This window comes from Cornus florida, unplaced genomic scaffold (assembly GCF_030987335.1).
Source record: "Cornus florida cultivar Cherokee Brave unplaced genomic scaffold, ASM3098733v1 CherokeeBrave_3.0.0_Hap2_Chr02, whole genome shotgun sequence".
NCBI lineage: Eukaryota > Viridiplantae > Streptophyta > Magnoliopsida > Cornales > Cornaceae > Cornus > Cornus florida.
In genome coordinates this window covers 105,239,846-105,303,285 of record NW_026775572.1, presented here as the reverse complement: position 1 = coordinate 105,303,285, position 63,440 = coordinate 105,239,846, and the positions used below count along the sequence as shown (strand labels likewise).

Here is a 63,440-nt window from a genome sequence, read left to right as displayed (position 1 = left end):
TTCCCTCTTTCTCTTCAATCTTTTTGTTCCATTTGAGGAGTATGGGCATCAAATCCTTGGAGTTTGGTTATGCTTGTTGCTATGCTCTACCATAGAGAGCATTGTGTCTGAAAATTTTTGGGTTTCTTCATCAATTCCTCTCATTCTCACATTCTCTCTTTCTTTATGCATGCCAGGTGCTCGCTGAAATTCCCCAACCACGTCCGCCTCTCCAAATGTCTCGTGCCAGCCCTTCTCGTCGTCCTAGACCCTCTGAGGATGTTCCCGTCGTTCCTTATGAGCAGCCCCGAGCCCCTTGGCTTGACAAAAAGCTTAATTATGAGCTTCTCTTCCCGCTCACGGATGTCTTTGACACTCTTCCCACCACTTCATGGGCTGCCGCGGAACTAGTCAACCGGCGCCTTCGGCACATTTGCCAACCCATTGCAAAGGTCACCTACCCACGTGTGGTACGGCTCTTCTTCCAGAATCTTAATTGCCCTGAAGAGCCACCGGTCTCTCTCACCACATCTATTGATGGCATCCCTTTTTCCTTCACTCTTGCTGACATAGTGGCATTCTCCGGCCGTCCTCTGGAGTGCCCCAATGACATTGTCAATTGTGAGAATCTCCCTTTATATGAGGAGCCAGATACTTTAACTGTGGAACAGGTTGTCGCTGCCATTTGCAACGTGGATAACCCTCATCGACCTCGGAGCTTTACCCTCAAATCCACCCTTCTGGAGCGAGTTTGGTTCCTTGACTCCGTTCTCAAGCATAATGTTTACCCCTTGGCGTACAGCACCGAGCGCCGAGGCCTAATGTTGCAAGCCTTGTATGCCACGGACCAAGGCAAATGGTTCTCTGTCCCGGAGCTCATTTGGGACACATTTATGCGGTTTTGGGACGAGTGTATCAATGCACGGCAGCAGCGTCTTAAAAATCGGCCTTTGCCATTACCATTCTTCGTTATCAAGCTCTTGAAGCACAAAGGCTTCATTGTTCCTCCTCATGAACCGAGGGGCAAAAAGATTCAAACTTTTACTCTCCGCCGGTGGACCAATGTTCTAAGCCATTCTCGGAACCCTCGGCTCGCTGCTCCTCCATTGCCCCACTCTCCATCTCCTCCTTTTTCTGAGGATGACCCCATGGCGGAGGACACTGAATGGGACGAGCCTCCTGTTGATCTTCCGCCGGACCAGGCCTTCATCCGGGCTAGTCTTGCCCGTATTCATGAGCGGATGGATCGTTTTAAGATTTCTTTGGCAGACTACACTAGGACTGTGCGTGAAGACTACTTCCGTGCCGAAGAAGACCGTCGTCTTGCTACAGACGACCGCCGTGTTGCGGCGGATGACCGTCGCGTGGCACAGGAGGAACGGCGTGAGACTCAATCTCTCCTCACTGCCATTTTCGCCCGTTTTCCCCCAGCCCCGTAGATAGTTGCCAGTGTTGGACTTTATCGTTTTGTTTCGCTTATATATATGTTTCCTTTCTGTTTTTGTTTTACTTTTCAACTTTAGGACTGTGCTATGCACAAGTTGCTCTGGTTAAACATGATTGACTTTCAGTTCCTTTTATAATCATGTCATTATGAATGAAAATCCTTTAGCATTTCTGTTATCTTCTATTCAACATCTTTCCGTCCATATTTTACTGTTTGTTACTTTTTTTTTTTTTGTCGTTGTTTCTGCCTTTTCTTTGTGTCCCATTACTGGTGGCACATTTCAAGTTTGGGGGAAGCTTTTGCGCTTTTACATAGACGGAAACCTTTGCCTTCGTCACTCCACTTGGTATTTTTGTTCCTTTTATCCCCTATGCCCTTTATTTATCCATCTTTGTCTCCCACATTGAGGACAATATGTACTTCTAGTTTGGAGGTGCAAGTTGCATTGTTGGTTCCATATTTTTGCTAAGTAATGACAGTATAATTTGAAACTTGTTGGAGATAAAGCATATGTTTAATACCTTGTATATAGAAGCAATTGTGAATTTTTGAAAATAAAGAAAAATGTGAATTTAAAATGATCATATGGATTCAAATTAGTCTGTATAAATGTCTCAATTAGATTCTCGCTGAATTTTACACTCTTTTATGCTTCACAATGCACAGATGCACATTGGAAACTTAACCGTGAGGCATGTAACTTGATTAGCCTTGATCTTGACCTAGTTAATCTGAATTGATGAACCTAATAGATGGATACCTTTGGCATGAACCAAAAAAAAAAAAAAAAAAAAGAAAATAATGACCAGTTTGAGTTTGTAGCCTTTCCAACTCGAGTTATTAAGTCCTAGGAGTGTCTCTACACTCAACACCCTAAAGCCATCTGGTTTGGGAGTTGTTGGCCTAACGCTTGTTACATGGGTTGGTTAAAAAGCTTAAAAAACTTAGACATTGCACGGTCATTCAAAAAATATATATATTGTAATAAACATGGTTCGTTAGAGTTCGTAACCTTGCCAATTCGAGCTATTAAGCCCTAGGAGTGTCTCTACACTCAGCACCCTAAAGCCATCTGGTTTGGGAGTTATTGGCCTAACGCTTGTTACATGGGTTGGTTAGAAAGCTTAAAAGATTTCAGCATTGCACAACCATTTTATGTATCATTTTTGAGTTATAATAAATTGTCAACAAGCAACAAAGCTGTTTTGTAAATAAATTCATGCCTTAGGGACTTCGTTTAAAAGAAATTCAATGATTTGAAGACTTGTGTCTTGAAATTGGAAAAAGAAAGTAAAAGCCGCATGTTGTGAATCCAATCCACTTTCACTGAAGTTAGAGTTGATTTCCAGTCAAGAGATGACAATTGAGTTATTTATATGGACTAGGATGTTGATGCATGTATATTGAGATGTGTTTAGCCAATTTTTGTATCAATACTTCATATATGCATGGTAGTCTACTCAATGACCCCGTCTCTAGTCCTATGTCTGTTTCGAGTTATATTTGAGCTATGTATATATTTCATTTTGCCATAGTTGATATTTTTGTGGTAGCATTCCCATTGTTGTCATTTCATTGAGTTTTTCATTTTAGTTTTGCTAAGGGACTAGCAAAATGTAAGTTTAGGGGTGTGATAAGCGCCGAATATTGCATATTCAAGCGCCCTTAGCTGCATTAGTTAAGTCTATTATTCGATTATTCTATATAAATTATCTTCATTTGCACATTTTTATATATTTTCAGGTTCATTGGCCAAAAAGGAGCAAAAATGGTGTTTTGTTCAATCTTTGAATAGCAATGTGCTCAAGGTTAAAGTTCTGGCAGTAGTGGAATCTGACTTTGCTTGCCATTTTTGACCTATCAAACTCGAGAACTGGACTTCCATTAAAACATGATGTATTTAGAGCTTTGAATTACCTTTCTAAATCTTTAAACGGTTCATCATTTGGAGTTTGGAGCAGAAAGTTATGGCTGTTTTACCAAAGTAGTGCAAAGCAGGTCAAGAGGAAGGAGCATACTGGTCCAACTTCGAGCGCTCGAACTATGGGCAGAATACTCTCCGGGAACCATCACTTCAGCCCACTTGCACCTTGATTCCCTCATTTCTGATTTCCATCTTTATGGGTTGGTTGGAGATGTATTTTGGTGGGGAGTTGAGCCTTGCTTGGTAGAGGAAGATGTCTAGAAGTGGAGGGAAGCCACACATATCAAATATCAATCTCATTTTGCAAGATTCGGGGGAGAGAGAAAGAGGAGAAGAAGATAGAGTTCTTGTGGCCAAGGAAATGGAGCTCGAAAATAGAGGTTGCATCCAAGCTTCTTCCTTCCTCTAAAGCTTCCATGGGTAACTAAACCTCCATCTAGGGAGGTGATGAGGCCCCCCCTTATAAGCATGTTCTAATTTAGGCTATATTTTGGGGATTAAAATGTATATTCTATGGTCTTTTCATAACCAAGAGCACTTCATTTCTTGTAATGAATGTTGATATATGTATGGATGATTTATATAAGTTGATTATCTTGCTTTAGATGATGTCTTATATTAATCATATTGCTTGAGTTTTCATGGTGAGAATGGAGACAAGGTTATGAAATGGTTTAATGGCATGTTGATAAGGACTTTGATAGATAATTGCTTAGGTGAAACCTTTGATGATTTATGCTTATTTCTTACCTTCATGTGCTTCATCATTTTATCTAGGGCTTGATAGTCTTTCATTCAAGTAAATGTGGTTAAGCTACACCTTAGTGAGGTAGTCTAAACATGTTAACCTTTGATGGATTATGCTTGCTTCAGATTTAATGAACTTCTAGAGGATATTATAGCAACCAAGTGTTGCTATGTATCATGACCATAGTATATATTGTTTTTCCCCCAATTTAGCTCTAATCTAGCATGTGTATAGGGATGGAGGCGGATTCACTTCCCTAGTCCTCTTTACTTGTATTTCATCTCCCTTAAACTCTTGCAAACTTTTAATTTATGCACCTTAATTTCATAGCTTAAGTGACAACTAACAAATCCTCTATGAACACCCCTATCATTCTAAAAAGACTCTAGACACTTAGGTTGCCATAAATTAACATAGTCCCAGTGGTTCGACTTACCCGACCAATAGTCCTATTTTACAATGATTCGTGTTATTGCGAAGGTTGATTTATAATTGTAATCAACTCAACCGATCAAATTCCTCCTTTGAAATCAAACCTACCATATTGATTTACACAAGTTCTTTTATATACTCCTTGGTAATCGTCCTATCTCAGCACAACATCCCTATACGCAAGGATTTGATTGTTTGTCCAAACCAATCACTCCACTGTGATAATCATTTATTATCGCAATATACACATTCCAATACAATTTAATAAAACCATATGTGTATAAATTACAAAAATGCTATCATAAAACACAATAAAGATAGCCAAAACGGCTAATTCACTTTATTAAGAACTATTCCAAACCATAAACTGTCAAACGAATAATCGTAAGATATTCTTTAACAAAATACTAGTTTATGTGCTTAAATCCGTACTACGCTTTTAGTAATCTCTCCACTAGTACTAGTAATTAAAATTACTCTTAAAAGAGTACTCATCCTTGAACACCGATGCCTTCCATCTTGGATGCTCCGGTATCTCCTCCATCCTGATCTTTTTTGGGGTCTTCCTCTCTGCTTGGCTCAGCTTCGAGCACCACCGAAGTTGTGTTAAGTCCACAGTATGGTGGCCAATCTCGCACACCCGAAACCTTCCCTGCTTTATACTCCGAAGCAACACCTATTGGAACCAATTCCTTGGTCTCTAATTCTGCCTTCTTGGTCAACCTTCGCAGGGGAATCGTCGGAGTAACCTTCTTCTTCCTTGGGTTCTTCTTTGCTTTCATCGCAGACCACATCCTTTTCCTAGTGCCAAATATTCTGAAATTACAGAATCAACTTGACATCAGTACTTTCTAAATAAATCGTAAAGGAATACAATGAATCTTAAGCTTAAGCTCTAATCAAGAGAAAACGCCATGCGGAAGTCTTAATACGAAACACCCTAGAGACACTTGAACCTAGAGTGCTCTGATACCAACTGTGATACCCCTCGAATTCGAGACACGGGTTGATCAGGCCCAGCCCAAACCTGAGGGAATATCAAACAATTAATACTTTAAAACGAACACAGAATATAAGAAAATTTAAATAATGAAGCTAAAAGAAATAATAAAAATAAAATCCTCCAAACTTAAAGGTTTATAAAATCCAACTCTCCAAAACCTCCAAGAGTACAATTCGGGAATCTATCTAGTGGACCCCTAAATCAAATCCCAACTGAACATAAAATAACTGGAAATAAAACCAAATCTAAAACATGGAATGAAATCCTACGTCGTCAGTAGAGTGAATGATAGTCTCTGCTCAGCACAATCAAGCCTAAGACTGGAACCGTCCGATATCTGAAAAATAAAACAGTGGGTCATGCCTACGAAGAAGTTCTAATCTAACTGCAATCCATACAGTGACCTGATACGCAGATACAACCTAGATATCTCACAATATCTATCTAATCCATAATATATATATATATATATATATATATATATATATATATATATATATATCCGCACTAAAGGACATTCACTGGATACAAAAAAGGTCTCAACCTGATTAGAAGGCAACATGCGAAAACACACCCAAAGGTGGGCATGAGTACCTAGACCTAACAGGGTACACCTCAACCTATTATAGCCAGCTACGCATCCACTGCATATACGTATCCTAACCAACGAGCCTGAGACTCAAGCTCATCTCGTGGTACCATAACTATATATCTAAAGTCCGTCCAAAACCAGAGTATGTCATTCAATTATTCATTGATCTGACATACGATTTATAATCCAGATAGTCACTCAACTTATTCAGTTGATATGACTTAACTACAAACAACTAATCCAGGAAGTTATTCAACTTAGTCAGTTGATCTGACTTAAACAAAATTAGGATTCAATATTTTACAATCCATTCCTTTATTCCGATAGGTTAGGTCTTAGCGTTTTGAGTTAAACCATCCCTAGTATGCCGCCGTCCCATACCGGTGTGTACAATCCACAACATCCATATTAACAGTTCAGTAATTAAAGTTCAAACCATAATCCAGTTAATCGCAGAATAATATATAATATTTCAGCAATTAAAATTTAAAAACCATCATCCAATTAATTGTAGAATAATGTGTAATATTTTAGCAATTAAAATTTAAACCATATTCCAATTAATTGCAGAATAGTTTAAAATATCTCAGCAATTAAATCCATATCCTTTGTTCATGTATTTGCAGAAAAGAACTAATATTTCAGCAATTTAAAATCCAAAGCATGCGTAGGCCAAATTTGTTAATTAAAGGACCCTACTGTGCATTTAAAACAAGTTTTAAACTCATGCTATAATCCGTTAAATCACTAATTTAAAATCAGGCAATTTAAATCATTTCCATCCGTTAATAGCATGCAAAGTTGTTTAATTGCGTACTATTCATTCTACTCGCATAACTGCATAAACCATGCACGAAGAGCACTTAATAACACCTGTATGGCAATGTTAAATACCTTTGTATACTTCCAGAATAGTTCAAGATACACAAGTCGTCCAAACAGTGCACTCGAACAAACCCAGAATGCATCAAAACATGGGAGCCTGCTCTCAGAACTTGGGAGCAGGCTCTTTAGATCATAGAGTCATCTCCATAACTCTTGGAGCCAGCTCAGGAGGGTTAGGAGCCGGCTCTGGACTCCCCAGAGCTGGCTTTGAAGATGAGGGAACTGGCTCCCTCTTCCATGGAGCCGGCTCTCTCCCTCTCTGAGAGCCCTGGTGCGTTTCCCACCATCTGCTTCGACTCTGGCCACTTCCAACCTTTCTGTTTGTTTTTAAAACTGTTCCTAGGAGTCCTAAGTGTGTCCAGTATCATCCCAGACCATTACTTAAACCAGTTTGCATTACTAAGAACCTTAGAACACTTACCGATTAAACATGCTTAAGAAATCAAACACTGTAACAAAACTTGCAAGAACCGTAACTGAATTAATTCAACGCATACAGATATTCAATTTAACATATAATAAACACGCACAATTTTGTTAATGATTCATTAAAACCCTAGAGCCTATCTAGGTGCACAGAACACGGGCCAACGAGAGAGAGAAAGAAAATAACTTGCTTGTGATTTCAGTTATGAAATCTCGGCGTCGTGTCTATGTTTCCGGCAATTACTGAATACCGTCAAGCCTCCTATTGTTCTGGTTTAATCCACCATAACACCTCTTTGGTCCTCTCTGTTTTCCTCCTTGGTAACCCTAACTCTGCCTCTGTTCTTTCAACCCTCTCTACGTTAACAAACTTTAGGTTTATGTTGCTGTGTTATGTTCATCAAAACCCTAAGTTAAAACGTAATAGTGTATTTATAGGCTTAGAAACATACAACCCTAATTCTAACTAAAACCCTAGTCCATGTATAATTAGAGACAGAACCCTAATTAAATCTTAGTCGGCCCATAGAACAAAACCTAAGTTATAATCTATGCCAGCTACAAGTACGTAACTCCTAAAAGAAAACCCTAAGTAATTCATAATACTCATTTAATCCAATTACTTATTTAATTATAAAAAAAATAAAAAATAAAAAATCCCACCACCATTGAGACAATTAAATATTTAAACAATTAAATAATAAGCAAATAATTAATTAAAATACAACATTTAAACAATTCAATACAGTTAATTAAAATACAATATTTGAACAATTCAATAATAAGCAATTAAGCAACCAATCACTCAAAAATGAAATAAAACAATAATTAAAATGTCGAGGCTATTTTTTTAAAATTAGGGGTATTACAACTATTCATTTCTCGGATTTTAAAACCTTTCGTGACTGTGTAGAGTAAACTGATGTTCGTTTTGAGTCAGGCATAAAGCCTAGTTGGTCTTATGTCATAATGAGGTGAGAGATGGGTACCACATTTGGTTTTAATGGCAGCGGTATGTGATTGCCTGGTGACGTCCGGTATTAAAGGCAATAAAGTTGGTGAATTCATGGTCTTGGGTTTTGTGAGGGTTCTCGGGAAAGTGTGTGTTTGTGGACTTTCTTCTTAAGGAGGGTAGATTTTAAGGACGAAATCTCTTTAAGCAGGGTAGATTGTGATGTTTCTGCATTTCACGATTTTCTATTTTTTTCCGAAATTGTTGCATACGGGGATTTTGGTTGAGTCCATTTGCATCACATGCACTTTTATTTAATGTGTTTTATGTGGTTGGGGATTGATATATGTATATATATGGTTGTAGTGTGAATTAATAAGAAAAAGAAAAGAAAATTTATTATACAAGTGGGACCCACCATTTTATTCAAGAAAATGAGTCAAGAGGTCAATCTTTGACCTCATTTTCTCACCTTCTCTCTCTCTCTACGGGCCTCTATTTCTTTCTATTCTCTATTTCTTTTTCTTTTTCATTTTAGCTTCAAACTTCAATTTCTCTTAAACCGTTGAGTGATTTTTGATGCCATTTGCGGCAAATTGAAGATCACGCCGAGATCTACGAATTGATGGGAGCAATTTTATGTTTGGTGCACTTTGGAATTTCAAGATCTAAGGCTCACAAATTGGGAATTTTTGCTTATTTTGAGGTAGGGGTCTCTAATTCTCACTTTCTTGTGTTTTTGTGAGTCATTCTACCATATTTGTTGTCAAACATGATTAATTTGAACTATTTGCCTCTTGAATGACTTGATGTTGTATATGAAGCATGCAATTATGTATAATTTTTGAATTGTATAAAAAGCATGCTTAATTATTGAATTATCTATATTATTATGTTGATAAAATTTGCTAGAAATGATATATGGAAGTTTATGAAAATTTTCTTAGAATTATTGTAAACCTTGCTTATTTGTGGAGTATGAAATTCCTTATTGCAAATTTGCTAGAAATGCTACATGGAAGCTTATGAAAATTTTCTTAGAATTATTGTAAAAGTTGCTTATTTGTGGAGTATGAAATCCTTATTGCAAAGTTGCTAGAAATGATACATGGAAGCTTATGGAATTTTTCTTAGAATTATTGTAAAACTTGCTAATATGTGGAGTATAAAATTCCTTATTGCCCTAGTATTGTATACATGAGACATACATGCATATTATGGGGTATGAATGAAGGGAAATGGTTTTTGAACAAATGAAAAAGGGATTTTGGGAAAATGTTTTGGTTAAAGAGATTTTGAGAAAACCCGGTTGCCGCAGAGTCACCAAAGGGTCGGTGTGTTAATATAACATAAAGGGAATTAATGAGATTGCCCTAGCGTGGTTGAGCTATCTGGGCCCTAAATGACGCTGCGGGGGTACCAAAGGTCAGGGACAGTAGCCAGTCATTCTCTCGTTTCATTGCGGAGTCACCAAATGGCGGGTTTTATTAACAGTTTGTGAAGCGATGAATTTTTTTAAAAAAATGGGGAGTGACATGCATGGCACTGCATTCATGGCATATCATTTACTTGTTTTGAACTTGAAATTGGTATTGTATTTCTTTCCGGCTTTGCATGACCCTAATTCCTATTGTCCTATTCATTGTTTGGATTCACAGAGCTACAAGAGGTGAGTCTTAGGCACCACTTACTGAGCAATTTGCTCACCCCATTTTATTTAATATTTTTCAGGGCCGGGAAAGGAAATAGTGGATGCCAATCCCTCTCAAGCATGAGGAGGACTAGAGATCTATTTTGTTACCTTTTGTGTTTTAGCTAATCTTTGTAAAGTCTCAAATCATGGAAAAGAGTATTTATTTTTTTGTAATCATGGCCATGTAACATAACTAAGATACTTGACTATTTTTGGATGTAAATTGAGACTATGAGAATGCTTAAGTTGAGTGGGAGGTTGATGTTATATCTTTAAGAAATTAGTAATAGTTATATATGTGTAATGTGGTACATTTTGCCATGAATTCAGAAAGGTTAGATAAATTCTGAAGGTGTGTGGCTCAAAGCCGACAATATCTGCACAATATGTCTATTTATGGGACCAAGAGTTTATAGAATTTCTCATTCTATGATGTTTTTGGCAATGTTTTGCATAGATTCATGGTGTCCAAGTTGTTTCATTCACCTAGTTAGACAAATTGATACAAGGATATATGATGAACCAGAATGTATATGATGATATATGAATATAACATAATGATTGAAAGACTTTCTTGTAACGACCCTAAACTGATGCCAATTTTTTAAAAATTCGATATGACCTCTGCTAAAAAAGGTCCTACGCGAACATGCTTAAATGCAAAAAAAAATAGGGCTCACGGTTTTCAAAATGTGTTTACGCACGTAGGAGACATTCCCCTTATAAGTGTCAATAACTTCATTGGTTTACCGAAATAAAAAGTCCTTCAATCAATATGTTATATTCATAACATCATATACATTCACGTTCATCATCCTTGTATCAACCTATCTAATTAGTTGACGCAGGTAGGAGACATTCCCTTAGAAGTGTCAATAACTTCATTTGTTTACCCAAATAGAAAGTCTTTCAATCATTATGTTATATTCATAACATTATATATATTCAGGTCCATCTTCTTTGTACGTATCAACCAGTCTAATTAGGTGAATAAAACAACTTGGACACCATGAATCTATACAAAACATTGCCAAAAACATCATAGAATGTGAAATTTGCCTCAACTTCATTCATCTGAACTGACATAAAACCTTGTCCATCGTAATAAAACTTCATTTCCTCCGGATTCCACCACTTATATTACCCTTCCACGCCTTAGAGCCGCCTTCACTTGTTAAAAACTGAATTTTACTGCATTTTTAACCGATCAAATAGGTGATTAAAGAAGAAAAAGAAAATTAATTATTTGGTTAAATACATAAAATAAAAAAATAAAAAAAAAAAAAAAAAAAAAAAAACTTTACCTGTCAATGCTATGGATGTGTTCTAAACAGTGATCATGTCCGTTCATGTAAATATCAACATTATTTGCCTAAAAAGATTATAATAGGATTAGATAAAAACTTACTAAATTCAATTAAACAAATTAATATCAACATTATTTTTCATTTCCAAAAACATATATTATTGGGATTACCTGCAAAATCGGAAGCAAATGCGCCACAAGCTCCTCAGTTACACCATGATGTCCAGCACTTTTGATTGTATGATGACCAACAACTATCTTCCATTTTGCTTTAGATTTTCTTAATGCCAAATCCACATTCTATTGCAATTTAAAAGAAAAATAAAATTTCAAAGTAACAAATTAATATATTTATAATATTAAAATGTTCCTTATTATGTGATGTACATGGAATATATATTGAGAAGAAAATACAGTTATATTCCTTCAGGAGATTTGAAAGATAATTCTTCCTTGGAGAGACACCTTTCCAATCATAGGTATTGTTTCCTGGATCTGTGAAGTATTCATCTACAAATGGGGTTGTGTCTACAAAAAAAAATTCAACGATTTCTGGCTAAAAGAGAAGAAAAAAAAAAAAAAAAAAAAAAAAAAAGGAAAATTAGATTGAAAAAGAATTATATTGTTTTGAAGAAAATGACTAAGAAGATTTAGAAATTAACTTGGAATTGTCACACTTTTTGTATAACATACACAGTGGTAACAGATCTACTTGGATAGAAAATGTTCCAATATATTGTGCCATTAATTTGGGGTTCTTAAACTCATATATATATGTGTGTATATATATATATGGGTATATATAAATGCATGAAAACAAATCCCAACAACAAAATGTGCAAGGTCACAACAGTTGGTTAGGGACCATGCTGTTGAGTTCTTTATTCAATTTCTCTCTGTTAGGCTGGTTTAGTCAGATGGAAATAGCGAAAAAGGAAAAAAAAAAAAATGAAAAGAAAATTGATTTTCTAATATGTATTTGGTTAGGTTAAAAATTTCTTCAAAAAAATTGTAAGAAAATTATTACTCCTTCCGTTCCAATATAAGTGTCAGTAGTAATTTTTAAGGGGACATGTGGGACCATATATTGTCTACCTAGAAAATTACTATGTTGCCCTTTTAAGTTTTAAATATTAAAGTTTGAAATTTAAACTCAAAAGACATTTTTGGAATGATGTGAAATATATTGTTTGAAAAAGGAAAGTGGACACTTATTTTGAGACGGACAAAAAAGGAAAGTATGACACTTATTTTGAGACGGATGGAGTATATTATAGTTTGGATACCTAAATTACCCTTATTTTATAAAATAATAAAGAATTAGTAATAAAATATATTAAAAAAATGATAAAGTTTCAATAAATTTAGACCTTTTGAAGTACTATTAGTGGATAGTAAAAAATCATTGTTGTTTCTAAATATAAAATAAAGTTGTTAGGTAAAATAATATTAATGAAATTGTTAGGTAAAATAAATTTTTCCCCTTGTTTTGTGAAGGAAATATTTTGGAGAAAATAAAAGGTTACAAAAAGTTACAAAATTTTTTATTTCCTTTTTTTTTTTTCAGTTGACTCTATCTAACCAAACGAAACCTTAGAGTTAACATCAAAATTCTAATAATTCGAATTTATGAAAGATGCAACTTTCTGAGTCAGTATATACTCATTTTGGAATTTTTATGAACATAACGGATATTTTAAAACTGATGAGGTCGTAGATGAGTTGTGCTAATCTATGTATGTAAAAGCAACCATTTTTGTTTTTCTCCATTTTTTTCAGTAATCGAGTAGAAAATGATTTCTTTCTTTTTTTTTTTTTTTTTAAAAAAAAAAAAAAAAAAAAGAAAAGATAAAGAAAATGGAGATCGAGGCTTCATTTACCTGCATTGAGTATAAATGATCTTAAACAAAGCCATCTTTGGTCCTTTTCTCTCAGAATTGGACTAAATTGTGCCTCAACATCACCCCTATGGTCATGGTTGCCCAAAACTGTGACAAAATAACATGAATATATTTAACAATCAGTTTATTGAATTTACACACACACACACACACACACATACACGCACCAACAACAACAACAACCAACTTGAGAGGAATTAATTACAATTCCACGAGTAAATGTTATACCAATGTACCACTTCTTTTGCAAGCTCTGGGCCTTGTAAATATTGGAAAAAGACTCATAAAATGCTGGATCATCTGCACCATTTAAACCATCCTCATAAAAATTATCTCCTGTGGAGATGACAAAATCTATGTTCAGCTTCTTCCCAATCACTCCCATCTACAAAATATATGGATAAAAAATATTTTGAATGAAAATAATTTACCCTTCGAGGAATTAAATCTAGAAAACAAGGATAATTAATTACTCATTACTTTGCTCTAGCTTGACTGATATTTGAAAAAATAAAGGTGGTTTTTATTAAGGAGACTTTTGAAAGAAGTTTTGTGTCAAACGACAAGAATTCGAATATATTTAAGGATAAATTGCAAAAAAAACTTCTCCAACTATCAGTATATTTAAGGATAAAAGATTTTTTTTGGGGGTAATTTCACTAGCAAATATTCTCTAATTCATTTGTTGACAACGAAAAAGTGATAATGTGAAAACGGCCTGATATTTGTTGCATGAAATTACTAATTTATCCTCTATCTCGTTTTAACCGTGATACCTGTTGGATTATTTTCTTTTCCATTTAAACTATTTGTTTGTAAATGGGTAATGGAAGTGGGTGGTCCATATAACAATTGGACCATTTTCATGCAAATAAGGAAGATCCCTTGGTCACGGGTTTGAAGCCAAAAGCAATCTTTTGATAAGGAGGTAAAATTACATACATATGATCTTTTTAATATCTTGAAAAGCGATCGTATACTGAGTTAATTTTTATTTATTTTTTATTTTTTATAAGAGATAGATAAGAAGTGCTTAGGATAAGTTGGAGGTTTCCTTTATAAGATAGAAGATTACTCTACCAACAACAGGTGACATTAGGTATATAAGTTTGCAAGGTAAATTCAGTTGGATTTTTTTTTGTAGAATCAAAGTTCCTTCCAACCGCTGACCTTTGTCACACATACGAGGAAGTGGGATAATATTTGGACATATGTAATTACTTGTAATTTTTTTAATAATTAAATCAGAACGTCTGAGTTTACGGCTCGTCTCAAATAACCTCTTAATCACAAATTTGGTTAATTTCTTCTAACATATTTAATTGGACAAGCATTCTTCTAACATATTTAATTGGACAACCACTTCTTTGACTTATTAGCCCTCTTTAAGCAAAAGATTTTGTGAGGGTGAACGAGGACTTGAAGGAACTGAATCTTGGCCACAAGAAATAAATTGGACAACTACTTCTTTGACTTATTAGCCCTTCAAGTCCTTGTTCATCCTCACAAAATCTTTTGCTTAAAGAGGGCTAAAAAGTCAAAGAAGTAGTTGTCCAATTTATTTCCTGCGGCCAAGATTCAGATCCTTCAAGTCCTCGTTCACCCTCACAAAATCTTTTGCATAAAGAGGGCTAATAAGTCAAAGAAGTAGTTGTCCAATTTATTTCTTGTGGCCAAGAAGCTTTGAAAATTAATAAGATGATGTGAAGTTTACGTACATAACATCTTTTGGAATATGCAATGGAATTATTCCTTTAAAACCTACCTCATAACCAAGAACCTCTGCGAGTACAACAATAATTAATATCATTAATTAAAATCTTACTTTTTATAAATGTTTATATATTAGCTTTAAATATCTCAAACTACTTACTTTACTTTTCTAATTTGATATTACATGGTTTCCATTTATTGATTTTTTTATTTTTTTTATTATTATTTTTTTTTTTGTAATTTTCAAATTTTACTAAAATGACTAAAAATTCTCTAAAATGGCAATATTATTTATATTTTAAAAAACATCTGAATAATTTTCTTATATTTTAGAAATTAGACTAAGTATTTAATAGTTGAAAAAAAAAAAAAAAATCCAATTGCAAAGAAAATATTAAACATGTTTAAGAGTCCACTGAAAACATTAGTTTTAAAAACAAATCATTTGTTGGGGAAAATTGTGGTAGTCGTAAATTTTAGCTCTAGTTTAACAAGGGTATAAATAGAAGACGAGAGCTTTAAAACTCGTGTAGAAAAAAAAAAAAAAGACTTGTCTATAATTTTTTCTTAAATTTTTCACACAAACTCAATTAAGATTGGGATTAAGCAAAGGGTGTATAAGTTAGGAAAACTTGCTTGGATTGAATTCAAGTTCGATTTTAGGATTACCAAATGGGCAATAGCTCAGTTGGTCCCAAAGGGGAGGTCTGGGTTCGAGCCTAAGTGGAGGCGTGTATGAATTTGCTTAACCATCCAAATAAAATAAAAATAAAAATAAAAAAAAAATAAAACTAATTGAGACAAATCCGACAAATAACTCAACGCAACACTTTCGAAAGACATGAACCACCCACTTTAAAAAAGAGATGAGATATCACAAGGCCACCTAAAATGTTTCTGCACCACTGATTGATGGAATATTATCAAAATTGGATGCCAAATTTTGATAATTCTCGTGCATATTATACAATGGGAGTTGTTGTCCAATATATATTTTGGACCCTAATAAGAGTCTATTCACAATATGCCTCCACATTCGAAATGCTCATCACTTAATTCTACACAACATACATGTATAGGGGTGTGCTTGTGTGTATATACAATATGGCTTCTATACACTGCGTATGTAATATTTCGGTTTCGTTTATTTCAACGTAAAATATTTTTTTAAAAAAATATTTTTCTTTTTCACGTAAAATATAATTTTATTTTTATTTTGAAAGTATTTGGCAAAGATCTACGTCGAGATTGAGATCGAGTTCATGCGGAACATGTAAAATAACTTGACGAAAGTTGATGGATAAGTTATTTTTGTTAAATTTTAATTTTTTTTTGTTAGTAAAATATTTTACATTTACCAAACATCAGAAAATAAAAAAAAAAATAAAAAAAAAAAAAAAAAACATTTTTTAAAAAATATTTTACATCCAAACAAACGGAACCTTCATTTCAATAATGTAGTTTGAGAATGAAAAATGAGCATGCATGAGAAGGGAAGTTTTTTGGAACCTGAACAGCAACTTCAGACTGGTTGTAAAGTCCCTTTCGTCCCCAATCTTCGACCACCAAGAAGCTCATGAAGCCATTGGCTTTCACCGGGTGGAGGAAACGTGGAAGCTCAGCGACGCAAAAAACCAAACAAAACCCTAAAGTAGCACCCAAAATGAGGAAGAAATGCATAGTTTCATTGCACAGAATAGTCATTGTCTTGAGAGAAATTAATAGGGAAAAAGAAAGCAATGCTTTTCCGTTTTTACTCTTCTTTGTCAAGCAAAGCAATGCAATGCAATGCTTGTGGGTTTTGAAAGACGTTATGAAATATCAAATCTAAGTTTAGTACAAGAATTAAATGAGGTAGGGTTGGTTTAAAGAAAGTGACAGATAACGGAGCTTCAAAACAATTAGCTTTAATTAGAGCTTGAAGGGAATGCGTAATATATATATATATATATATATATAAATGCGTAATACATTCATATAGTATATGATATTACTATATTAGTCATAGAGGCTTCTACGCATCTAGTTGCGTGGGTGATGTGTAATAAATTATTATAGAGAAATTGGAATTTTTTTTTTTCTTTTTTTTTTTTTTTTGTCCTAAGACAATAAGTGTTGATGTTAAATTATTTAGTAAATGCATAGGGACGAAGTGTGGCACTCTAAGAATAAAAGGAGTCACTAATTTAGTAGACTATCCAGCCAACTCCAGATAAATTAATTTGATTCTTACGTTGGTAAATAAGTAGCAATTTTTAGTATTTAGCCAGTAAGGTGAGTGGTCATTCTCAAGCTTGAGAGGACACAGTACCAGATATGCCAATAATAGCACAGGTCCAATCACTAGAACTAAACCAGTAATCAACACTAATTATTGTTTGGCATAGCTAAAACTTCCACCATAGCTTTCCAAAGCTCTCCACCTCATTTTCCACATAATGTTGACGCCATTGCTATTTATATACTAGATTGTAATGTAATATATATATAATTTTAATCAAGGATCACTGTGGGATCACTAGGATCACTGTGGGATCATGTTCCCATAGTGATCCTATATAATCAAATCAGATTTGGATTTCCAATTGACAAGTCTATCCTTAGAAGTAATTTTATAGTTAGGGCAGCATTAAGCCGAGCCGAGCTTTGGCATGTTCGGGCTCAGCTCGTCAAGATCAGAAGGGTGCTCGGGCTCGGGCAAGCTTGGTATTGCCATGCTCGGGGTCGGCTCGTGAGTTTCTTGGCACTCGGCTTGGCTCGAGCTCGTTTGGCCAAACAAATCCATCTCAATATATCTTATATTGAGGAGAAATATACAATACTAGATTTATACAAGAATCTATGTATATATAGAGAAATCCATGTATATAGTTTAGACCTTGACTTTATAAGCCAAGCGACTTCAACCCATTCATCTATCTTCTCCTTCTGTCACCATATCGATTGTTGACCATCTCCTCACAAATCACACGGCTGCTGAAGATGTAGCGTGGATTAACTACACCAAAGGAAGAGAGATGACATATGAGATATGATCGAGCTTGGGGATGGAGTGTGGCGGCAAGAATGAAATAAGTTAGGTTTGAGGTGGGTATTAAGTTTATTTAATTTTAAATGTATATGGACTTATAAATTGGACTTGTGAAGTAAAATTATGGGTCAACATTATGATTATGTGTTATTGATATGGGCTAAGAATAAATCAAATAAAATTTAACTAAACGAGCTGTCTCGGCTAGTTTACTAAACGAACCTAAAAACTAGGCTCGAGCTCGGCTCGTTAACGAACGAACCCGAGCCAAGCCCTTAGTGAGCCGAGCCCGAATTGTTCATGAACAACTCGGTTCATTTGCAGCCCTATTTATAATTAAAACACTCTTAGATTTCCTCAGTTTATGAAGCTTTATTGAACAGTTCGGTTCATTTGCCGCCCTACTTATAGTTAAGACACTCTTGGATTTCCTCAGTTTATGAAGCTTTATTCAAGACTTGATTTGATGTCTCAACCCTAAGCAAATAGGCAAACCATCTTGGACAAGGAGAAAACCTGGGCCCTCGGCCTACTAACTGGGTGTAGTTTCTCTGGCCATTTCGACATGGTTTTTCTTTGTTTTTCACCTTTCTCCATTTCCAAATTTATAAACCTAAGATACCTGAGAAGCCCACAAAATGAGTTATAGCTTCTTCTATGCAGGAGAAGGGGTTGATCTCAAATGTAAACACTGAATCCAATGTGCCCCTCCAAACACCTTTCATCAACAAGAGATTCTGGTAAGCAACCTTCAATCTTTTCAAGAAAATCAACTCCAGAAAGAAGATATGAGCCACCAAAGAAGGGGGGAAAGGATGATGACAAACAGATCAAACATTAAACCCTACCGTGAAACAAAATTCTTAGCAAAAAGACTTGACACCATATTAATTAAAGAAAAGCGAGCATATTGCAATAGAAACTCAAGAATTTTCTTTACCTAAGGTCAGCCTGCTCAATCAGGTACTGTCCCTAGATTTCTGCCACAAGTGACTTTCCCCCACCCCGGGAGAAAAATGGTTAGCGATGGCAGCCCTCAGCTGATAGAAGATGAGACAGAAAGAAGCGCTACTGTTAAATTGAAATATAAGTTGCTCGACTAGTATCAGAATCCATATGACAGGATAACAAAAAAAGGAACATAGAGCAGAAGGGACTGTAAAAAGAACTGAAAATATCCCTCCTTCCCTTTGCCCACTGGTACTATGCTCAAGTCTCAATTTTTGCCGCTTTTTACATTTGCTTCAAACTCATTGCAGTATGCAGCCTATCCCTTTGCTCTGAGCCACAATCCTACTCTCTCTCTCTAAACTGTTCCAGCAGATTCGCTAACCACCTTTACATCAAGGCTTTGTTGTAGTTCATCCTTTGCCACTGCTCTTCCATTGCAGTCCTGCTGTTGCATTTTTCCATCTACTTTACCCTTTGGAGAAGCACTACTTTTACCATTTGAATTCCCCAAACCGCGGTCTTTTTCTGGCAAGGATGGTGTCTCTGTGGTTTCAGTAGTTGACAATAGTTGTTGAGTTGAATTACCAGAACCTGGCGGAGGAAGGAAGACTCCAGTGCCAGGGACTGGTAGATGAGGTGGAGGATGTCTGGGCGGAGCCACTGTCCATCCAGATGAAGCAGGTGGAAGAGCAACTGGTGCAGGATAAGGCATGGCTGCAGCAACTGCGGTGGGCACAAAAAGCGGCTGAATGACATTTGGAGGTGCTAGTTGTGGACGAGTGGATGGAGCAGGCAATACCCCAGTTGTTGGAACCGGACCATAATGCTTAGGCACAGGTTGGCGAATATGATTGGATGACCTATTAGATGGTGGGCCCCAAGGCGAGGGTGATGGTACCGCAGACAAAGCTAGACGACCATCATTTGATGTGGTTTTCTTTGGCTCTGACTTTGTCAACGTAACAAGTATCCGCAGTTTGCGGAGGGAGGGAATAGCATGTTTGGAAAAATCTGCAGATCTTCCTTGCATTACAAGCAGAGAACTGAATTTTCATGGTGAGAATTACATCAGGAAAATAGCATGAGACAAAATGCAGCAGATAAAAATTAAATAAATGAGACGCAATAATAAACATGGAAGAGTTGAAAATTAAAAGTTTCTGATTGACACGCATAAAGGAACTACACTTTCTGTTTATGTATAGTGTTAATTCACGATAACTGATTAGTTTTAGCCCTACTGCACTTTGTGTTTAAGTTGAGGCAGCCCCTTCCATGGTCTTCAAACATAAGATAATTACTTGTCGAAAATTAAGAGAATTACTTGTCGAAAAAATAAAATAAGATACAATTAAGATAATCCATCTTTTTGTTTATTTATTGCTTTTGTAGTGCTCCAACAATGATCCGGACAAAATTCCATTCAAACTTGAAAGGATCTTCTGGGGTGTGAAAGTGTTTGCAAGAAAGATTTTCCTCCAGTGGCCACCAAAATGTTTCTACTGGGCGTAGACTTTTTCAACTTTCTCATAAAGCACTAACAGCTCTTCTTGGAGTACTCCAGTTATAAAATTGCTTAAAGTCAAATTATTAAACTAGACTATGAACATGTTTCCATTGACATTTTTTCCTCAAAGACACACCCTTGTATCTCATGCACCCCATAGGATTATCCCTACCACAGTTCTTATCCAAAAACCAGCATTCACGAGCTCAGCATATGCAATGAAAAAAGGGAGATCTAAAGAGATTTAGAAACATTACCCGGGTCGAATAGAAAGCTTAAGAGAGCCTCTATAATCCCCAGGATGATCTGTTCCGATCACTTTCCCAAAGGTCATGTCACATTCTGTCAAGAATAGGACAGAGACAGGCCTTCCAAACCATGCTGGCCACATGTGAGGATGTGAGTGATCACCCTACACATAAGAGCCATAAAGTCAGGCCTGCTTATCATTATGCATAATTTTTCAAAAGCAATGAAAATAATACTTTAATTACCAACCTCATTAAAGATATCAATGACACAAGAATCTGGTTTTACAGTGATTGCTTGCATGCTAACTAATCGATCGATTATATCTTGCAGCAAGCCAGGAATGGGTTCTATTCTCCGATCTGAAAATTTCATATTAAATCCCAACAAATATAATTGCAAGAAAACATGACTAACATTCATTCTCATAGAAATACCAAAAATATATATATATATATTCCATATAAAAAAAGAACGAAAAAGAAAAAAAAAAAAAGAACTAAACTTGCCTTTGGAGGTCCCAGCTGCAATTTCATCATCAGGAGGTGCTTCTGCAATGGGCAGGCCAAACTGAATCATCTCTCTTCCATGCCCCCTCATTGGTCTCTTCGACATCACAAACGTTTGTCCTGCTTCTTGCAAACAAGATTATAACAATTATTGGCAATTACAGTCCGAGTGGAGAGAAGCTTGAAGCACAAGAAAACTCCACCAAACAAAAGTAGGCATCATGAACCAGAGAATAATATACAACAGATCTCAAGTTTAAAACAAACATCAAAATCTTCCAGAGCTCAAACTTTCACATGTCCATAAAGACATAGGTTAAGCTTGAAGAAAAGTGAGAAGACAGGAAATTAGCACAAGACTATTTTGGAGAACATGTGACAGAATAGTTGAAGGCTTCTGTCCAATAATTTTTTTGAAATGTGTAGCTTGGCCAGTTTTCATGCAAACCTTTTAAAATAGACGGTTCTTCCATACTAAACCAGATTCATTCTAAGTTTCTATCCATTATGTAATGTTATTGCAATCACGAGAACTAAATATAATAATCTGAAATGAAAATTTCAGTTAACACTTTACCCAATCAAACAAAATCCAGCATGTAAGAGTTGAGCAGAGCTTGTACAAAACAATCAATGGGTAGCCAATCAAGGCTCTGCTTGTCACTACCAAATGAGTTTTGAGCAAGTTCTAACTGAATAAGGTTAAGCCCACTCAAACTGACAGCTCAATCTTCTTCTTTTTTTCCATGATGGTGATGTCAGGCCACTTAGTGCACCCGAAAATTCACCACCGAGCTCAAGCTGGGATTGAGCATGACCTCACATCTATATAGCCAAGCTTGAGTAGTTGAAACTCAGCTTAGCACAGCTTGTTTACATCCCCAAACTAAGAAACACAAAGTTAGATTGCAAGCAGAAGAGGGTGAAGTGTCGGAGCATGAAAGTGCTCGGAGAACCCTCAAGTGTATAAATGAAGGAACATTATCAATATAGAGGAATAACTAACACTAGTATGAAAAATAACTACTCGCACATTCTGACACATGTCTAGATCTTGTGTGATAGGCTTATCCCCTTATGATTGAAAGGGAAGTTTTATTGAAGATCTATTAGACCGGCAATACTTTATGGCACATAATATCGGAGATGGCTGGAGTAGCACAAATTGGTCACCCCTTTTTTTTGTTTGGTTGGAAGGAATGGAATGAGGATTTTTATATTTTTTACCAATATAACCTCATTATATAAAATTATAAAAACAAGTACTTTTTTGGAAAGGTTAAAATTGGTATTTTATATATATACACAAATGTAGGTCTCTTCCGCCCAATTTTGGACGGATGAAAAAAATTAAAGCAAGGAGGGATGCTTCCTCCCTCTCTTCCCTTCCTTCCAACCAAACATGAGAAGGTTCATCCATCCCTCCTCTCTTCCGTCCTTCAATCCATCCCTCCAACTAAACATAGCATAAATGTTGATATGGATGTGTGGTAAGACTAGAAAGGATAGAACTAGAAACTATAACATTCAGGGGATGTGCCACTCTCACATAAACCTAGTACGGTACGCCCTATCAGTTAGGAAAAGTGACATAGTCCACATTGAGGGTAATACCAAGGGGAGATGAAGACCAAAGTTAACGTGGGTATAGTTAGTAATGAAGGATATGATAGCTAGTGGATTGACCAAGGTTAATGCCTTAAATAGGGCAGAAAGGAATCATAGGATTCATGTAGCCGACCCCAAGTAAATAGGAAAAAGGCTTGGTGGTCGTTGTGTTGACACGTGTCTAGATCTAAGAACTTGAACAAGTATTTATTAATTTATATTTTTATCACAGTGCTTTTGAATTTAAGGTGTCCCTTTCCCTCTACAGTGTTACTATCTCCTTGGAGTTTCGAAATTCACTTTCAAGTACAGTTGATATAGTTGAAGCACAGTCAAAATATGGGTTTTGGGGATGGAATTTGTGGCGACAGGGGGGGTTGGTTAGCTCTGTAAATGTGTAGAGAGGTCTTTTTCCCCAAAACAGGAAAAAGTAATTTTTCCCAGGGTGGCTCATTCTCCTAGCATGACATAATCACAAAAATGTCAATGAGCATGCATGCCTTACAAGCTCCTAAAGGAGTAAATAAATTTGTAGCTCCAAAGCAGGCACGTCAAGTCGTCAACTGAGAGATGGAGGTTCCCGCAACTAGGGCTATAGAAACACTGGACTCTTCAAAAAGCATTGATTCATGGCTTTGATGCACAGCTTAAATCTCAAAATATGGTGATCACTGACTTATCAAAAAAAAAAAACAAAAAAAAAAAATATATATAGTGATCACTCCCATAAAATATACTTGAAAAGGAGAAAAGCAATAAAGGTACAGTTTTGGATTTTAAAATTCTGCTTTTATATTTAGGTCTATACTAAGATACTAAGATGTGTCTGTAAGTCCACTTGCTATAACAACATTAATTGAGCCATCCATATCAATATTATCCAATACTTTCTAAGGAACGAAAAATTGAAAGAAAAGGTGAGAGAGAGAAAAAAATGCAAGCCTCGCCATCATAATGCATTATACGGAGAGTCCCATCCAGCCAACACATTCCTGTATAAGTTACCCAACAACTTTTCCAAGCAATATTGGTATCAATCAACATTCATAGCTCTCGAGCTACTCCAGGGTTCAGGGGTCAAGAGCTACTTGCATTTAAAAGTTGCCAAACTAAAAGTTACTCTGGGTTCAAGCCAGGTCTCATCAAATCCAAATCCAAAAAATAAAATGCATCAGACATAAGTCTGAAAGGCTTAATGGATGAACCAAGAGGTGCAAGACTAATTCAAAAGGATTTTTGTGTGCATAATGAAGAGCATATTATAAACTCAATACCTCAAGCCTATAGTGTTGAGCGGACACCATGTATACAAGATTTCAGCCAATAGTCCACAAAACAAACAAAGTGAAAAAGCTAGGCCTTTGACAATTATGTCGTGTATCAAAAAGATACCTCGATGTATCAAGTTTCTATTACTCAAAAAGCTCAAAATGAATGTTCCCTGATATTTTCTTTAGAAGAGGGTAAATTATATTTTTCTAGGTTGTATAATCTCATCCTGAAATATCACAAGGTTGGTTAATTAAATAAGTTATGAAAGAATTTCTTTTTTGCTTTTTTTGCACAGATCATATATGAAACATATGGTAGCAAAAGGAAGATAATACTTAGTTTCATGGGTGAAGTGCAAAAAACCCATATAATATAGAATTAGTGCAAAATAATCCCCAAGGTCGGTTCGATACAATTAGAGGCCCAAGGGGACAACTTTAAACTAGGCCTCCAACACTAGGGCTGCAAATGAGCCAAGCCGAGCCAAGCTCAGGGTTGTTCGGGCTCGGCTCGCCAAAATCAGAGACTTGCTCGGGCTCGGACGAGCTTGGCTAGGGTATGTTCGGGCTTGGCTCATCCTTGTTTGGTTGGGCTTGGGCTCATCTCAGCTCAAGCTCGTTTATATATATATATATATACAACCGCATGCGTATATACACACAAAAACATCTCAAGATCTGTTTATATATGTACACACATACTTAGAAGATGAAAATCCCATGGCCATCGATCTCTGTCAGCGCCTGATTCTCAACCATCGTCTGTGTTCTGGGCAGGTGATGTGTATGGCAATTGTTGGTCTTCTTCAAAGTTGAGACCAAGATGAAAGAGAAAGAGTGAGAAGATAGAGAGAGATTTGAGAGAAAGATGAAAGAGAAAGAGTGAGAAGATGGAGAGATATTTGAGAGAAATAATCCATAACCAGTGTGAGAGGAGGCGAAGTGTGGATGCGGCAATTAGGGTTTCAAGTGATAGTGAAGTGAATTGGGTATATGTTGTCCTAAAGTTTGTTTAAGGCCATTGGATTTTAATGTAATCTAATGGCTTATATGGTATTAGTTTTATGGGCCTTAACAAGTAGGCTTAAAACATAAAGAATTTTGGCTTAAAACATAAGGAACTTTGGCCCACACTTCTAATATATATGGGCTAGCATCTTCAATATAAAAAAAAAATAGAATATAATGGGCTTCTTAAACAAGCCTGTTCACGAGCCTAACAAGTCGAGCTCAGCATTGCTCAACCTTGGCTCGTTTATTAAACGAGCCAAAAAAATGTGTTTAACCTCGGCTCGTTTACTTCATGAACGAGCCCAAGCCGAGCTTTTAACGAGCCGAGCCCGAGCTATTCATGAACGGCTCGGTTCATTTGCAGCCTTATCCAACACCACAATCTTCTTTATTTCCTTTACATTGTCTTCTTCTTCATTTTTCTCCCTTTTTTTTTTATATATATTTGGATAAGTTCACCACTACCACCACAGTATTGAGTTTATATGACTACAAAGAATTTCAATTTTAATTACTTACATACGTGTCGTATATATATCTCATACACTTTTATTAAACTAACGCACATTTTTTTTTTTTTTTATCACTCCAACACATACACAGTTAAACAAAAGAGCTCTCACATCTAGCCAAAGCACCACATACACTAAAAGATAATTATATATGCTAATGCATAACAACCACAACAACATATAAAAAATTAAACTAATGCAAACCATACACCACACCCATTCAGACCCATGAAGCACCAAAAATAACATGAAGTATTTGAAATTATCTCAATAACAATGGGACAAAAGTAAGTTTATGAGAATGATAACTAATTGTTTTTTTAATACAATTTATTTTTCGGTGATTGTAATGAATTCTTTTTTTTTATTGTCTCAGAACAAAGCTAAATTCAAAAATTCAAGTTTTCAAATCAAATAAGTTGGTAGATTCCTTTCACAAAACAGAAAATAGAACGAAGAATATGCATTTTCAAAGTCGCCACAGACGTTTCTTTCCCTTCAAAAGTTCTGCTATTTCTCTCTCCCCATATACACCACCAAACACAGTGTGGAACTACCCTCCAATAATCACGAGCGTGACTTTTCACTGGGCATCTTCTCCATGCGTTAATCAATCCTATAGAGGAATGGGGCATTACCCAATGCACACCAAAAATGCCGAAGATGAGGTTCCAACAATCATACGCCACAGGATAGTGCATAAGAGTGATCCACAAACTAACCATCTGTTTTGCATAGATAACACCAATTAACAATAGTGTTGCCTCTCTTCTTCAAATTGTCCAACGTAAAAATCTTGCCCCAGACGGCAGTCCAAACAAAGAAAGCGACTCTAAGTGGAGCCTTAGAACGCCAAACAGTCTTCCATGGGAAGCCATGATCAATGAAACTGGACAGATAAAGGAACATGGACGGAACACCAAATCTACCATGGGTGGAAGGAACCCACAAAATATCATCACTACCCCTACCAACATCCTTCTGTTGATACAACAAATCCAAAAAGACACAAACCTCGTCCATCTCCCAATCCTGAAAAGAACGTCTAAAACGCACATCCCACATAACCACGCTGCTATCAAGCCGATAACAGTCAGCTACAAAGGCGTGCTTATTTTCGGCAATGCCATAAAGTCTAGGAAAGGAATAAGACAACAATTGATCTCCACACCATAAATTCTCCCAAAAACAAACACGTCTACCATCACGAACTTTGAATCTAATGTGAGAGGAAAAGACATCCCAACCCTTTCGAATGAATTTCCACGTGCCTACACCCCCCGCAAAAGATACTGGACGGGAGGACCAGCCACCACTCTCCTCCCCAAAAAGACACGAGACAACCCTTCTCCACTGGCGATGTCGCTCCCTACCAAATCTCCATAGTGTTGGTCCTAAAGTCCCTTAAGCATTGTTTGCCTCTTTAATGTCAAAAACCTGTGTAGCAGTGGCTTCAAAGGGCTTATATGTCTCCATTGTTGTTTGAAATAAGGTTCAAGGTCAGTTTAGCCATTTCCTTCTCAGTGACTTCAGTGTGTGTATCACAGTGTATTCATCAGTTTTACTAATTTTGCTGAAGTTAATTAAGGCTCAATTCTTGTAAAGCTCTACAAGTGTTCTCAGGGGCAGTATTGTCTTTTCTCTGCTGTATTTCATTTATATTCGTATGCTCAGGTAGCTACATTGCATTGGATTGTCTTGAATGAACCTGCATTGCTCATTATACAGTTTCAGGATTTTTGCTTAGCTGACAGGTGTAAAATCTGTCACAAGGGTATTTTGGTACTTTCCAGCTGTGGTCAAATATGTGACACGTTTCAGTGGTCCTAGAGGGCTGGTATATGCAAGAATATTTCATTCCTTAAAGGCCAAGTCTGGAGGAAAATGCAAAGTGACAGTAGTGCATAGTGTGTGTGATTTCTAGTGTGCAAGGTGACAAAATAGCTGAGGTGGCTTGCTGTGATTGGTGCTCTCCTCTGAAAATATCTGAATAATGCTCTTTCAATCATTGGCTGAAGGTGACAGATGTATTCCCTTGGTGTATGAAGCCTTGTTTTTGCAGCATTGCTATATATATGCTGTTATAGTAAGTTTAGGGTTTAAGCCCTTTGAGAGGAATGAAAAATTGAGCTGCAGCCTACATCTTCTCGAGAGTACTGAATGATATAGTTTTTCTGAGCATTTTCATGATGATTGATACTTGAAAAACCTGCTGAATGTAAGCCTTGTTAATATAATAGCTGTAGTGATGCTGCTGCTTGTGATTTTTACTGGTGCAAGGGCTGGACTGAGTAGTGATTTTGAATTCCAAGGTGCTGTGGTTTATTCTGAGGGTTGACACAGGTATAATTCACCTTTTGACACTTGCTCAGTGCTTAGTTTTGTTGAAAACATGCTGAAATTGAATTTTGACAGTGAGATCACCTGTTATGCTTGTTTTGCTGATTTTTTCTTGGAATCAAGCACTGATTGACTATATCTTGCTGTTTCATGAGTTTCTTAACTACTTGCAAGTATACTTTGATGATTCAAGAGTGTTGAAGTTGATCTTGTGACAAAATATTGGTCAGCTGTGTTTTTGAGCATTCAAACCCTAAGTTTTAAGGTGTATTTTGCTGAACCAAGGGCTGCTGCTAAATTTATGCTTGTCTCATGTTATACTTCATTGTTTAAAGTTATGATCATGAGTACCACAGCAAATGAAGACTAAGTATGATACAATTGAATGAATCTCGAGAGGAAATTCCAATTTTACCCCTCAAACCCTAACTGTTGCAGATTGAAGTTTTGAAGTGGTATCTTGGTATTTTGAGCTGTCAAACCTATTTCAATTGTAGTAGACTTGTTTATACTGTTTAACATTTGCTATGATGTATTTGGTGAGCTTTGAGAGCTTGTATGGTCCAGGCAGGGTTGCCTAGGACAGGGGGAGTGTATGTATACACTATTTGGTGCTTGTGTGTGAGTAAAGTGTATGAAAGCTAGTGTCTACTTCTGGTACAAGGGAGTGTGCAGAGAGTGAGACAGCTGAGTGTATAATAGCTTACTTACAACTAGTGGATGCTTGCATTGGCTGAGGCCAAGACCCAAGATTTTCCCTATTGAGAGGGTTTCCTTGTAAAATCTGTTGCAGCTCTTATACTTCAGTGTTTTACTTATCTTTTAAGTTTTATTTGCAAAGGATTTGACCAATTCACCCCCCCTCTTGGTCCAACACATAGCCACTTTCCCAATAAAGGTCTATTAAAAGGAACCAATTTTCTGATGCCTAAAGCACCTAACTTCAAAGGTTTGCAAACTTGCTCCCACTTAACAAGATGATACTTGAACTCCTCTCCCCTTCCACCCGATAGAAAGTCCTTTTGAATTTTTTCAATCCTTTCAGCGATAGAGCATGGGATTTGAAACAAAGATAAGGAATAAGTGGGTAGGGAAGAGAGAGTACTCTTAATAAGAGTGACCTTCCCCCCCTTGGACAAATATTGCTTCTTCCATCTTGCCAATCTCTTCTCATACTATTGATCACTGGGTCCCAACTCCCCACCCTCCTGAAGAAACCCCCAAAGGCAATCCCAAATAAGAAAGGGGAAAAGCATCGACCCCACATCCAAGAACTGCAATTAAGGAGGAAATATCTGGAACATCCCCTACCGGGACAAGCACACTCTTTCCAACATTGATCTTAAGCCCAGAAAACACCTGGAAGCACACCAAAATGTATCTCAAATATCTAAGTTAGGATACATCAGCGTCACAAAAAACCAAGATATCATCCGTAACCAACAGATAGGAGATCTCCATCTGATGAGCTACGTCTCTACCAACTCTAAAAACCCTCTGATATAACCCAGGTCCTCCGCTCTCCTCATTAGTCTGCTCAAACCCTCCATGACTATAAGGATTATTTTATATCTACTTAGAAATTAGATTTATTAAATCTTCAACGCACGACTTTACTTATTCAGTAACGCACAAAGTAAAATAACCAAGATGTATAAATGAAATTTTTGGGGAAAAAAATGAATAAAAATTCCAAGCCCACAACAAGAAGAACAAAGAGAGAGAGCAAAATAAATTGTTGATGTTGTAAGGTTAGAAACACAAAAGACCCAAATCATTGACTTGGGTTATACCCAAATGAACATTCAGAGGCATATTAGCCAACTAAAGAATGAGAACACCATGATGAATAATTTTGAATTATGATTAACAAACTTCAGATAATTAAGAAACAGAATTGGAAAAAAAATTTCAAACATTGTATCCTCAAAAACAAATATATAAATAACACAAAATACAGATTGAAACATACATTAAGCCAAAATAGGCCTTGAGTTATGCGCTTCAACCAAATATTGACTTTTGAAGTAAAGTTAGATAGTAAATGTTGAAAGAAGAGATGGGTAGAAGAAGCGAGAGAGGTAAAAAGAGAGGCAAGATCCAATCCGCCGATTATATATAACGTTCTTCAGACACCAACAGCTGAGTAGACATGAAAGAAGAAGACGTGTCGGTTTGATAGCTATTGTTTCGAAACAATGGAAAAAAATGAATTTTTTTATTTTAAAAGAAGAAGGGGATCAGAAAGAAAAACAACCGAGTAGACATAAAAGAAGAAGACGTGTCGGTTTGAACAATTGAAAAAAATTATTTTTTATTTTTTATTCTTTTTAAAGAAGAAGGGGAACATAAAGAAAAACTGTTTTGTTTTTTAAAATTTGTTAAAATAAAACTGACGAAGTTGTGAAAACCGAAAACAACATATACGTTTTTTAAAATGGAAACAACGCTTATAATATATTGAAATCAAGTATATATTATTATTATTATTACCAAAAAGTGTAAAGGAAAACTGTTTTGTTTTTTAAAAATTCTAAAAATAAAACTGATGGTATAATATAAATATATTTATCTTTAATATATATATTTTTTCTAAATAATTGTATTACCATTTACAGTTTTTTTAAGAACACAAACTTCTTCGCAACCAGCAAATGAGCACATCGTCTTTCCAAATGGCACATTGTTGGGTACAAGTTGCAATAGTTAGGAACATTCTTTTTTAATTTAAAATTAAATAATTAGTAAAGGATAAGTATTTTACAAAAATAAATAAATAAAAAAATTCACGATTTTCCATTAGAAGATAAGTTTTAAAGATTTATTAGATTAGAGTTAAGGAAAGAGGAAACAAATAATACAACTGGAGTGGAAAGACATATTATAAAAAGAAGAGGTCAATTAAATATTTAAAGACTATTTTGAGTAAGAATCTAACTCTTTGAATAAATCTTACATGAGTTATCAGACTAAATATCAGAATTCAAGTAAAATCAAGTCCAAGAATAATTTTCGTTAATTAAGAAGTCTTGCAAAATAGAGATTGACTCAATGTCTACTCTACCTACGTGTAGTATGGACAAAGATGGAATGAGAAACGCATTTTTTTGTTTTTTAAAAATTCTTAAAATAAAACTGATGGCGTCTTAAGAAACGTATGTAATGAGAAAAATTGTGTAACCGAAAACTATGTATACGACGCTTATAAAATATTGGAAAAAGTGTATATGAAAATGAAAAATAGAGACTTGAAACAACACTTTATAGGATTGTGTAACCGAAAATAGCGTATAAGTGTTTGAAAATCGAGACAACGCTTATAAAATATTGAAAAAAGTGTAACAATTGAGACAATGCTTTAAAAATTAAAAATAGAAAGTGTGAAAATTGAGACAATGCTTAAAAAATTAAAAATAAAAAGTGTGAAAATTGAGACGAAGCTCATAAAATAATGAAAAAAGTATATATAAAAATTAAAAATAGAATACATTTTTATAGGGTAAATAGATATACAAAACTGTTACTGGGGTTGGGGGACACGAAGAAGAATTAGGGCCTTTTGCCCAAACGAAGCCTTAGGCAACCACCTAAGGCTCTAGCTGCCCCAGATAATCCTTCTTCTTCATCCCTCCCCCCCCCCCCCCCCCCCCCCCAACCAACACCAAAACCAAAACTATCATTTGTGCAAATAGCACTATCTATTCACCTGTACTATCTTTTGTGCAAAACCTTCATCTATTGAAAATGATTTCAACTTTCACTCTCCATGCAAAAAAAAAAAAAAAAACAACCCTACAATTAGAAATTATTCACATAACTCTTATCGTATCAGTTAAAGGGTAGAAAAAAACCTTGCAATGTGGTCTTGCTCATAGAAACCTTTGTAACAAGGACAGTTTCAAAAATTCTTGGGCACAAAATATATATAAAGGTCCTCCAAAATTTTAACTGAAGATTTAAAAAGGATGCAGTCCCTGTAAATCAAGAGTGCTAGGAGGGGTAGATTGGATAAAGACGTAACATTTGGCATTCTTGCGAGGCAATTAAAAGATCTGTTTAATAGTGAGACGATATGTTAGCAAAGAAAAGCGTTGTAAAGACGATAGGTTTTTCTTCATCGCTTACATGGTTGCTCTCAATCTCCAAAATTTTCTCCTTGATATTCTCCCTGAAACCAGGATTTATCACCATGACTCATTTTATTCTTTGGAAAAAGCTTTATCCAAAAAAAATCTGTAAAAGAAGTAGTAATGTAAGACATCGTAGTAGTATTTTTTTCTAGAGAAAGAATCAAGCGGCCGACCATTTAGCCAATATAGCCTTCTCTACCTTTTGCAATTCGGCATTTAATTATTTTCTTTCCTTACACTTTCCTATAAACTTATTAGACCTAAAAACATTAAATATACTCCTGCTCAGAGAAACTTTGGTAGTCCATGGGCCCTTACAAAGTTATGATTCTTTACCTATTGCTTCGTACTTTTTGATTATTAATGAACTCGGTAAAACTCCTTGCCTCCAGAAAACACACACCCCACCCCCCACCAAAAAATAATAATAATAATAAATAAAATATAATAAAAGAAAAAGGAAAAAAAAAAAACTCAAAGTGGCTTGCTATCAGAAAATACATATATAATAATATATGTACATATATAGCTTGAAATAATAGCTTGAGTAATTCAAGCTCTAAAATAGCTTTTAGATTTACATAAATTATTCATATATGTAAATTAATAACTACACAGATTTATTACTTACCAAAAAAAAAAGAAGAGAGAGTATAGAATTCCTTCCCACAAAAACACAATAGTAACCCCTTGAAAGATTCGATTATGTGTCATTACAACAAAAACCCTCTCCTAATAAGTGCAAATCATTATATATCAGTAACAATTAAATGGAAGAACAAAGAAATGATAAAATGGAAGTTAAACCTTCGATCCCAAACCAATGCACCTCAAACTTTAAAACTCACTTTGGATTAAGTGTTTACATGACCAAATTGCAATCTTTAATATACGAATTACCGTTTAAGTACAATGACTAACACTTGCTTTTAAAGTTAAAGCTTTTCTCCTCTTCGTTATTGATCTATTGGTATTTCTTGCAAGGAGATTCTTCTTAGAAATCATTTTTCATTTTTATTTTTGTTAGCCCCAGTAAAGAACTTAGATATAGACAGTAAGTTAAAAATTAGCAATAATAATGAAAAAATGACTGACCAACATTTAGAAACTGTTTATGCATCCAGCAAACGCTTCACTTAGTCAAAGTTAAGCATTCTGTCAAGTGTTGACTGTAATCATGAATCATCCATTCATGCATCACACTGTGTAAATATAATTCATAGGGATAACCTCTATAATATCGTAGTAATCTGAACCAAAAGAACTTCTTGATTCCTTACTAAACCTGATTACAAGATTGTACGTCCCTAATCTCTTCCCCATGTTGTTTAAAGTTGCAGCAATACTAGCATCATTCATCCACTTTATAACCCCAAACAATTGGCCATGTCAACTTGATCAAAACAATTTGCTAGCATGGCAAAAAAAACCTAGACTCATACTAACTATTCTTCAAGAACCATAGAAAAGAGACTATAACTCTGCTCATAATTTTTCTAGCAAGACATGGAATGCAAAGGATGGTCTTTAGCACCAAAAACAGAAGAGCAAGCCAGGTTTGCTTCAAGCAAGATAGACCCCCACAAGCTTTGATCTTTTTTAAGAATATATATATATATATATATATATATATATATATATATCCTGTGACAATAGAAGGAAAAAGTAGAAAGCAAAATTATATAGATATAACACTTTCATCCTATTTGGTATGGATGGCAGCACACCAGCAAAGCTGATGCAGCTTCCAACCAGATGGTTCTATAAATGATACTTACATTATTTTGTTGTGTTTGTGGGGTAAGATGCAACGTCACACCACTATTGAAACTAGTTTGTATAATGATTGATTCAACAATTGTAAGTACTTCGGTCAAAATTTGGGAACTAACCTAGAAAAATTCAAGAAAACAAGAAGCAATTATCAAATTTTGACACAAGTTAGGTAACAATTCGAGAAAAGCATGAAAACACGAGAAAAGTTCACACCACTATTGAAACTAGTTTGTATAATGACTGATTCAAGAATTGTAAGTACTTCGGTCAAAATTTGGGAACTAACCTAGAAAAATTCAAGAAAACAAGAAGCAATTATCAAATTTTGACACAAGTTAGGTAACAATTTGAGAAAAGCACGAAAACACAAGAAAAGTTCACAGCAATTACACACACGCATACACAGAGAGATCCTTGATTTTTTACAGAAATTCCATGTTTAATGAATGAATTGCATCCTCACCATAAAATAAAGAATTTAGGTTCATTATCTGATATTTTATGCCAATTAACACAGTATGACATCCATGTTAAAAAAATATGCCCATCATAAGATCCTACACTAAAAGAAATAGAATTTTGTGCTGGTTCTGGTCAAAGCATAAAAGTTATGTAATTGATCTGGAATGAAATGGAAACTTAAAGCTCTCAATGAAATTGATGAAACAAAGAGAATGCATTAGTGAAATTTTTTTCTTTCGTAAGTAAAAGGAACGCATTGGTAAACTTGCCTTGAAACTGCCCTCTTTTCCCTGCAGCTCTCAAATTATTGACCAATGAGACAAGTTTTGAAACTTCTAAGGCATCAAATAGTTCTTCATACAATTTCATTCCATCAACCACATTTATCTGTAGATGAAAGCTGGTGCATCTTAGAACAAATTGACGCATAATACCAATAGCTATTGTTTCAACTAAAGTAACAGTAAAAGAACAATACCTGCTTTCCCTCAAATGTCTCTGCACCAACAAAAGTTTTTGGAACAATTGTGAGATTCTGCTTCTCATGTGAGTTTTGCATAGAACTGGAATCATTCTCCGGAAGCACATTACAAGGCCCTGAAAAAATAGAAGTAAGAATGAGAAAATTTGAATGATAAGCTAAATCCTTTTTTTTATATATATAAGCAAGGTTGTATAAAAATGATAAGCTAAATCCTTCCAGATTGCCATCAACAATGAAAGATATGAACAGGGATGGGACTGATCAGTTTACATTATGCTGACAAATGCAACATGTGAGTTTTAACACATGAAAAAAATATCTAACCAATGTTTTATAGTAGTATAATAGAAAGGGCTTTAGGTAATCATTTACTCCATACTACTACCCATTAGTTCAAAACTCTCCTAACAACAATAGACCACCTCCACCTGCTCCCAGAGAAGATTATAAAAGAAGACCTTTGGAGTTTGATGCATTCCCATCATCCACCCCTTCTGCCTCAGGTTCTGAATTGCCAGAAATGTTTACTTGTGAGTTGCCTGAACCCTTGATGCAGCTGTCTAGTTGAGGACTTGCGACCACATCTGCTCCAGCACCAAACACTTAAAGTCAATACTGCCTCATTGATTTTCTAAAGCCAAAAAAAAAAAAAAAAAAACACTAATTTATGGATAACTTTTCACAATTTCTGCAATTTTGAGTCATTTAATTTAATTTAATAAATCAAATGCAATAAGAGTTAATACATGTTATAAGGCTTAAGAAAGTAAAGAGAACTGCTATCTAAAGGAGGGTCAATATTATCCTAAGATATATCAGTAATAAAAAGTACAACAGTTGAATGTAAAAGCAACCAAGTTCAAAATCTATGCCTTCTAGATCAGGAGCATGGAGAAAAATACACATATCTATGTGTGCCAGGATAACTCGTGACCACAAATGAGAGTATTTATACATTACTAGCAGTAAATTGAAATTATGCACTTTATGTGGCATTTTTATTGCCATGTTACATCCTCCATGACCCTTTTTTTTTCGTGGGTGGGGGCGGACTTGGAACGTCCACTATGAATGCTATACATTGTCATGTTCTTGAATTAGAAGTGTTAGGCAAGAATCCGCATTCTTATAGATGTTATAAACATGCATAATTCCTATTCCTACTGTGGATTGTATTATTGAAAATCTACAAAAATATGCTTGCTGGAAGAATTCCAATCAACTTCAAGAAAACTTAGTGAGATTTCACAAGCATCACAGGTGACAAATTTACACAACCATATTCATTCACACACACATAGATGAACACACATCCTCTCACACATAATGCAATAAAACATCCAACTCTAAAAGATCAGTGGCAACTAAAATAATTAATTACAATTCATACAACATTTCTTTTAATTGGCCTTTCTAATATACCAATATAAGAAATAAGCATATCCAGCAGATATAAATATGCTGCATAGCTAAGAAATATTCAATCTCCTCATTTATTAAAAGGGAAAAATACAAATTTATTGGAATGATAAATGACAATCAATTATAAACTACAAATGCCATTAGCAACATTAATACAACTGAGAATTAATTCACAAACACCAAGTAAACACATACTCAAAGGTTACCTTTTTTTTCCTCTGCAAGTGCCACACTCTTATCCTCCAACTCCATAACGTTCACCACCTCGTCCCCCAATTTGGGTTCTTCACCCTTTCCAGCCACACGTTCTCCTTTCCCCAATGCCATGGAATTGGAATTGGCCAAAGAATTGTCATCCTGACTATGATATTCTACATTAGAATTATAAACATCCTTGACATGTTCAACCCTCTGTCCCTGCCTAGACCCAAAACCAGATCTCCTAAACTCTTTCCCCTGCCCCTTTACTGGATCAAAATGCCGCTGTTGCCGCCTCCATATCACCTGCTGCAGTGCATATGAGACTTCAGCAACCGGAAAGTACGGCTGCATATGAAGAACTGGGTTCCAATTGCACCGCCTTTGCTGTATAAAACCTATAACCCCATCATACTCTCCTGGTTCTCCTATCAACCTCAAATGTTGACACAATGAGTCTATTATCGCATTGGCTGCAGCAAATTCCCCACGCAACCAAAAGATAAACCCGTCACGCTCATCAGGGAACCACTGCCGCTGGTGGTGGTGGATCTCACCGCCTCCGCCGGACCCACCACCACCGGTCGGCAACTGCATTTTATCTGATATGACCACATTTCCCGATGGCATTGCCATAGATATTATGAAATTCGATATCTATCACTCAACAGCATAAATAGCTACCTCATCCCAGATCTACACAAAAAGATCAAAGATACTAGATAGATATAGATCAAATTCCAAATATTCAATGAATTTTAATAAAATTACCAAACAAGGACCGATAAAGTGTATCACAATGCTGATAAACAAGTTACAAAACTCTCAAACACAAACAATTATATATAGTAAATGTATGATGTTATAGAGATAATACAGAATTTTCAATGTGTATGTGCGATTTGCTTGTGAAAGGTTAGAGAGAGAACATTTTGTGATCTGAATTGGGAGGGCGTGAATTGTTGAATTGTTCGGATCTGAAGATGAGTTTGAGGTCGTTTGTGAGAGAATCAAAGGGTGCACAGTGATGTAGAAACGTGGAATTCAAAGTAAAGGTTGAAGATCTAGGGTTTGTGGAATGTGGAGTGAAGGTTAAGGAGAATGTCTAATTGAGCACTCTCGTGTATGGTCTTAAATGGTGGCGCTCTCTCTCTCTCTCTTCTACTATTCGAGTACTCGTTCAGCTGTGTGGAATGGACCAGAGAGAGAATATTCTGCCTTGCAAGGGTATTTTAGTAATTGTATTGTGTTTGCAACCAAGTCTTTCTCTTTTGACAAGAATAACCCCTCCTCTAATTAAAAATGTCAAGGAGTCAAAATTGCTTACATCAACAAATATACGTCTAAAATGTCGCTTTAGCCCTTGGGATGTGTGTAAACACAATAAAAAAATATTTTGTGAGAAAATATGTTTAATTGTTAGGAAAATTTGGTATCAAAAATTGTGATAAATATACGTCTAAAATCAGGAGCTGAGCGAGGAATTACAATTTGGGGGGCTGATCTTAAAAATATATATATTAATTTAGTACACGAAACTCATTTCATTATACAGTTCGGGTCAAATTAATATTATATAATTTAAAATTTATAAATTTATAAATTAATTATAATATAATTTTTTATATTATATTATTCTTATTATTATATATATTGAGAAAAAAATACAGTTCTAGAAATGAAGAAAATGAATCTAAATAAGTAGTTATGAAAAAATAAAAAATAAAAAAATAATAATTAATTCAACAATTGTTTTACTTTAATTCCACTTTGAGAAAATATGTCATTATTACCTCAATGAAATTATTAAGAGAAAATAGAGCATTTTAACTTAACAAAAATTAACAAAACACAAGAACAAAGTAGAGAAGTGCTTTAATAATTTATATAAGGAGCATCTATTTTTTTTTTTTTTTTTACAAGATAAGAAGGGTTAGAAGTTAGATTAGTAAATGCAAAGAGTCGAAGCCGGGCACTCCCAAAATCCACCGGAGGCACTAATCACTGGGTTATCGAGGCATCTGCTATAAGGAGCATTTATAGAATTTGTTGTCTAACACATGACAATTAAAAATATTAGTATATGAGATAATAATATTGTTTTTGGCATTATTGTTATCTTGATATCTATCACAATATATTAAATATATTAGTTTTTACTATTTCTCATGAATTGATTTACAAAGAAGGTTTATGTATTTTTATTAAATAGGAGGAGATATTAGAATAATTTTTTTATTGTGTATCTGTACATGTAAATAAAATAATGATTAATTGTTGTAAAATTCTACCAACAATGAACTTATATATTTATTTTATAATATTTGAGCTTTTAAAAGTAAGCTAAAAAGGTCCAAATTAAAAAATTTATAAGTTTTGAGATGACAAGAGTTATATTTATTTCTGAATTCATAATTATTGGTACAATAAATAAATGTTTTGAAAACTTTTTTTTTGGGGGGGGGGCAATTAAAATTTTATATGAATTTTAGAGGTCACAAGTAAGGGTATTTATATAATATAATAATCTTAATAACGGTATAAAAAGAAATTGGGAAAATTATTGGGGGAAGGGGGGGTTGCCCGCGGGGCGGGGGGGGGGGGGGGGGGGGGGGGTGGGGGTTTATTTTAGCCCTTGGAATGTGAGTAAACACAATAGAGTTAATATATATATATATATATATATATATATATTAACTCTATTGTGTTTACTCACATTCCAAGGGATATATATATATATTGTTACTCAAGAATTGACTCTAAAAAGTTAGTGAATAGAGTTAATGGCCAATTTTCGCAATTTATAGATCTATAATTTTTAATTAACTTAAACAATTATGCAATAATCAAGACATGAAAGTAAACAATTAATAGCACAATTGTAAAAGAGATAAGTGGAAAGAAATTACAAACAATGACTCGGCGATTTTAGTGAGGTTCAGAAACTCCTCCTCTTCGGCTCAAGAATCCCCTTGAGACTTCCCAAATTCATTATGGCACCTCTTTATGGGTGGAGAGCAAACATTTATAAGAAGCAAGTCATTGCTTCTCCTTTCTAATAGAACAACATCCCTTAGATTTTCTTTGGGTCACACCAACTCGGTGGTTCAAACTAACCCTTACAAATGATTGTAGAACAATTTGTTGCACAAGAATATCTCACAAGATTGATATGCACATCAAGCTCACAACTAGAGTATATATATGAATATAAATGGAGCTCAATACTCTATGAATAATATAAATGAGAAAAGATTATTTAAGTGAAGAACAAAAGCTCTTATGAACTCAATAAAATCTCTCAAGTGTAGAATAACGTAAAATCTCTTTGAAGATCCAAAAAGAGCAAAAGCTCTTTAAATGCTTGATTGAATCTCTCAAGTATAGTATATGAATGATCTGAGAGATAATGAGAAGAAGAACAAAAGCTCTTATGCACAATAAGGTCTTAAGTTTTGTATGGAGTAAAAACTCTTTGAATGCTCAAGAATATTTCTCTATGGCTCTCTTTAAGTGCTCTCCATTTTTTTAGACATTCTCAACTCTATATATAGAGTTTAAAAGCTCAAAAGAGCTATTGGGAGTGGGATGCACAAAGCTCAAGATAATTAAAAAAAAAAAAAAGTCGTTACAGCCAAATCTGACACATTGTCAGTCGGCTAATAATGCACTTTCGATCGGCTAAAAGTGCCTCGGTGGTCGGCTGATGATGTTTCTTATTTTCAATCATAAAAGACCACTCGCAATGGAATGAATCTTTTGTAGGATAGGGCTACTTTGTGGGTGTCGAACCTTAGGGATTGTAATGGTTTATCAAGTCTAAAATTAATTGTTATTTTAATTTAGAGAAAAGTTGTGTTTGTTGTGATGGATTACAATAACATAGAAAGAGAATAAACAAATTAAAGAGTTAAAGATCAGAGGGAGAAGTACTTAAGGCTTGATTTCACCATGAACCTCATACTATGGTAAATTAACTCAACCTTGGGATTCCAATATTTATTTATAACCCGGAATTAAAAGAATTGACATTCAATTCAATTCAATTTTTAAGAAAATAAATCATCAATGCTTGCTAAGAATAACCTATCTTCAGTTGGCACGAGTTATTTACCTACCTATTCTAAACTAATTTTGCTGAATAATTCGTCTTCCCTAAGCATAAACTATCAAAACATTAATTTATAAAAATGGTTTAAGTACAATTGTATGATCACTATTCTTATTGTCATGAGAAGACCTTCGCCGCCAATTTCAAACAATAAGAATAGTTTGAATTTGATTAATGACGAATTAATTTTAAGACAAGATATTAATTTATCAAAAACCAATTTTATTCCATTAAAAACCCAATTGCTCAGAAGATTTAAGTCAATTGCTCATAATCATGCAATCAATTATACATAAATACTAAAAAAATCCCAAAGTTTAAGAACAATCAAACCATAATAATCGGATTCGGGTTACATAAATGCCCTAAGAGAAGATTTAGCTACTCATGACGACGGAGAATATCATCTTTGTTGGTGTGGAAAGCATCTTCATGGACTACAACTTGTTACCAAGAAGGTTTCTGTATTTTTATTAAATAGGAGGAGACATTAGAATAATTTTTTTTACTGTGTATCTGTACATGTAAATAAAATAATGATTTATCGTTGTAAAATTCTACCAACAATGAACTTATATATTTATTTTATAATATTTGAGCTTTTAAAAGTAAGCTAAAAAGGTCCGAATTAAAAAATTTATAAGTTTTGAGGTGACAAGAGTTATATTTATTTCTGAATTCATAATTATTGGTACAATAAATAAGTGTTTTGAAAACTTTTGGGGGGGCTAATTAAAATTTTATATGAATTTTAGAGTTCACAAGTAAGGGTATTTATATAATATAATAATCTCAATAACGATAAAATAAGAAATTAAAAAAAATTTGGGGCGCATGGCCCCTGCTGCCCCCTCTAGCTCCACCCGTCTAAAATGTCACTTTAGCCCTTGGAATGTGTGTAAACACAATATATATATATATATATATATATATATATATATATATATATATATATGTATGTATAAGCGCTAAAAAGTGCACATTTAAACCCTTTAATCTTGAATATTCTAGGACCTTTATTTATTTTATTTTCCCGTTTTAGCCTAATTTCATATTATTCCCTTTTTTAGGCACTTATTTTCAGTCAAATCAGTTGAATTAGAGCATTGGAGGAAGCAATCTAAAGTCTAGTTGAAAAAAGGAGTAAAGTGGAAGCAGAGTGATGAAAAAGTCCTCTATGATCGATCGAACCAAGCCATGATCGATCGCATTGCGATCGTTCCAACCATGCCATGATGGATCGAATTCCTTGTCCTTATTCTCAGGAAAATTTCCCATTCGATCGATTCAACCTTTCCTTCGATCAATCGAACCTTTTGATTTTATCCTCACCAACCACTTTTGTCCTTTTCCCATAAATATCTCAGCCTTTGTCTTTATCCAAATAAATGCGCCGCCTTACTTCGATCGATCAGAGCAACCATGTGATCGATCGAAACTACCTCAAATTGCGTGCAAAACAGATTTCAAGGTAAATTGAAGGTGTGCTCGTGGTGCAATCATTTGGAGGTCTTAGTGCACGAGGTCTGACTATTGGGTGTGACATTTGAGCTACCTATATTAGGAATTTGGCTATTTTTTAGTAGAGAGGTTGGTTAGTTAGAGAGAATTAGCTAGAGATTAAAGATAAAACATTACATTTTGGGTGAGTTCTTCATTCTTCTAGGGTTTCCACTAAGAACACCAAAGAGGAGGATGACTTCAACCATGGAGAAAGCCCTTGAGGGTTGGATGACACCAATCATGAGTGGCTAAACTATTCTCTTGGGGCTAGAGATAGTCCTAAGCATACTTCCTAGACTTTGATGATTGTAGTTAATGGGGATTTGTGTTGTAACTATTGTTTTGACCTCTTTTATATATAAATCTTGTTTCTACATGATTTGTGTAGTCTAATACTTCCAATTGATCGTTTAATTCTATTCATATGTCTATGTATGTTGGAATGAATGGTCATGTGCTTTATGATGAGCGCTGAAAAATGCGCATTTAAACCCCTTAAGCTTAGGTATTCTAGGACCTTTATCTATCTTACTTTCCCGTTTTAGACTAATTTTATGTTATTACCCTTTTTAGGTGCTTGTCCCCAAAATAAGCTAATTTAGCCAAATTAGAGCATAAAAGAAGCAATCTCAAGTTGAATGGAAGAATGAAGTAAAGTGGAAGCAAAGTGGTGGAAATCTGCAAACTTCGATCGATTAGGAATATTTTTGATCGATCTCACATTGATCGATCTCACCTCACCTAGATGGATCAGATCCCTTATCCTTATCCAAAAGAATTCACCATCTTCGATCGATCCAACTTTTCTTAGATCGATCGAAATTCCTTGATCTTATCCCCACCTACCACTTTTGTCTTTATCCCAAAAATATCTCAGATTTGTCTTTATTCTAAAAGGCGCCGCCAAGGATGGATCGATCTCACCAACATTGGATCGATCTCACAAAAGTTTGATCGATCTCATCTAAACTCGATTGATCGAACCTCCTCAAGTCCGAATTAAAACAGAGTCCAGCTCATTAAAAGATGGCTCATGGTGTAATCATTGAAGGGACCCTAGTGCACGAGTCCAGACCATTGGGTGTGACACTTGAGCCTCTATATAAGGATTTTGAGCCATTTTAAGAGCAGCATTCATTAATCTTCATATCATACATCATATATCATCTATCTTGGAGAGAAGGCTAGAGCTGAGAGAGACATACATTATTTTTGGGAATTCTTCCATTCTTCTAGGGTTTCCACCAAGAAGAAGAACAATTCTACCACGGAGATGGCCCTTAAGGGTTGGATGACTACATCAATGAGTGGCTAAACATCTTCTTGGGGCTAGAGTTAGTCCTAAGCATGCCTTTTAGACCTTAATGCTTTGTATTTTGAGGGGATTTGTGTTGTAATGTTGTCTTGACACTTGATTTATATATGAATCTTGTTCTTACAATGATTTGTGTTGATTAATACTTCCAATTGATTATTTCATTCTATCCATATGTCTATGTATGCTAGAGTAGATGTTCATGTGTTTATCTCTTGGTTTTGTGATGTTGATGCATGTCTATGTGTATTGATGCTATGAATCTAGAGATTGTCAAGGCATAGTGCTTAATAGATACTCTTGTGGTATATTTGATGGTTCATGCTCATTTTTTGATGGATTGTGCCTCTTTATTAGTTTAATTAGTTTAATTTCCATGTTCCTAGCTTAGTTGTAGTGTAGTTGCCTTAGTTTCTTAGATGGGAGGACAATCCATACTTGTTGTTTGATGTTCCATGCTTATGAATACAAGTAGTATATTTTTCTAACCATGTGATGTGTTAAGATTGTGAGCTTAACGGAAGGAATAATGGCTTAGATTGATATATTGTGCTATTCACTTGGTTGCTTAGATAATATACACTTAATTGGTCATCCATGCTTGTTGAAACAATCAATCACACACACTATTGTTAAAACACATGTTTCCCCTCATTAATTATACATTAAGTGTCTAGAAAGGTGATATTTAGTAGTGACCTTTAGATGCCAAGACCTCTCTCTCTTATTCCCTCTTTCATTTATTTATTATTAATTGTTTTATATTGAACTTGCTTAGTTTAAGCTAGTAGTTTAATCAACCAAACAAACCATCTTTTGATCACTCGACCTACTAACCATATATTATTTCCATTGCAAATACGCCCACAATCCCTTGGGACGATCCCTACTCACCCTAGCTATATTTATTAGTTAGAGTTAGTAGTGACATTTTATAAATTTAAAACTTGGCCACACTATTTTGCACAAATTTGGAGTGTTGTGACGATGCGCTACCACTTTACACTTGATTCTTTACATTTGATGTATGTCTATATGTGTTACAATGTTTGGTCTAGTGTGGGTCAAGGCATGGTGCTTAATGGATTACTTTTGTGATTTATTTTATTGTTCATACTTATTTCTTGACAGATTGTGCTACCTCCTTAGTTTAATTAGTTTAATTTTCATGTCATTAGCATAATTGTAGTTTAATTGCCTTAATTTTCTAGATAGGTGGACATTCCATTCTTATTATTTGATGATCCATGCTTATAAGTTCAAGTAGTATATTTCTCTAGATTCTTAAGTGTGCATTGATTATGGACTTATGGAAGGATTAATGGCTTAATTTGATATGTTGTGCTATTCACTTGATTGTTTAGACAATGTATGTTTACTTGGCCATCCAAATTTAATATTTCAATCAACTGCACACACCTTGTTTACAACACATAGTCCCCTTAATTTGTCAAATGTTGATTGTCTAGGAAAGCAATGCTTAGTGGTGAACTTTATGTCCCAATAACCCTCTCTCATTCTCTACATCTCACTTGTTTTACATTGCACTACTTTAGTTTACATTGTAGTATAATTAAACCAACAAAACCCTCTTTTGATCATTCGACCTACTAATCCAACATTAATTCCAAAATACTTTCTTTTTCCCTTGGGACGATCCCTACTCACTCTTGCTACTTTAGTAGTTAGTAGTGCTAGTGACATTTTACAAATTTAAACTTGGCCACCATTTTTATCACACAATTCAAGTGTTGGTCCGACGACACGCACCAAGTTTTGGCGCCATTGCCGGGGATTGATTAACGCCATATTCAGAATTAATTAGGAATTAGTACGCTTTTGATCTTGTTTTTACTTTGCTTTATTTTGTTTACTTATTGTGTTTGTTCTTGATTAATTAGGTACTTGGAGCCAAGGAAGCAAAGCAAATGAACTTCAAAGCAAAGAAGCAAGCTAAGCTAAGCAAAGCAAAAAAAAAAAAAAAATGCAAAGCAAAGCAAGGCAAAAAGTTAAACATAATTTGAAGTTGCTTAAGGAACTTTTGTGAGCTTTCCTAACTCTCTTTACTTGGTTAAATCGCCGGCCCACGTGGAGGCAATTCTTATTTGCTTACTTAAATTGTCGGCCCGCGTGGAAACAATTTATTTCTTTGATTTGTTAAAAGCATAGGAGTATGGGATCAATGTATGTGGAGGATTGTTGTTGATTACTTTGTGTTGTGACGGAGGATAGCTTGTTCTTGTTGGTGTATTGTTTGAGTTTTTTGCGGTCTTTGCCCACCATTCATCTTAGCCACTTCAATGGAAAATCTAGAGGGTAATCTTGGTTATCTAGACCTGAATTTCATGGAACATCTTCCCCTTGACCAATTTCCTCCCAGAGCTCAAGCTCCAATTCCTCCAATGATCCTTCGTGATCATTATAATTTCTATAAGTACTATGCACCGAATTGTATCATGCTCCCTAATTTTGGGGCCGATTAATATGAAATTAAGCCCGAGACTATTCAAATGTGTCCACTTTTCTATGGCTTAGATGATGAGGAACCATATAAACATCTTGATGAGTTTCTTGAAATATGCTCCACTGTGGAATACATGAATGTTCCGGAAGAAGTCCTTAGGTTACTTCTCTTCCCTTTCACTCTAAAAAATAAGGCAAAACATTCAATTTGGGGGCAAATTCAATAACATCTTGGATACAAATGAAAAATGAATTTTTTAAAAAATTTTACCCTGTAAGCTTGACCAATTCAATGAGAACTGCCATTAAAGAATTTTCTCATAGGAAATGAATGACTTGCTACGGAAATATCCACACCATGACATTCCAAAATGGCAAGTTGTTCAATATTTCTATGAAAACCTATCCGATACTCACAAGGACATAGTTGATACTTCACGTGGAGGTTCACATTTTGGGAAACATGAAGATGATGTTTGGCACCTTTTTGAAAAAATGAGTGAAAATTTATTGCATAAATTTCAAAATTCTCGAGCGAGTCATCATTCTATTAAGAAAAGGAAAATTTTGAAAGTGTGTCAAGTTGAAAATCCAATGGAGATTGTAGCCGAGGTCAAAACTCTCCCTAATTAAAAGACTTGATCAATTTTTATTGAGTCAAAAATCAGCTACCCAACCATTTCCTTTTCATCATCCTCATTATTCTTGTGAGCTTTGCATGACATGTTCTAGTGTTTTGCATTCTACTTCCAATTGTCCCCATGGACATGCGCTTAATGAACACTATAAATAAGTCAATGCCACATTAGCTCACCCTTATTCAAATGTTTATGTTCCGGTGTGGAGTGAAAATTCAAGTCCTTTTCAAGCTAAAAATTTTCAAAGTCAGTATGTTCCTCCTCATAAAAGACATGAAGGTTCTCAAGGATTTGTTTCTTCTTATCATCAAAGAATGAACCACTATTCTCATCCTCAAGTTTATAATTCTCAAAATTGCTTTCATCATCCTCAATCATTTTCTAGTGTTCAACATTTAAAGATAAGGTTTTGGTAGCTTTGGGTAGTTTAGAAGTGAACACTAAATTGTTACATTCTCATTCTCAATCGGTATCAAAGCTTGAATCTTAAATTGGGATAATAGCTAATTCCTTAAATGAAAGAGAGATTGGTAAACTACCTAGCCAACCTGAAAGAAACCCAAAAGCCCAATACTTAGTGGAAGCAAATCCCATATCGGGGGTGGTGTGGTGTCGTCAAGCACCCAAATTAGCACAAAAGTGGTTTGGTGTGTAAAATGAAATGTGGCCAAGTTTGAATTTATAGAATGTCACTACCACTTCTAACTATTAATGTAGGTAGAGTAGGGATCGTCCTAAGGGAAATGAGCAGTATTCTTGGAATCAATGATGGATTAGTAGGTTAAATAATCATAAGATGGTTTGATTAATTAATTAAACTAATGATTCAATTAAAACAATGCAAATAAGTAACAATCTAGAAACAGAGAAAATATATGAGAGAAAGGTCTTGGGGCTTAGAGTTCACCACTAAGCTTCACTTCACCAAACACTAGCAATTGTAAATTAATGAAAAAATTTAAGTTGTAACTTATGTATGTGTGTGTCACCAATTTAAAACTAAGCATGGATGGCAAATAAGCATAGATTGTCTAATCAATCTAGTAAGTAGCACAAACTATCAAATGAGACCATTAGCCATTCAATTAAATAACAATTGGTGCACACACAAATATCTAGAGAAATATACTTCTTGCATTCATAAGTGTGGAACATCAAACAATAAGAATGGATTGTCCACCTATCTAAGAAATTAAAGCAATTACACTAGAACTAAGCTAATGACATGAAAATTAAGCTAATTAAATTAAGGATGTGGCACAATCCATCAAGAAATAAGTATGAACCATCAAATAAATCACAAGAGTAATCAATTAAGCATCATGCCTTGACCATCACTAGATTAACAACATCAACACACATAGACATGCATCAATTTCATTAAATTTAGAGAAAAATACATGAACATTCATTCTAGCATACATAGACATATGGATAGAATTAAATAATCAAGTGAATAGCATTAATCCATACAAATCATGTAAAAATTACAAGATCTATATTTATTCATAGTTAAAATAGCAATTACAACTAAAATCTCTAAAAATACACAAAAGCTAGGTTTAGGAAGTAAGCCTAGGGGCTATCTCTAGCCCCAAAAGAAGGATTTAACCACTCATTGTAGTGGTCATGGAACCCTCAAGGGTTAGCTTGGAGGTTGGCATCATCATCTTCATCCTTGCTTTCTTCTCAAAACCCTAGTTCTAGAGAGAAAACTTTTCTATAATTGGTAAGAGAAACTATATGATATTTTTAAAATATGGTTCAATGTATCTATTATAAGCCTCTTTGAGTAGGCACAAAGTCAGAAATACAGCCTATAATTGGAAGAAATTTGCAGCTACACAAGTTAGGTAGAGTCCGGTGCGCTCGAGAATTAAACAGCTCACTGCTAGCAGTCACTTCGATCGATCGAAAAGGACTTCGATTGATCCAACACTTGCTTCGATCAATCAAAGCTGACATGTCATCAAAAATATCTTCTGGGCCTTATCCACTTTGCTGAGCTGGCACTGCCTCATTTAGATCAATTGTAACCATCTTTGATTGATCGGGATTCCCTTCGATTGATCGAAGCTCCTCTGGTGTAATTTTCTTAGCTTTTTTCCAACTTTGCTCCTTAGCTCCAAAATTGAGCTAAATGGCTCTTATTAGCCTGTTTGAACTTTATTGACTTGAAATAGGCAAAAACACAAATAAGTACTTAAGACATGAAAGTAAGATAGATGAATGGACTAAAATACCCTAGCTTAGGTGCTAAAATGCGTCACATTTGAGCACTTATCACACCCCCAAACTTTGATATTGCTAGTCCTTAGAAATGAACTATAAAGAAAAGAAAGAAATAAACAACTAAGTAACTATGAATCTAAAAAGCAATAAAATGATAGCACTACTTTCGTCGGGAACACGATTGCATTTAGCCTATGCAACAAGCCTTTTGAACCCCTAGTTTACCCCTGGTGGACGAATGAAGTCTCCAGAAATGATACCCACAAACATTCAGCTCTTTCTCATTAAAGAGGCACCAATATACAAAACAAGCATTGGGAGAGAACTACTTCAAGTATGCAATTTTTCAAACTTTTCCAAGCAATCTCTCAAAATCTAAACACCAAGCAAGTAATTATGGTCCTCCACATATCAAGGCAATGATCATGCAAATCAAAACAACTCTAGAATCCTTTTTAAGTGAACCGACATCAAATATGTTGCTATCTAAGCTAACCAAAGAAATGATCACATCCGGCCTCAAACTAGCACACAAATCTAGTACAGATCATCAAGACAAAAAATGGACCTTTTATTAAAGCTTTATTCATCTAGGTACACTTATTTTTTCATTCGAATATTTTTTTTTTACTAACCTAGAGGATCAAAGATGGAAGCATGGTGCAATGTGTTGATCTATTAAGCTCTCTAGTGATCCATGAGGTCGATTGAGGGTTATGTCAATGACTCCCAAACCGAATGACTTTAGGGTATTAGGTGTTTAAACACCCTTAAGGACTTATAAGCTCAAATCAATTAGGCTACAAATCAAAATAACCTCCATTTAATCATTTTCCACTTCTCACCTTTTAGAAGAAGTCCTCACTTATTTTTTATATCAAGTCATTAACCTAGAGTTTGGGCCCTCCACCTTTCGGCGCAGGAAATTCAGTGCTTGATGAGGCTAGAATCCCGGCGACTTAGTGAAAAGGGTTTATTATCCACCTTATCCAGAATGAAAGCTTTCAATGCACTACTAGCTCAATTGCGATATAATCAAATCAATAGTCAACAAAGCATGTACCCCATAAATGAATGCTAGTGTGCGCCTGTGCTAGTGTAGAATTACTAGTCCTTAGCAATGAGCTACGAAGTAAAAGAATGAAATGAACAACTATATAACTATAACTAGAAAGCAATGAAATGATAATGCCACTTTCGTAGAGAACACAATTACATTTAGCGCATACAACAAGCCTTTTAAACCCCTAGGTTACCCCTAGTGGACGAGTGAAGTCTCGTGAGGGTTTCTAAAAATGATACCCACAAACATTAAGCTCATTTTCACAAAAGAGGCACCAATATTGTAAACAAGCATTAGGAGAAAACTACTTTAAGTATGCAATTTTTCAATCATTTCCAAGCAATCTCCTAAAATCTCAACATCAAGCAAGCAAATATGGTCCTCCACACATCAAGAAAATGATCATGCAAATCAAAACAACTCTAGAATTCTTTTTGAGTGGACCAGCTTCAAATATGTTGCTATCTAAGCCAACTAAAGAAATGATCACATCCTTACCATCAAACTAGCACACAAATCTAGTTCCGATCATCAAGACAAAGAGTGGACTTTTTATTAAAACTTTATTGATCTAGGTGCGCTTATTCTTTTCACTTGATTTTTTTATTTTTTATTTTATTTTTGTTATTATTATTATTTTTTAATCCTAAGGATCAAAGATGGAGGGTTTTTGGAAGAAAGCAAGGATGAAGATGATGATGCCAACCTCCAAGCTAGCCCTTGAGGGTTCCATGACTACTACAATTGATGCTACCCGAGCGTTTGCACAAAATAATGCATAACACTTTGGTTTTGGAAATGGTATCAAATGGGCATCATACTTTAAATTTATATAAAAGTCGCTTAACACTTATACCGTCAAGTATGAAGTGAGAAAGGTTCGTTCATAAGGGATTGAACACGTGTTGGGATTAAACTTGATTTTAGTGCTAATGAGATTGCACAAAAGAGAGAGAGAGAAAGAGAGAGAAAAAAAAAAAAAGATTTTTGGTGAAGTGATTAAACTAGAGTTCTATTGAAAGCATGGAAATAGAAATGACAATGCAAGTAAATTAAACTAAGAATTAAAAAGATAGGAAGAGAGTCTTAGGGTTATGATTCACCATTAAGCTCACGTAATTAACCATTTGCTTTCAATTAATGGGGAAATCATTAGTGTAATTATAGATGTAGCCACATTATCATCACAAATCACAATTGTAAGCATAGATTATCAACATCAATAATGAGTTGTCTACTTAATGACAATTAAACTAAAATGTAGAACTCATTCAAGACGACGTCATAACCCACCATACACATTCACAAATGTATCTAATAAGTGCACACATCAATCAAGAAAATAATACTAATTATAATTAAAAGCATGGATTAACATAATCAAGCACAAATTGCCTACTTAACTACAATTAACTAATAACAAGTAAGCTAATTTGTAAAATAATTCATCAAGATTCAGCTTTTATCCATCAAATTAATTGACAATTGTATCACATAAGTACTCTACCATGGCCTTCACTAAACACAACTACAAGAAGTATCTAGTGTAGAGTATAATTCTAAATCAATCACACATAGACATGCAATTTATGTGATGGCCCAAGTTTTGCAACCCGGTGCGTTAGTGATGAACTGAAGGTTGACCCAATAACGGATCTGAAATGCAGAAACGAAAGATAAAACCAAAGTCTATAGAGATATAAACCATCTCCAAGACACCAATGTGACTTTCCATAAAGCAGGGCTCAAGGAAATAGCTAGAAGCGGAAGCTAGAATAAGAAGGGTTGAATGGTACCCTATGGCACCAATGACAACCAATGGAACGAGATCTAGTTCAAACTTGACCACGTATGCCATTTAATGGCTTAAACAAGATAAACAAGATCATATGGAAACAAACAACGGAGTTAATCTGTCTAGGCAACAAACCAAACAAAACCCACAAGGCAGCACCATTTTGGTCGTCTAAAATGATGCTTCGGTTGACCGAAGTGAGCCTAGAAAAGAAGGTAAATGAGCCTTCATTTCGGTCGACCGAAATGATAAACCGGTTGATCAGTTTACGGCTTAGAATGGAAAATGGCTACTGGAATTGAACTTTACTATTCAATTAAAATTCAAAATATGTGCCGATCGACCGAAACAAGCCACCGGTCGACCGAAACAGGTCGAAAATGTGAAGAATAAACCTGCCATGCACCAAAATTGAAAAAAAGACTTTAAGTCTTATTTGAATCCCCTATAGCATGATCAATTTACACTATATGCTATTGTGTGATGATGTGACCATACACGCAAATGTAATATGACATTTTAAACATGCTACAATGGCCTATGACTTTATTACAATTCATTTACAAAAATTGACATGCCAAACCTCCAACGTTAGGAAAACTACATTTCAAAGGCTAAACTTAAAATTTAAATACATACACTTGAACTTTAAAGTTTGTGGCCCTTGGCCTCATGTCATATATATCAAATACATTACAAAGAGTGTACTCATGCATACATTACATGTTTAGAGTCAAATATACACATTTTGACAAATAAGATTACAAATGGCATTTCAAGCCAACCTTTACAAAAATGAAACCTTCAAGTCCACTAATCGCCCAAGCAGAATGAAAATCTCAACCTTGATTCCTGTACCTGAAACAATATCCCCAGTAACTTCGGGGTGAGCCTAGAAAAGAAGAAAAATGAGCCTTTATTTCGGTCTACCGAAATGACAAACCGGTCGACCGGTTTATGGCTCAGAATGGAAAATGGCTACTGGAATTGAACTTTACTATTTAATTGAAATTTAAAATATGTGTCGGTCGATCGAAACAAGCACAGGTCGAAAATGTGAAGAATGAACCTGCCATGCACCAAAACTGAAAAAGAGACTTTAAGTCTCATTTGAATCCTCCATAGCATGATCAATTTACACTATATGCTATTGTGTGATGATGTGAACATACATGTAAGTGTAATATGGCATTTTAAATATGCTACAATGGCCTATGGCCTTATTACAATTCATTTACCAAATTTGATATGCCAAACCTCCAACGTTAGGAAAATTACATTTCAAAGGCTAAACTTGAAATTTAAATACATACACTTGAACTTTAAAGTTTGTGGCCCTTGGCCTCATGTCATAAATATCAAATACATTGCAAAGAGTGTACTCATGTACACATTACATGTTTAGAGTCAAATATACACATTTTGACAAATAAGACAACAAATGGCATTTCAAGCCAACCTTTACAAAAATGGAACCTTCAAGTCCACTAATCGCCCAAGCATAATGAGAATCTCAACCTTGATTCCTGTACTTGAAACAATATCTCTAGTAACTTCGGGGTGAGTAACATAAAGCTACTCGTAGGAAATGAGCATGCATAGACCTAACGTTTTATAAAATTTGCATAGTTTAATCATTGTGGTTCATTCCACCTAACGTCTATGTTGAAGGTGAGACTCAGGGAGCATCCTAAGCTACCTTAGACCATTTCTAGTATAGATCACATCATTCATGCAATTCAAACGACATAGAAGCATGCTATACAAAGCAACAAGATATAGATTCTCAAAGTCATCAACTTGAAATCTAAAATACGAAAACGACAAAAGTGGGTCATACCACCTAACGTCTATGCTCCAAATAAATCTATAGGATCATTCCTAAGCTACATTCGAACAATACAACATAATGTACTTAACAATATCAAAATTTATAACGATTCATTAAAAATCATAAAACATGAATGTACTTAACAAAATTAAAAGCATGCTATGATTCATTCAAAATCATAATGCATAAATGTACTTAACAACATTAAATCACCAATAACCAAAATCACAAGTCACAATTAAACATTGGTTGTCAACTTGGAATTGAATACGAAAACAAATAGTGGAAGACTTGGACATCACGTCTTGGAATAAACCAAGATCAAAACGGTTATTCTGGGGATTAACCTGCTGGGAAGACTACCCTAGTGCGCACTATAAAATGGGGAGAACTCATACCTTCCGCACTAGAGCCAAACTTTAGCCATATCTCTGTAATAATGTCTGAAGTGACTCAAAAATAAATAAGTTAACAACTTATATACGTATTAAATAGTACACGAAACTACCTTCATGCACAAGTAGGTTGAAACCACACAATACATGCTCTAAATCCACAACTACTATAGGATGACAATGTCGAATCTTCAGAGTGTGATTCGTTACACGCTATAACAGCATTACATGTCGAATCTTCAGTGTACGATTCGTTACACGCTATAACAATATAATTCAATATTGAAAACATAAACTCATGAATCCATTACAAGTCCAAAATCATGATTTAAATATACAATTAATGTCAAACACATGATTAAATCATTAACATAATAGAAACGGAAATTAATTACATAACCTAATTAATTTCTCTAGGTTTTAAATCTCAATTAAATGATCCCTAATTAATATATGTTATACAACATAGCTTGATCATTACATATATTGTGATACGCCTTGGATCCGAGATACGGGTTGATCAGGTCCAGGCCCAAACCCGAGGGAAATATCAAGCAATTAATATTTTAATGAACACAGAATACAAGATAAAATAATAAGAAGTAAATAAAAATGGCTGAAAAGAACTCTAACTGAAAATCCTCAAAATAAGAATATAAAATCCAACTCCAAAACCTCCAATTAATTAACAACTGGGGAATCCATTTAGTGGACCCCTAATAAAAATCCCAACTGTAAATGAAATAACTGAAATACGATCCAAAGCTAATAAGTAAGCAGTCCTACGTAGTCGGTGGAATAGAAATCTGTATCTGCTCTGCACGACCAAGCTCTAACCCTGGAACTGACGAGCACCTGAAAATAATAAAAGAGTAGGTCAGGCCCACATGCAAGTCCTGATCTACTACAATCCAAATAGGAATCCGATATGCAGATACATCTTAGATAGACTCAATAATATCTAGAATAGTCCATATATGTATATATTACACACTATAGGACGCTCACTAGTCCAATAGGTCTGTCTCAGCCTGAGTAGAGATACCATGCAAATCGCACATTATGTGGTCATGTGTACCTAGACCTACCAGGGAACAACACCCACTATCCAGCTATCCATCTTAGGCAATATACACAATCTAACCATGGTCATGAGACTCAAGCTCATACCATGGCATCTTAACATAAATATATAAAGTCTGTATCCTCCTGATACAGAATATAATCCATCTGATATAATGGCTTGATATCTGTATAACAATTCATCCCACAAATCCAAATAGGTCATTCAGTTATTTACTAACCTAACACTAACAGAAGTCGGACTTAACCTTTATTGTTAATCCGAACCTCAATTCAGTTTAGGTAGGCTTAGTTTCTGAACTAATCTGTACCTAATATGCTACCGTCCCATACCGGTGCATACTATCCTCCATTTACCACAGTTGACAAAACAGTTAAATAGTTATCAACCACATTCCAAAATAAGCACAAATACAATTTAATATGTGTAAAACTGAATCATGCATCTAATAACAGATTTAGAAAACAAATCCCAGTCCTTTAACTTGACAGAATCCAATTATGAAATTTCCTCCTCCAAACAGTGTCATAACAGATGAGACTTATAACATATTTAATTGTCAGTTAATCCCAACTAAGCATACATATAATTAAATAACAGTATGCTTATAACAGAGCTGCAAATATGATTTAAATACCTAAGAATATCAGAGAAATCAAATTTGCAAATCAGTCTGCAATACAAGTCAGTTGCACAATCATCCACATATAGACCCTTGTTCAAACTTATGTTACTTCTGTCCTCAATTCCTGAATGTAAGCATGCTTCTCAATTATTTTATAAGTTCTAAGTAGTATATTAAAACACCCAGAAGCCTTTAAACAATTTTAGGAAACACAATCCCAGCCAAACAAAATATAAAAACTCTGTTATACACAATTTTAAGAGAAAGAGAAGGCTCTGAGTTTCAGAGAGCCTTCTCCAAACAAGGAGAGCCGACTCCCCTTCCTTGGGAGCCGGCTGTAGATGGTTGAGAGCTGACTCTTAACCTTAGAGAGCTGGCTCTTGTGTTTTGGGAGCAGGCTCCCTCCATTTTTGGAGCCTGCTCTCACTTCTAAGAGCCGTGGCTGTTTTCTGTTGTCTTCTCCGACTCCGGTGGTTTCCAGTCTTTCAATTTAGTTCTATTACATGTTTTAAGGTCCTATCCTCCTCCCAGATTGATCACAAAGCAAAGTTATACATCTATGAATTGAATTACAGGTCAATGTTTAAAGCAACAATAAACATATAAAAATTGAACTTGTAAAAACTGAGAAACAGATTATAATCCAATGATGTTAGAAACTGATTTAACATGTTTAAACAATGTAATTAAACTTAGTTTAATTCCTGGAGTCCAACTAAGCATGCACAGAACACAAATTCCTTGGAAAGAGAAGGACAGAACTTGCCTTTGAGGTTCAGATTTGAAACTCAACACCACTGTTCTTTGAATTGTCTGTTAAACTCCCTGCTGCTGTTCCACAAAACCACATTCCTTCCTCCTTTGATCCCACTTAGCCTTCCTCTCCTATCTCTCTCTGTTTTCCCTCTGTATCTCACGGTTTCTGTTTTTACAGAAATTACGTTTATTTTTCTAAAACCCTAAACCACCGTGACATATATATTTATAGGCTTAGTGATTAAACCCTAATCCATGTATAACTCGGCCCATAGAACAACCTAGGTTAAATTACAATGTCGGCTGAACTTAAACCTAATATAACTTAATCCTAATATACTCTATGTGCCACCTTCCATACAGTCACGTGGAAAACAAAATTAACTGTAAATAAAACAATTCACTTTAAACAATTAAAGTAAACTCATTAAACCATTTAAGTTAAGTAAATTAAGTTAAGTAAAACAAATCAACTAAATAATTAATTTCAATTACAACAATTAAATAAATTAAATAAATGAAATTAAAACAAGTAAGTAATCAAATGCAACTAAAACAATTAAATCAAACCAAAGAAATAATCAAAAGCAATTTTAAACAATAAATTAAATACCAGGACTATCCTTTTGAAGTTAGGAGCATTACATATATCAATTCAAAAACTTGATTAGGCCATTGGAACTATAAAATGGAATTTAATTAAATCATGATAATCAAATCCCTAAATTCTAAAGCAACATCAAATGGTCCCAAATTAACATATGCTAGTATACAAGTCCTAGTCATCACAAATATCAAGTTAAAAACTTAATTAGGCCAATGGATCCTTTAAATAGGTTTTAATTAATTATTTTAATTAAAATATCTAAATTTTCAAACTTATCCAAATGCTCTCAAATTAAAGTATGTTAAAGAACGTGCCAAGACTTAATTTAATAGCATATCACAAATTATTTTCATACAAGGTACGACCATGAGAATTAAACTTTCACAAAAGAAAATTATTAAATAAAAAGTGCAATTCTTTTTCAAATAAGCCGAATTTAATATATGTTAACAAACATACCAAAGCCTAATTTTCTAGCATGCCACAATTTAATTCTAAGTTGTACACCATCATGAGAATTTAGTCTTAAACATAGAAAATAATTAAATTAAATTATAGAATATGAACAAAAGCATGCATACAAGTTGTATAAGCATCAATAGCATGCAAGACAACAAAAATATAAATTATAACACCCCTTACTTCAATTTGAGATGAAAATCTCAAAAGCCACCAAAATGAAACCATTCCGAATCTGGACGAAACTTCGAGGTTTTGTCGGGGACAACATGGTGAACAAGAACCCCAAGGAAGCTCCATCAAAATCACAACTTGACTTCAAACCTAAACTAAAAAAATGGCCAAAACGAGATTCCAATCGGTGGAATCGAAGGCCTTGCCAAGGCGAACATAAAACACTAAGGTTCTACGGCGTTTCACTGAAGGGAAGAAGCTTAAAAGAGGAGAGAAAAGGTGGCAAGCCTTGGCTGCCATGGAATCCGGCCAAGAGAGGGGAGAGAGAGAGTGAAATCTGAATTTTCAATTTAAGACCCCCTATTTATAGAAAAACTTAAAAAGTGCCCCGAACGGGTCCCGCCAGGTCCAGAAAAATGGAATTTGAACAGACGCTCAAATGGCAAAACTCCGTGAATGAAAAATAACCGAAATGAGAAAAGATGAACAACGGAAGAAATGAAGTTAAAAACAGAATCCCGAGCAAAAAGATATGGCTTGAATAAGTTCAGCGACAACTGGTGCCAAAAACCCTGAAACTGGAGAAAAACAACCAGAAGGAAATTCTAAGAGTACACAACTTGACGAAAAGTAAAAATGAATCCTGTACGAGAATCCAAGCTCAAAACAAGGCATTTTTGCAATAACTTTCATTAATTGCACAATGGCCCCTCTAAAAAGTGAAAACTGCACTAATGACCCAAAATGAAAATATCTTCAAAATATTTTCTTAAAAACCTCGAAAATAAAATATCTTTAAAAGATATTTACGAAAAAGACCCCAAGAAAAGAAAATGTGTCTGAAGAATTATGCATCCATGCCCCTATGGACATCGGGAGCAACCAGAGTACTTTTCTGCAAAAGTAAAGATACGTATTTCGTGGAAACCACTTTGAATGAAGATACGTGAAGTCAGAAACCAACTTCGAACACAAAAAGTGAGGCTATGCCAACAAAGTGACAAACGGCGAAAGGACAAAATCGGGGAAAGGACGAAAAGTGAATAGTACCCAAAAAGTGAAAATATGGAAATGACGCGGTCTTTAAAGGAACTTATCAATCCAAAGAAAAGAATCTCGAATACCATCCCCGAGCACTCCAAGATGACACTAAGTGATGAAAAACCGAACTCAGAAAGGAAAAGATCAACAGAAGAAAAATATCCGTAAAAATCTGGGAAAAGGAAAGGAAGTAAAATGACCGGGTAATTACATCCTTCCCACCTTAAAAGGATTTCGTCCCCGAAATCCAGCCCCAACAAAACAAAAGACGAAACTAGGGTAACTACAGAGTACATCTCCGAGTATCCCACACAACATGCTACAAAAGCAAACCCAAAACTGAAAGACAATGTAGAAGCCACCATCATTCGCACCCATGTGCTTACGACAGGACAACCCCTCAAAAGAAAAGTGACCACACGGCTACACAACAAGTCGAAACTCACACACAGAACCTAGGGTCAGACAAAGGAATGAAAGATGACAACCAAAAGCATCCTGCCTAACAAACCATCACACGGATATAAAAACAACCACTAAAAGAACTCCAAATAACCACATATCGAATCAGGGTGCTGAACAAAGACGACGTGGTAGTACGAATAGTGACTAGAACTCGCTCACGACGTACTCAAATGTGTGGTAGCAAAGACAGTGCCCAGCACCCGCCCACACTTACTCGTCAGTAAGGTAGCATCGACGGCAACTAACACTCACCCACAACACACAACTTTGTACGGTAGCATGACAATATAAGGCACTAATTCATAACCTGCCCCCCACTAGGTCTACCCATGAAACCTTTCGATACAAATGACATCAATGTCGCAAAACGATCATGGCCAAAGGCAATATGGGAACTAAGCATCTGTGAGAGTTGGAATATGGTCCAAAGATGTTCCAGACCATCCCGGCCAATCATAAACTCTGACAAATATGTCATAGGCACCATTATGCTTTAGGCCCCAAATCTTCAATACAGCAAAACCAACATCTCCAACGTCTCAAAATACTCCTATTAACAACATCAATTAAGAATCTAAAGCCTAATAAGCAAATCAACATCTCCAAAAATCAATCGAACCTCACAACAAGTCATTTCATCGAAAGTCCTTCATATTTCCTTGAAACAGATCAACTACAAGACTAATCATCGTGATCAAACATCAGATCCACATCTCTATCATGGATAACTAAATCCTCAAAATACAAGTTCACCAAGTGGCACACACATCAAGGTCCTGACAACTAAAGTCACAAAACGAATCTCTTAAAATCGTGCTTGGCAACACCAAGCTAAATCAAAATTCTTCAATTTCAATTCATAAACAATCACTGAAATTACGATTCCTCAAGACTATGCCTAATCATAACTAGGACGAGAAAACTCCACAAACAAGTCATATTCAACAGCGATCCTCCAAAACTTCTCCTAAGAGCCAATCACATCGAGGTCTCTTAAACTGAAACAAGTCTTCGAAAGACATTATCAAAAGAGCATTGAGCACACCTCACGAATCAAACAAATCCTCAATGATATGGACACAAGTCCCCGTAAAATGATCTTACACTAATCGATTCACTCTGAGCACCACACCTCTGTCAATAACCACGGCAAAAACTCCCCAAGGGAAGACACAAAAGAAAGGGAACCACCAGTCCTAAGAAGGACAACGCCATGACTCCATCTCTGAAGTAAAAGACAACAAAGTCAAATACTTCACCCCCTACATGGAAGTAAGTTAACCAAAAACCATCAAATCCTTACCAAGGGCTCAAGACAACAATGGTGATCCTCACTGACCAACCAACCCCAAAATCGTACACAACACAACGAAGAGAAGAGACTCACTCCTTGTAAAGTCCCTAACACGAACCAGGAAAAAGAGGAGGAACCCTATTCTCCCACAAGTGTCAACACGACAAACACGAAAAGGGAACAAAAAGGGAAAACTAAATATAGAAGTCATGCAAATAACAAGGAAATGTAACTACCAAGAAGGTAAATCTACTCATATAGATAAAATCAAGGGTACATGCAGCACGTCTCCATGTAAGCAAAAAATCATGTCACTAAAGTACGGTAACAACATGGCATCTCTAAGCATATAAAGAAAGCATACTAATGCCACACAACAAGAAAGCAAATGTGGACACACCTCCACCTACTCATGCATCACAGTATCATAAATCATACTACTAACATGGTAGTAAATGAAACTGTAGAAGATAAAAATGATGCAACAATGAACCCTATAGACATTGTGTCCTAGAGTGTCTAGGTAAAAGGAAAGACTAGTCCTAGCCATAAACTGACTCCAAAAACCAAAGCAACAATAACTTGTCTCAAAACAAACGTGAGTCCTTACCACAATGGTAAGACTCTAACAATCCATCTCTGAATCTAGAGGTGACACTACAAGTGACACTAACAATGCAATGCTCTCTCTACCCGAAACATTAATCAATCTACTTGATCCCAAAAGCGTCATCACGCAAGAGAACTCAAAGGAAATGACAACTATAGCCATACCAACAACAACCAAATCAATCACTATGACTGATCCCCAAAACAACCATCATCATCATCGATCAAAAGGACTATACCTATCAAAACAAAACCAACATTGATTCTATCCGAACTGCACTTGTAGCTAGCCAGTATAGTAACATGACAGTGCCAAGCACCTGCCCACAAACGTACCCGCCCACGAAAATCACAATCCTAGAGGAATTATCCCGAATAATCAAAGATCCTAAGAGGTCTATAACCTCATCATGGCTAAAAAGCAACAAATCCAGCACTACGGCAACGCCAAATGACTCACCTCACGAGAGCCTAAACAAAAGGTGTCTTACCACCTACCTCAAAACCAATACTAGGTTGACAACAACCTACACTACCACGAAACTGTGACTACAATCACCATCAACCCCAACTCGTGCCTTAATGACCAATCTCGTGTCATGCCAAATATGTAACACGGTTATGCATATACAAATCTAATCTTGTATACATCATATGTCATGCTCTTTACATTAGAATGAAATCATGCTAAATAAACGATATGCCACATATAGCACATAAGCATGTAAACATGTTACCAGACCAAAAAATATTACCGTGAAACATATAAACACATAGAGCATGGCACCAAAAGCATGATATGCACCCAAAAACCGTCGTCCAAGGTATTCAAACCTAGGCGCTCTGATACCACTTGTGCCGGACTAAGTTTTGCAACCCGATGCGTCAGTGATGAACTGAAGGTTGACCCGATAATGGATCCGAAATGCAAAAGCAAAGATAAAACCAAAGTCTATAGAGATATAAACTATCTCTAAGACACCAATGTGACCTTCCATGAAGTCACAGGACTAAAGGAAATAACCAGAAGAGGAAGCTAGAATAAGAAGGGTCGAATGGTACCCTATGGCACCAATAACAACTAAAGGAATGAGATCTAGTTCAAACTTGACCACGTATGCCATTTAATGGCTTAAACAAGATAAACAAGATCCCGTGGAAACAAACAACGGAGTTAACCTGTCTAGGCAACAAACCAAACAAAACCCATAAGGCAGCACCATTTCGGTCGTCCGAAGTGATACTTCGGTCGACCGAAGTGAGCCTAGAAAAGAAGAAAAATGAGCCTTTATTTCGGTCTACCGAAATGACAAACCGGTCGACCGGTTTATAGCTCAGAATGGAAAATGGCTACTGGAATTGAACTTTACTATTTAATTGAAATTTAAAATATGTGCCGGTCGATCGAAACAAGCACAGGTCGAAAATGTGAAGAATGAACCTGCCATGCACCAAAACTGAAAAAGAGACTTTAAGTCTCATTTGAATCCCCCATAGCATGATCAATTTACACTATATGCTATTGTGTGATGATGTGAACATACACGTAAGTGTAATATGGCATTTTAAATATGCTACAATGGCCTATGGCCTTATAACAATTTATTTACCAAATTTGATATGCCAAACCTCCAACGTTAGGAAAATTACATTTCAAAGGCTAAACTTGAAATTTAAATACACACACTTAAACTTTAAAGTTTGTGGCCCTTGGCCTCATGTCATATATATCAAATACATTGCAAAGAGTGTACTCATGTACACATTACATGTTTAGAGTCAAATATACACATTTTGACAAATAAGACAACAAATGGCATTTCAAGCCAACCTTTACAAAAATGGAACCTTCAAGTCCACTAATCGCCCAAGCATAATAAGAATCTCAACCTTGATTCCTGTACTTGAAACAATATCCCTAGTAACTTCGGGGTGAGTAACATAAAGCTACTCGTAGGAAATGAGCATGCATAGACCTAACATTTTACAAAATTTGCATAGTTTAATCATTGTGGTTCATTCCACCTAACGTCTATGTTGAAGGTGAGACTCAGGGAGCATCCTAAGCTACCTTAGACCATTTCTAGTATAGATCACATCATTCATGCAATTCAAACGACATAGAAGCATGCTATACAAAGCAACAAGATATAGATTCTCAAAGTCATCAACTTGAAATCTAAAATACGAAAATGATAAAAGTGGGTCATACCACCTATTTATAGAAAAACTCAAAAAGTGCCTCGAATGGGCTCCGTCGGGTCCGAAAAAGTGGAATTTGAGCAGACGCACTCAAACGGCAAAACTCCGTGAATGAAAAAGGACCAAAATGAGAAAATATGAACAATGGAAGAAATGGCATAAAAAACTGAGTTCAGAGCAAAAAGATATGCGCCGAACAAGTTCGGCGACAACCGGTGCCAAAAACCCTGAAACTGGAGAAAAACAACCAGAAGGAAATTCTAAGAGTACACAACTCGACGAAAAGTGAAAATGAATCCCATACGAGGATCCAGGC

The 63,440-nt window shown here is 35.3% G+C and overlaps 1 protein-coding gene and 1 pseudogene across 1 annotated transcript; both read right to left on the bottom strand.

The window, feature by feature from the left end:
- Positions 1-10,965: 10,965 nt before the first annotated feature.
- Positions 10,966-18,948, bottom strand: LOC132295527 (purple acid phosphatase 3-like; annotated as a pseudogene).
- A 137-nt stretch (positions 18,949-19,085) lies between these two features.
- Positions 19,086-37,644, bottom strand: LOC132295526 (RNA demethylase ALKBH10B). The gene is made up of 9 exons (XM_059793822.1): positions 37,392-37,644; positions 36,471-37,158; positions 35,301-35,426; positions 34,837-34,955; positions 34,628-34,745; positions 21,249-21,368; positions 20,989-21,101; positions 20,748-20,902; positions 19,086-20,026 (listed from the first exon to the last, which is right to left on the bottom strand). The coding sequence occupies exons 2-9, from the start codon at positions 37,096-37,098 to the stop codon at positions 19,339-19,341; spliced, it is 2,067 nt and encodes a 688-aa protein (XP_059649805.1). The 5' UTR covers positions 37,099-37,158; positions 37,392-37,644; the 3' UTR covers positions 19,086-19,338.
- Positions 37,645-63,440: the final 25,796 nt, after the last annotated feature.

Coding starts and splice junctions, on each gene's coding strand:
- LOC132295526 (XM_059793822.1), bottom strand. CDS start 37,098: ATGGCAATGCCATCGGGAAATGTGGTCATATCAGATAAAATGCAGTTG. Junction 35,427..36,470: donor ACTTGCAGAGGAAAAAAAAG/GTAACCTTTGAG, acceptor GTGCTGGAGCAG/ATGTGGTCGCAAGTCCTCAA. Junction 20,027..20,747: donor AAGCTTTCTATTCGACCCGG/GTAATGTTTCTA, acceptor ATGAAAATTCAG/TTCTCTGCTTGTAATGCAAG.